Below are 72,089 nucleotides of genomic sequence, written 5' to 3'. Positions count from 1 at the left end.
TAACCAGTTACTTACTCAGTTGGAAAAACAAGTTGCAACATGCAGGATGTGTTACATAATTTATAGAATAGATTAAACATATAAAAAAACAAGTTCTTATTTGCTCGATTATAAAAATTGTCCTCTCTAATATTAGAACTTAGTACTTCGACCTTGATCCTTTTATTCTTTGCATTCGTGGATTAATTAACTGCATTTTATTCAAGTTGAAGGATCTATTTAAACATTTTAGGGAAGTTGAAGAATATCAAAATACTTTAAAAGTTGAAAATGCACCAAAATAAAATAGTTTGTTTTTAATAGTTAATTTTTTTTTGGTAAGTTATTAATAATTAATTGACTATCAATAATCTTCAAAATTCATAGAGTTTGGAAAACATAAAATTATTCTATTAATAATATTAAAAAGTTGATCCTTACAATAAAAACAAAGCCTTTAAATATATAAAATTCAGAATCCTAAATGGAAAAGGACAGTTGAATCCTAAACGAAACGCGCGAAAGACAAAAAAAATAAAGTATTCAAAAGTAACTCCAAAATAGTAAATTTTTTTTTTGATGACCTAAACAATGCAATTTGATCAAAAGGACAGGTAGTTCATAAACAAAGTTGATGAAATTTGATCCTTGGTCCCAATTTCAATTAAAATAGGATCTGAAAACCCCGAAAACCCGAACCCTTAAAATTGATAATATTACTAATTTGCCTTTACATCAAATCTTTTGATAAACTTACTTGTTCTTCCATTGCACTGCTAAAATTCTATGGTCCCGTTTGGTAAGACGTAATGACCTTCGTAATGGAATGACCATCACATTGAAAGTCCATTACCATGTTTGGTTGCATGTTACAATTTTATTGTAATGTAATGAGAAAACATTGAGTTAAATTTTATTGAACAAATCTTGTAATGGCCATTACATTGAAAAATGACTTGAATTCTCATTACATTGTCATCTAACATTTCATTTCTCAAATCTCACATCTCAATTTTACCTCTCATTCTTGTCAAAAAACGAAAAAATGAAAAAAAAGTAGAAAAAAATGAAAATTGAAAACGAGAAAAAGGAAAAAAAAAAGAAAAAACGAAAAAATGAGAAAAAACGAAAAGCCAGAAAAAGGAGAAAATAGAAAAATGGTGAAAAATGTTGAAAATGGAAATTAAAAAATGGTGAAAAATGTTGAAAATGGAAATTAAAAGAAACGAGAAAAGTTAAAAAAAATGAAAAAGCGAACCTAATTTTGTATTTGATTTCGATTCGATTTTTCACATTTTTCGTGTTTTTCACGTTTTCACGTTTTCGTTGATTTTAATTATGTACATAAAATTTTATGATTACATTTAATTAGGAAAATATAAGTATTGTAATGGTAATTACATTCCATCATCTTCTTTTTAATTGTCAACCAAACATGGTAATAGAATCATAATTCCATTCCATTCCATTCCATTACAATTTCGATTGCATTACAACATTGATTACATTACATTGCATTACGGCATACCAAACGGACCCTATGAGTTATGATACATTTAATTTTACCCATTAAAATTTAATTTTTTTTTATGTATTATTGACGGATTTACGGTGGGGAAATGGAAACACTTGTCCCACTGGATTTTAGGAAATATTTTATCCTCAAGTACTATTTCCACCTATTATTTGAGTTTAGAAGGCTTTTTCCGCACATTGTTCCTTGGAACTCAAATAAAACGTTGAAATTTTACGAAAGTTGATGGAACTATCGGGATATCTTAAGTAAGTTTAGCAGATTATCAAAACACTTTAAAAATTTACAAGTCAATCAAATTTTTAATATAGGCTTAATACATCATTTATTCATTGAATTTGTCCAAAATGGTTGATTGGCCCCCTGAACTTTGAGAGTGTCTTGATAGCCTCTTGAAATTGCATAAAATGTTCAATTAGCCCCTTCAACTTGCGTAAAATGTAATCAATTAATCATTTTTGTGTAAAAAAATAAGCCAAATTCGGAAGATATTTACACGTGCCTTAAAATGTTATTACATACTTCACAAAATAGATTAAAACATGTTAAAAAAGAATTTCTTACTTATTCAACTATAGAACATTTTTTTCTCTAATATTATAATCGCATACCCCGATCTTTGTCGTTTTACTTTTTTTAAGATGCGTGCAGCATATATTTCGCATTAACTTACTTTTTTACAACCGAGTGATTAATTGATTACATTTTATGCAAGTTCAGTGGGCTAACTGAATATTTTATACAAGTTCAATGGACTATCGAAAAACTTTGAAAGTTTAGGGGGCCAATCAACCATTTTGGACAAGTTTAGGGGCAACTGATGTATGAAGTCCTTGATATAAGTTTAGAGGTTGAATCAAACTTATAATATTAGAAAATGATTAAATCATAAATTTATTTTTATAATTTTTTTTTATTATTTTATGCATTTAATTTCCCCACGCTAATTTAAAAATTCTGAACCCGTTTAACACATTAGTGGATGACTTTGACTTGAGTGGTTTTTGGCTATTGCAAATTGAAGAAGTGTTTTATAATAGGCATAACATGCATTTGAACTTTTAAACTATGACTTAGGATCCTGAACTATCAAAATCATCGATCATATCTCTGAATTAGCTAAAAATTATCAATTGAGTCCCCATTCTAAACAAAAATCTCCAATTAAGGTCTCATCGAAAATCATTCAGTTGAACAATTTCATACCTTCTTTCTCAAACTCATTTTGAATTAACACAGATATTATTACAGTCTATATCAAATAGTCACAGTTTTCGTTTTTAGGATATGATACAGACTCAATTGATAATCTTTGCTTAGTTCAGGAACCTAATTAATGAGTTTGATAGTTTTAGATCCTAATTGATTTTGAAGCTTCAATTTAAGGATCCAAATGGGTATAATACCTTTATAATATTAATGTGAAGTTTGTTTCGTGGTACAAAGTGGAAAATAATGGATTCTTTGACAATTGAGTGTTTTAAATATATGAAATTAACCATCCCAATTCCATCATCATCTCTCAAAACACTGTTATTAAAGGAAAGTGTTTGACCCTAACAATTTTTTTTTTTTTAGTGAAGTGTAGATTTTGGTCTAACTTACAAAACAGTTAAAATTTAACTGTCACGTAATGTTTTTAAGTAAGATTAATTTTAGCTACATAACTGAAAATTTGAAAAGACTATTTTAAGAATTATTTAACTGTCATATCGGACTATCCAAATATCAATTATGTCTAAAATATTTAACATGCTATTAATACAGTTATAAAAACTAAGGTTGAAGCTGGCTCTTTATTATGGACCACATATGTTACAATCTGTGAGTTGATAATTGTAAATATAGATTTTGATTAATTAATTTATAGGAAAAAGATATTAATGGGAATTTGTGATGATTATTATTATGACTAGCCGAAAACCCGTGCGATGCACGAAATATGAAACATTTATATAATTTAAATAAATAAATAAATTGAGATATTTACTTATAAGTAATTTTATATCATGCTATGAAGTTTTTTTACATTATGTATATTTGAAATTCATATATAATTTTTTTTATTGATAATTCAAATTAAATTAAATTAATTTTAAAAATAATTGATTAATTTTTTTATAGAATTTTAATTAAAGGTGGATGATTTATTTATTTTTACAAAATTCAATGATTTGTACTTTTTAGTAATTTTAATATATTTTTATATTTTGGAATTCTGTGAAACAATAATAATAATAATAATAAAATAGGAGATTAATTAAGAAATATATTAGAATATAATGAAAACCCAAAAATTGAATTAAACTACAATTAAAATTAAATATTATATTTACGATACAAAAAAATTGAATTAAACTATAATTAAAATTAAATATTATATCTACGATACAAAAGAATTACAATCTATGTTAAAATGGAAGCAACATCAATATATTATGCTATAAACTATTACAATCAATACTTTTCTAATGTTGCACATGAAGAAATTTTATCAATTCAATATGTTACATATAAAAAAAATAAAATTCTTAAGAATTAGTCACAAATTCATTTTGATGATAATCATCTTGCTTGATGGAATTTCATGATCACCAAGTATTCGAATTCAATTATTCATTCTGCTACAATAACCCAATATATCCAATTGAATCAGCTTAATGTGATGATTTCTCCTATTTTCATCTCGTAATATCTCATCAAGATATTCGATCAATTTGTTCTTTATTCTTTCACTGTATAGAATATCAGTCATGCTCGCAGATATCACTTATTTGAATTCATTAATATTTTCTAATAATTATATATTCTTGAATTTCGTAAGCAAAAAAAAATAAACAAAAGAAAAGAAAACAAAAATGAAGGGACAAAAAAAGATAATTAGGAGAGAACCATCTTCCTCTCGTTTTTTTTTTCGAAAATAAGAAAGAATGTCAAGATATAAGCATATAAAGAGGAGAGTGGAAATATTTTTTGTCCATTAATTAAGAATTTTATTTTTTCTTAATGAAGTATTAAGTCCACTCACTAAAAAAAACGTTTTATAATTAATATGTGAAATTAATTCTATTAATTAGAATCATTATGCTCAACGTTTGAGAATTTGAAGAAATTCAAGTAATAATATTTTTTTTAATTAATATTTTCCAATAACCTGTCCTATGATCATGTTTCATTTTCATCTGTTAAAAACTCTTGAAATACTAACAATTTTGTACAAACCATAATATAACAGTTAAAAACTATATAAGCCAATGTTGCAAAAACAATTATCTCAATATCTCATAATTAATGTACATTTTTAGGATTTTGAGCATCAAAATTTATTTTTATTTACCTTCATTTTGAATTTGTATCTAGTATAATCCAAATTCTTCAAGAATAAAATCTTATCAAGTGTATTAGACGCTTACAATCTTTTTTTCTAGAGACCTGAGAAAAAATAACTTCTTGATAATAATAATATAACATAATTTATAATTAAAATAAATTTCATTGTAAGTATAATATTTTAATACATCTTTAATATTTTATTCAATATGTCTCCAACTTCAATGAACAACTATTATGTGAAACTTTATATCTATTTATACCAAAACACGTAAAAATAAAAAATACAATTCATATCAGTTAGATAAACTCAAACTAAAAAAAATGATTGGATTTCAACAGGTTCCGAATTAGAAAAATTAATCTAACTTCAATTAAAGCTAAAAATTAAGTTCATATAAAGCCGAAAATCTAAACTTTAGTTAGAGTTAACAATCGAAACAATAACACCTAGCAACATATACTAAAAAAGAATGCAAATATACAAAATCTTTATTTTAGTCATTTTAAAAAAAAAAGACAAATAAAAAAAGAAATATGGATAAGGTCGTGAGAGGTATGGAACCTGGGTAACGACAGAAATAGAATTTCATCTCTGAAAGATGAAACTATAATAATGATAACTTGCTGGATCCGCTTTGATATTCTTTGCCGGAGTTACCTGCAAAACAAAACCGGAGAAATGATCTCCGGGAAAACTCTCCGACGATCAAGTCAGTTTTTGTAAAAATGAGTCTATAATTTAGCAATAGCTTTGTGGGAAAAAATGTGAACGTACCTCCTCTCTTATTCTTAAGGCCTTTTATAGGTATTTTTTGGGTAACCGCCGAGGGCGGTTACTCCTTAGTGGGCCACGTTCTGAGGGCGGTTACCCCTTTTTAGGCCATGTCCCTTTCGTGGCTTTCATAGCAACGAACGTGGTTCTGAGTGGGAGTCTTGACGCTCCGTTTAGGAATTCGGGGCGGTTTACTCGCTGCGCCCGCTTCCTTCATTCGGGTCCCGTCCAATCTTAGCCCATGGGGCTTTAATATGGGCTGGGCTTGCGAAATGAATATAACCCGTTTTGGGCTTCGCGGGTTATCACATGCCTCCCCCTTGGTCTAGCAAGAGCCCTTTTAGGGTCTTTTTATAGGGGACGCTTCGTCTTTGTCCGATTATTTCAAAGTTTTGAATTTGTGCATTTTCCCTCTTTCGTTTTCTCCGGCGTCGACCTTTTAATTCCGTTACTTCTTTTCCGGCGTTGACCTCTTAATCCTGTCACTTCACTGTGTTGTCTTTTTCATGTAAGTTTTTCTTTTCACATTTATTCCTTGTTCGGCTTTTTGCTTCTATTTTCCTTTTATCGATCATGTCAGACCTCGACTTCGCGCCGTTTGACGACGATTATGTCCGCGAGGTCTCTAACGAGGTCGAAGAGATGGTTGAGGAAGCTTCAACCAGCTCTCCTGGGTGTAATTCTCATCCCACCGACTTCCTTCATCTGGCGAATACAACCGACGAGGGTTTAGGTTTTGACCCCAAAAAGTTGATTCCGCCACCTGTCCCAACCCCTCGTTTGTTACCAAAGAAGGACAGGTCGGGAAGTCTGGTTTGTCAAGAGACAATCGATGATTTGCGGGAGCATTATCCCTGGCTCTGAGGTCTCGAGACTATCATTCCTGGGGAGGATAGGGGACCGAGCGATTTCCCAAAGGGGTACTTCACTATTTTCGTGGCCCAGATTATCTGCGGCTTCACTTATCCGCTGGCGGATGAGATTGCTTCCGTCCTAGGCGGTTACGGAATCGCGCCCGGGCAATTGCATCCTAACGGCTGGGCCGATTTGACTCTGGACAAATTCTTGGCGGATTGTTTGGAGGTTCCCTTTTTGCCCAAAATCTTCTCCAAGATCCACCATTTCAAAAGCTCGGCGGGGTATTTCACTTTCATCCGCCAGAGCGGATACTATGGTTTTGACGAGAAGCTGAACAAGATCCGCGAGTGGGATCGATCTTACTTTTTTATCAAGTTTAATGAGGAAAACCTGAACTTCCTTCGTTGCTGGAGCCGACCCAACGTAAAGAGTTTGAACTTCGGGTATCCCAGCAAGGAAGAATCCGCCGTTATCAAGTTCCTGAAGAGCACTCCTCCTTTTGTATGGACATACGATCAGGCCTTTCATATGCTAAGGAGCCGAGTAGCGATTGCGTACCGCGAGGGGGATCGCATTGTCTATATTCTTTATCGCGTTTTTGTGCAAGGTACTTTTTATTTCCAAGTTGATGGTTTCTTTTAACCCTTTGCAGGGGTGATCCTTTATCTCAAATCGCTGCAGATCGGGAGGCTAAAGCCCTGGCGAGAAGAAAGAAGCGGATGACGGAAACCGCTTCCATTGTAGGGGCGGATCCTTCTGGAGGGACGATTCCTTCTATTGGGGCGGCTTCCCCGGTTAGGGCTTCCGCTTCACAAGGTCCCGCTTCTGCCTCCAAGGATCTTCCTTTAACCAGGAAGCGGAAGATAAGTGCGGATACAGAGTCTTCTCGTTCTAAAAAGAAGAACACTTCTGTGTCCCTTACTGTTGGTGGCGCACCTGTATCCGCCTCGTCTAAAGGAAAGAGCAGTACCCCCATTCACGAGGTATCTTGATCTACTCCCTCTCGTATTGCTACTTTTTCCTCATGAGCTATCTGCCGTTCTCTTGATATTTTTCTTTATGCTTTTGCAGCCAATCCCCGATATTAGCGGATGGTGGACTAGGACTTTCGGCCTGGCCGTGAACTTCTCTTGCAAGGATATTGTATCTTCCATATGCAATGTCCTTGGGCGACTTCCCTCTGCCTCCCGTGTGCGCGAGCAAGTACCGCTCCCTACTGCTGTGGAAGGTATCGAGAAGCGTTCTGTAGAGGTATATTATTGCTTTGTCCTTCGCTTTCAAATATCTTGTGTTCATTGTAACCGCATATTTCTATTCGCCCATTTTTATTTATGAGACGTGTTATATGCAGATTATCAATTTCGCTGAGGGCATTCTCCGAAGGGATGCAGAGCGAGCCAAGGAGTTGGAAAGTCTTGGTACGGAATTGGCGACTCAGAAGTCGCTTTATGATGATGTCCAAGGGAAGGTGAAGGTCCTAGAGGGCACCTGTCAGAAGGCCGTGGGCGAGAAGGAGGAGGCCCTTAAATCCCTTCAGGCCAAGTCCGATGAACTGCAAAAAGCCCTCGACGACCTAGCTGCTTTCAAGGAGGCCCAAAAGAAGAGGGTTGAGGAGATTTTGGCTGAAGATGGCGCCCGCATCTACTGGTATGGGGAGCGGATTCATGCCGCTTATGAGCACGGGCATCAGGGTCTAGTACTTAACCGCCCCAAAGTTCCCATCCCTGAAAAGGATTTAACTGGGGAGTGGGATAAGCTGGAAGCCAAGGATGCTGATATGGATGAGGTACTCTTCTTATATTGGAAGAGTCTTCAGGATCCTCCGATTAGTTGCGAGATCCCTATTCAGCCCGCGGAAGGAGAGGCACCCCAAGCCGTTTCTCAACCTGTGCAAGAGGTACCTCTCGCCGAAGAGGTTACTGAAGCGGTTACCGATTCAAGGGTTGAGGATTCGCTTGAAGTAGATCCTCCTACCGAAGGAGATGAGGGAGTCGCCGCAGTCCAGGAGGGCATTAAGGGCGAAGGAGAGGAAGCTGTAGCATAGCTTAACTTATATTTGGACTTTTGTATGTAAAAACCATGTAACAAACCGCTCTGATATATATATTTTCTTTCGGTTGTTGCTTTTCATATGTGTGTGATTGTCACTTTTTTGCCCTTTATATGTGCCCTTTGTCCTTTTTCCGACTCCATATTTGTGTTTCTTCATAGCTAGGGTGGCCAGACCCTTTTTGCAATTTTGAGTACTCGTTTATTCGCTTAATTTTATGCCTTAACTTATAATTCTTCTTTCGAAAATAATCATAAGTTTTGATCATAAGGTTTTGCGAGTGATGCGTAATCATGCATCCGCCTTTCTTTAACAGGCAACACATTTATGTGTTTTTGATTTTAACCCTAAGGTTTTTTGCGAGTGATGCGTAATCAAGCATCCGCCTTTCTTTAACAGGCAACACATTTATGTGTTTTTTATTTTAACCCTAAGGTTTTTTGCGAGTGATGCGTAATCATGCATCCGCCTTTCTTTAAGAGGCAACACATTTATGTGTTTTTGTAAAGAATCCGCATTTTGTTGTAACATACTGAGTGAATGTAATAACTTTTATTGATGATGATAAAAAGTTTATTACATATGTACACCAATTGTGCGGGATCGAAGCCTCACTAAAACCTTTTATCAGAAAACCCAGTGGGAAAAACTCATAAAAGGAAAAAGAGTACTCGTCATTTCCTCGAACTACTCGGCCTTTCTATATAGGCGTAGATTCTCTAGATTCCAGGTGCGCGGGAGCTTCTTTCCACTCATTTCTTCTATTTCGAAAGTGGCCGGTCCCATCTTCTTGGATACTTTGTATGGCCCGATCCAGTTGATGCCTAGCTTGCCTTTGCCATCTCTAGACTGTATTTTATCTGCTTTTTTCAAGACCAAGTCGTTTTCGTTGATCATTACTTTTCGCACTCTTCTGTCATGGTATTTCTTGATTCTATTGCGGTACATTGCCATTCGCATGTAAGCTTTTTCTCTTCGTTCCTCCACAGAATCCAAAGCATCTCTGATGTTGATAGGATTTTGTGTGTCGCAATAATAAATTATCCGATCTGTGGGCGACTTGATTTCAACAGGTAGGACTGCTTCGGCTCCATAAACTAGCGAGAAAGGTGTTTCGCCTGTTGTTGCCTTTACAGATGTTCTGTATGCCCACAACATATGGGGTATCTCATCCGCCCAACCTGTTTTTTTATCACCTAGCCGCTTCTTGATGCCTTAAACCATGGCCCTGTTGGTAACCTCCGTCATACCATTTGATTGGGGATGGTTTACAGAAGAAAAATGATTCTTGATTCCCATGCTTTCGCAGTATGTTTTGAACTTGGCACAGTTGAACTGGGTGCCATTGTCGGTTATAAGCTTCTGCGGGATCCCAAATTGCATGATAATGTTCTCTCGTAAGAACTCGATCATTCGCTCAGGTTTTTGTGCGGTTACTGCCTCCGCTTCTACCCATTTGCTGAAGTGGTCCACTGCGACTATCAAATACTTCCTTTTCTTTGTTGTTTCTGGGAATGGACCCACTATATCAATTCCCCATGTTGCGAATGGCCACGCCGTCATTATAGTGATTTGTTCAGCTCCGGGAACATGCTTTTCATTCGCATGGATTTAACAGTTGTGACATTCCGCAACCATCTTCTGGGAATCTTCCACCACCTTGGGCCAGTAGTATCCCATCAGTTTGACCTTTCTTACCAATGCCGCCGAAGCTTCGTGCGCGCCACAAATTCCTTCGTGTAGTTCTCGCAGCACATAGTCTCCTTCATTGCGACTAACGCATTTCAACCATGGACATGTGTACGATTTCCGATACAAAGTTCCATCCCGCATTGAGTATCGTGCCGACTGCCCAATTATTTTTCTGGCTAAGCTCTTATCAACCGGCAAATCTCCCTGCTCCAGATATTGACGGATTGGCATCCGCCAATCTTCATCGTCTTCCAGTTCCTCGATGATCATAATCTGATCAACCTCGAATGCTGGTGCCGATTTTATTTCCAAGCTGCATGCTTTTTGACTCCATGGTTCTCTACTTGCCGCTGCTTTTGCCAATTCGTCAGCTTTTGCATTTTGGCCTCGTGGAACATGCACCATCTCCCAAACGACTCCCTTGTGCGTTAACTCTTGTGTCAATCGGCTGACCACCTGATGGTATTTTACTAGCTCCTCCTGTTTCACCAGATAATTTTTTGTGATCTGGTTTATCATGAGTTTGGAATCGCTGTAGATTACCACTCTTTCTGGGGTGAGTTCATTGAGCAACCTCAATCCACATATCATAGCCTCGTATTCTGCGGCATTATTGGTAGTTTTGAAAGTTAATTTTGCTGCATAGTACAGGCGGATAACCTCCGGACCTTTGATGACGATTCCTAGCCTAGCTCCGTCTGCAGATAAGGCCCCATCTGTGTACATGCTCCACTCTTCTTTTTGTGCCTTTGGACATTCATCATCATCCCAGGTGAATTCATTCACGAAGTCGGCGAGCACTTGGCTCTTTAGCGCTGGTCTTCCTTCATAGCGGATATCGAATTCGCCCAGGCGAATTGACCATTCCATCAACCGGCCGGATGCGTCAGGTTTCTGCAGTACCTTTCGCATTGGGATGCCAGTTCTCACAATGACAGTATGCGCCTGAAAATATGGTTTCAATCTAGTCGCCGTGGTTATCACCACGAGGGCCATTTTGTCCAACTTCGAATACCGGAGTTCTGCGTCCTTCAAGACTTTGCTCACGTAGTATACTGGATATTGTTTCCCTTCTTCTTCTCGCACCATCACAGTGCATATCGCCATGCTGGTGACGGATACATAAAGAAACAGATCTTCTCCGTCTTCCGGCCTGATCATTAAGGGCGGATAACATAGTAATCGCTTTATCCCCTCAAATGCTTCTTGACAATCCGGCGTCCATTCAAAGGACTTGGATTTTTTGATGGCATTGTAGAAAGGTAGACATCGCCTAGCTGAGCATGATATGAATCGCCCTAATGCCACCAACCGCCCGTTCAGTCTCTGTACTTCCCTTATGTTCCTTGGCGTCTTCATCTCCATTACTGCTTTAACCTTCTCAGGATTCGCCTCAACCCCTTTGCCGCTAACAATGAAACCCAGGAACTTTCCCGCTCTTGCTCCGAATGTGCATTTCTCTGGGTTCAATTTGAGGCCATATTTGATCAACACTTCTAGGATTTCTTTGATATCCCGCGGGTGGTCTTGCATTTTCTTGCTTTTGATGATCATGTCATCAACATAGATCGAGAAGTTCTCGCCGGATTTGTCTGAAAATATCTTGTTCATCATCCTCTGGTATGTTGCTCCCGCGTTTTTCAATCCAAAGGGCATCACCTTGAAGCAATAAGTCGCCTGGTGAGTTATGAATGATGTTTTGATTTCATCCGCCTTCTCCATGGGTATCTGATGGTAACTGGATTTCACGTCGGTGAATGATAAAGCTTCATATCCTGCAGTTCCATCTACCAATATATCAATGTTAGGAAGTGGATACATATCTTTCGGACATGCCTTGTTCAAGTCGTTGAAGTCGACGCACATTCTGTACGTTCCATTCGGCTTTTTGACTAGCACCACATTGGCTAGCCATTCCGGATAGGTGACTTCTCGCATCCGACCTTAGCAAGTCCGCCACTGCTTTTTCAATCGCCTTTTGCCGCTCAGGAGCATGTCCCCTCTTCTTTTGCCGCACTGGGGTTGCCCCTTTGTCTACATTCAACCGATGGGTTGCTACGTCTGGGCTTATTCCTTTTAACACTTCATTTGGGGCGGCAAATGCCGACTCACATTGGATCAATACCTCGGTAATGGCCTTCTTTGTTTCTTCTGAGAGTCCAGCCGCTATTCGCACGTTCTTGTCATTCGAGATGGCGAATAGTTCCGTTTCTCCCAATGCTTCCGCCGGCAGCTTCTCTTCGACTTTATCCTCCTCTTCCAGTTTTGGTTCAAGTGATAATGTATAGGCCTGTTGAGATACAAGTTGATCACCTTCAACTATGACTCGCCCTTGGTGTGTTGGCAAATGTAACGTTAAATGCTTCATTGAGATGAGCGACTCCGTCTCCGACAGGAATGGCCGTCCCAGAATTATGTTGTAGGCCAGTGGGAGATCAACAATTGCGAATTCTAAATCACCTCGCCATTTTAGATTCTTATCGCCCATTTCTGCCTCCAACACCACCTGCCCACTTGTTTGGGAGGATTGACCCCCAAAACCAGTTACATCCATGAAGGTGTGTTCCACCCGCTCGTCGTTGATTCCCAACTTGTTGAATGCTGTCCGGGTAATGACGTTGCAAGAACTGCCTATGTCGATAAGGACTCGCTTGACGTCCCATCCTTCAATGGCCATCGTGATCACCAGGGCATCCGCATGTGGCTCCGTGATTCTCGCAAATGAGTAATTGAGGGCATCCCCCCTATGTGTGTTGCTCTTTTGCCGTTCACGGTGAGTTCTTTTTGTTGGAGGCTCATAGATTCCGCCTGCTATCACGTTTATCACCCCTTTCTTCTGCTTCTTTTCTGGCCGTGTTTCTCCCTCATGCGGGAGCGTTGTTTGCTCATCAGCTGTTTCTTTTCTTACAAATTGACTCAGCTTGCCTCTCTCGATCAGTTTTTCTATTTCCTTCTTCAGTTCGTAGCAATCATCTGTGTCATGGCCATTCAACCTGTGGAACCTGCAATACTTACTGGGATAGCGCCCCAAACTGGTTCGGCCTTTCACCTCGGGGAACCGCACATCCTTCTTCAAGGGGCTCTTTTCGATCCAAAGTAACACCTCTTGGCGAGTCGTGTTTAGTGGTGTGTGATATCCTCCACCTTGAAAGGGATGATCGCCTCTTCGAACAAAATTACTTTTGGACTGGGTCTGACGCCGACTGTCTGAAGTGGTTCTAGCGGCATCTCTTTCTCGCCGAGTTTGGGCCCTATGTTCCCTGTTGACATCATCCACTTCCATGAATTCCTTTGCTATCTTCATGAGCTCGGCTACAGTGTGTGGTTTGTTACGGATGATTTCTTCCCGCATGCTCCAATCTGTGGTTCCATCCGCCATAATGTTGCGAATACTCACGATATCTGGGTTCTGTAATCGCACCAGGATATCGTTAAAGGCGACAACAAATTCCCTTAGGGAATTATAGTTTCTCTGTTTGATCTCCTTCAGCTGCCTATCTGTCACATCTGCCGCTTTACAGCCCACGAACTTCGCACAGAAATCCCGACTATATTGTTGCCAATTGTGAATAGATTCTGCCGGTAAAGATCGAAACCAATCAGATGCCGCACCGCCCAAAGTTGTCGAGAATAACCTGCAAATTATGCTTTCGCTTGCCCCTGCAACATCCATTAACTCTCTGTAGTTCCTGACATGAGCCTCAGGGTCAGAATTTGGATCCCCATAGTATTTTGGTATGGCAGGTGCTTTGATTCTGTGATCTGGAATGATTCCCGCAACGAAGGGGCAAAAGGTGAATCGCTCTGGACCTCTGCTCTCGGCCGAGGTGAGTACCCCATTCGCTCCATCATGCTCCGTAATTGATCTTCTAAGTCAATATCGGGTACTTGCCGGACCTCTTCCATCCGCTGCTGGTGAATTCTGGATGGCATCCACTCGCCCATCGGTGTTGAGATGGGTGCCTGTTGGTGGACCAATCGCCGTCCCGTTATAGGATCAAAGTTCCATGTGTGCTCACGCCCAGACATAGTTGTGTCAGGCGTCATCAATTCCGAACGTCTGTGAGGAAAAGGGTCCAGTTGTTGTAGCGGAAGAGTGCCTTGCATTCCTGGCAACGGTTGGGATGGCTGCCAGGTTGGAGGTGTCGTCGTAATGAGATCTGGGTGCGAGTAGTTGCTCGGGTGACTGTGTGGATTCATGCGACTATTCTGGCCCACTTGATTTGGCACCTGAGATGGCTGCGGAAGGACAGGTATGACAGGAATAGTCGGTGATTGTGTTGAGATAACCACAGGTTCCTGAGGGGCAGGCGCCATGGCGGTATCGCGTTCGGCGAGGGCGGTTAATAAATTAATCATTCGATCACCAGCCGCCTGGCTCATATTCGAAGCCAAGACCTGTCCTGCCATCTGCACGAAATCGCTATTGGACATCTCCATTTCATTTTGCACCTGCACTTCCAATAAGGGACCCAATTGTCCCGAGGGGCCTGACGAGCTAGGCACCACAGGCTGAGTACCTGCAGGCTGCGAATTTGCAATCCGTGAACCTCGTGAGTTCATGCTAGTGGATCTGGTCGTAACACCGGTCGTTCGTGATGGTTCTGACATGTTCTTCGTGTACCTTTAACCAAGTGTTGGTAAAAAAGGTCCACCTTCACCGCACCAATGATAACTTGCTGGATCTGCTTTGATATTCTTTGCCGGAGTTACCTGCAAAACAAAACCGGAGACAGGATCTCTGGAAAAACTCTCCGACGATCAAGTCAGTTTTTGTAAAAATGAGACTATAATTTAGCAATAGCTTTGTGGGAAAAAATGTGAACGTACCTCCCCCCTTATTCTTAAGGCCTTTTATAGGTGTTTTTTAGGTAACCGCCGAGGGCGGTTACTCCTTAGTGGGCCACGTTCTGAGGCGGTTACCCCTTTTTAGGCCATGTCCCTTTCATGGCTTTCATAGCAACGAACGTGGTTCTGAGTGGGAGTCTTGACGCTCCGTTTAGGAATTCGGGGCGGTTTACTCGCTGCGCCCGCTTCCTTCATTCGGGTCCCGTCCAATCTTAGCCCATGGGGCTTTAATATGGGCTGGACTTGCGAAATGAATATAACCCGTTTTGGGCTTCGCGGGTTATCAAATAACTATTGTTTAATAAAAATAAAACAACACAATTGAGAACAAAAATAACTACAACATATGAAAAAAAAAATCGAATAATCACATTGAGAAACGTAAGAATTTCTTGTAATTTTTGACGATTTTATATTTTCCGATTTTAGTTGTCCATGCATCTTCTATTTTTATCGGATTTCTTCAATTGGAGATATCAGGTAGAAAAAAAAGACAAATAAAAAAAACATGGATAAGGTACCGATAGGTATAGAACCTGGGCAGAAATGGATCTGAACAATCAAACTATAACAACTATTGTTTAATAAAAATAAAACAACAACACAATTGAGAACAAAAATAACTACAACATATGAAAAAACATCGAATAATTACCTTGAGAAACGTAAGAATTTCTTATAACTTTTGTCACTTTTGTGTTTTCCGATTTTAGTTGTCTGTGCATCTTCTACTTCTATCGGATTTCTTCAATTGGAAATATCAGTTTGAAAAAAAACAAATAAAAAAACATGGATAAGGTAGCGAGAGGTATAGAACATGAGTAACAAAGGAAATAGATCTGAAAGATGAAATTATAACAATTATTGTTTAGTAAAAATAAAATAACAACACAATTGAGAACAAAATAATTACAACATATGAAAAAAAATCGAATAATTACCTTCAGAAATATAATACTATCTATCATGACCAATGAATATAATGGTGGAATACTATCTATCATGTTTTATATAGAAAGTTATTTGTAACTTTTGGATTTCCTTTCCTTTGTGTTTTTTTATCTTCCCGTAACTGTTACTTTCTTTTATTATTTTAATTAGCGGGCTAGTAATTGTTTAACATATTATAAATGTAAATGTGTTATTTTTAATTAATTAAATCTTTTTAATCTTGATTATTTTACTACGTTGACAACTCATCAAAAATGCCTCTAAATAGCTTTTCCTCATTTCTCTTTGCTTCCGCTATTATATATAGTATAGATTATAAGTTTGAAATCATTGTTCTCTTACAACTCAAATTTTACACAAATCTGAATCACTCAATATGAGTTTAAAATCATAAAAATAATTAATAAAATGTATTAATATAGTTGATATCACAATAAATTGAGTATATTCGATTTTTTTTTTATGTATTTACAATTTTTTTTGTTATTAAATTCATAATTTTTTTTATAATTTTGCTTTATGAAACACGTGATCTTTATCCTTTATATTATTGAATCATTAGTAAATGGTTTAACCGAAACGCAACCTTTAATGGGAGGTTGAATGTGAGTGAAAATTAAAATTTAGATTTGATCTAAAAATAGGAGTTAAATTCTTAAAATCCATAAACATAATATTAGCCAGTGGTGGAGCCAGCATCGAATGTTCGGAGGCTCTACTGTGTGCAGAAAAAAAAATTGGATGACGACTCAAGGTTTTGATTGTCGTTATAGTCTCACAAAACACTTTTCTCACTGTTTTTTTATTATAATTCGAATTATTAGATAATGTTCAAAGATTTAATTTTTCGAATTTTACATGAAAATCATAATTAATTATAAAATCAAAATTAAAGCATCCTATCAAAATTAATTTTTAATATATCACTATTGTTTGTATATCATAAATAAATTATGCTTTTATACCCTCGTTAAAAAAATTATATACCTCACTTCATAAATTCTAAACCTTAAAAAATATATATTCTAGACTCTTAATTTATAAACTATAATCTTTAAACTACATTAAAAAATAATAATGTATTTAATTTGATATAATTTAAATTATAATTACGTCGATAAGTTTTTAAATCTCAATTTCTATATAAATTTTTTGGTTAAAGTGCAAAAATACCCCTAATATTTTGGGTCAAGATCAATTTTACCCTTAATATTTAAAATAGTACCATTTTACTTCTAATCTTAAGATTCAAAAGTAATTTTATTCATAATTAGTCAATTCAAAGTTTACAGCAGTTTCTCTTCTGGAAAAGAAAAAAACTTTCATTCATTCTTCATCTTCTCCTCTCAAATCGAAGTGGATATACTTTGAGGAAGAAGGAAGTTTATCTTCATTCTTCCTCTTCCCATCGGGTTAGGTTTTTTGTTTTTTTTTTGTTGTTTTTTTCTCTTTTTAATCAGTGTCCATATACTTTTTCAGATCTCTTTATCTGTCTGTATTGTATTTGCTCCCAATTATTCCTTTATTTATACCTTCTTCGGATTCAGTAAGAGCGGAAACGATTTATTTTATACGTGCATCAATAGATCTATGTGGTTGCAACAAAAAAAGGACTTTGATCCGAATGTTCGAAAGGGTCTGAGTGATGAAGACCGGATTGCAGTTACTCTTCTGTGGATTTTGATTTCAATGAAGTATATGTTTCATTGTTTTTGTGTGCTTTTTATACCTTTTATGGTTTTTTATGCTCTTTGTAGTTATTTTCATCCTTTGTGGATTTTGTAAGGTTTCATTCCTTCTGGTTTTCTTAATGTATTGGTATGTTTTTCATCTAATGAAAATATAAGCATTTACCAAAAAAAAAAAAAAAAGTAATTTTATTCTTAAAATGATAAATTCATCAATTTCAGAAATAATTTATGTCTAACTATTATTATTAGCAGACTTTGAATAGTAGTAATGGTTAACACTACAAAATGAAAAAAATATTTAGAAATATGACCATATATACATTTTCCATGGTCACCGTCAACAATAAATGATTAAAAGCACCATAGATGTGCTTATATTCTTCTATTAAATTAAAGTACATAAATAGTGGTTCATCCACTACAGTCTACATGGTTTGAAGAAATTAATACATCCATTCTGTTCCATAATTATATGTACGATAAACTCAAATTTAACTCAAACATTTTTAAGTGAGGTATAGATTTATTTCTAATATATAAAATAGTTCAAAATTAACTTTAATTTTTTTCAGTAAAATCAATTTTAACCTTACGTTGTAATTTTTTTGAAAATATTAATTTGATACTGAACTGTCACATCAGACCTTCCAAATATCAATTATGTTTAAGATATTTAATTTGACATTAAGATAGTTACAAAAACCTTGTTAAAATGATAACAATTAATCACTTGTTTTTTGCCCGTGTCTCTAAAATATTTACTGTGTTACTAATATAGTTATAAATAACCAACAAAAATATGTAGGGAACTGCTTCATTTTATCGATAAACTTGTTTGGAATCTCTGGTGTCATAGTTAAATAATAGCCAAAACCGGTTTTATCAAATTTTCAGTAACATATAACTAAAATTGATTTTACTTGAAAACGTTATGATTAAATTTGTATCATTTCATACGTTATAATTCACTGCTCTAAAATCTAATTAGGGATTAATTAATTACTACTCAATTGTTAGAATTTAAGATAGGCTGTCTTTACTAAAAGAAATTGTTACAATTTAAGGATTGAAAATAAGATTATAGAAATTTTGGTTTGATTGACATATGTTGGATAGATTATAAGTTTTAGAGTTTTATAGAATTATTTAATGGTGGTTTATTTTTAATTCATCAAATTGCGTTTTCGGTCATAAAATTTATCATCTAAATTTTATATGTGCATCATTTTATCACTCATTAGTATCATATCAGAAACATATGATTGAACGTGAAAAATATTAAAAAAATCTATTGTATTTTATACGAGTTGGACAAAAAAAATCAAATATTTCATCGAATTTAAAAATATTAACCTTCAACTCTATCACTACAACAAATATGAAATGTTTTTTTTTAGAATCAACACACGTGCAATGCAATGGGACAGAATAAGGAACAAAATATCTGAATATTATAATAACGTCTGAAATTGATTCAATTTGTCAAACTTAAGAGTAAAATTGCTCTTAGCTACCAACGTTTAGAGAAAGGAAGAGAATCAACAATTCTGAGAATTAATCACCACATATATCAGTAAATCACAGAAAGGAAGAGATCAAAAGAAATTATAGAGAATGAAAAAGGGGTGTGCATAAAGAACTCATTTAAGAGAAAGAACATGGCTTACCAGAATGAAAACCCACAACCGCGGCGTTTTGAGAGGAGAACAGAGAAAATGAGGAAGAAAAAGAAACATAGAGGGAAAGAGGTATACCGTAACATCCATCTCCTTCCTCTAAACGACTTTGTTTCATTGATGGGCTGGGAAGAGTGAAATGACAGTCTACCCTTACTTTGTAAATTAGATTGGAATAATTTGGGGATAAATCGGTAAAAGCTTTAATTAATTTTTATTTTATAATATAATTAGCTTGGATGAGGGCGAGCCTTGGCGCAGCGGTAAACGTTGTTGTCGTGTGACCAAAAGGTCACGGGATCGAGTCCTAGAAGCGGCCTCTTGCCAAAATAAATTGGCAGGGGAAAGCTTGCCCCCAGTACACCCTTGTGGTGGGACCCCTCCCCAGACCCTCGCTCAGCGGGGACGCGTAGTGCGACCGGGCCGCCCTTTAATATATATATATATATGGTTTTATTTAATATTTTAGATAAAGTAAAACTACTTTTTCATTGTGACGGAATAAATAAAAACGTCTCTAAAAACGTCAATGCACTAAGACGGAATAACTTCCGTCACACATTCCGTTATGCATAACTGTGGGAATTCTCTCGCTACTTCATAGAGCAACCTTCAACCTTTCATCTCAAGCTTTTGACGGAAAATTTAGGGACGGAATACCGTCTAAATTGTATGATGGAAATAATTCCATCACACCATTCCGTCACAGTTGAACAATTTTCTAGTAGTGAATTACACTAGTTTAGACGTTAATTGTGTCACACCCGACCCTAGACAACCTCAATCGGCATCGGGCGTGAAATAGAAAGATCATAATCAACACTTAGGAGTCTCCAATTTATCTTAATATCTTAATATCATATTATATTATAATTGAAATACCAAAGTTCTAACCATAATTCTAACAATATGCAGCCAACTTCCAAACCTCGCCTAAACGGTCGATAACCTTCTCTACATATATACATTTATAAAGGAATTTAATCAAAATCCTATAAAATATACTCAAAACTTAAGTTCATATAACTTTATATATATAATGTATCTTCTCAAAACGAATCAAAACAAACAAATGTTGTTAAAATATATAATCTTGTCTCCATTCTTGAGTTCAAAATCTTATATCAAAATCAATCATAACCAAAAATATAATCCAACTGAACTTAAAACATTGTATCCATCCTCGAGTTTCTCCCATTAAGTATCAATCTGTAACCACATATATAGCCGAAACATCTCTTAACATTGCCTATCTCATATGTGTTAGAGATAATATTCTAATTATCTCTGTAAATAGATTCCTATCTAGTTAGAGTTTTACTCTGTCTATATTCCTAGCTAGGTAGAGTTTTAATACGACTATACTTATGTATTGTATTCCTATACAAACTATTATTGGCTCACTATAAATACAAGGCCTCTGAGCCAGAATCATTAAGCTGATTCAATTCATTATTGTGCATATTACTTATCTGTCTATCTCCATAATTCTCTCATCTATCTAACCCTAGATTCAACATGGTATCAGTAGTATCAACTTCCGCATCCTCCGAATCCTCTGATCATCCTCAATCCCCGACCTATTCACAATATAAAGCCGCCATTGCCGCAGCCGCCGCCGCCAAAGCCGCTGCCGCCGCCCCGTCTGCCGCCGCAGATCCAATCGTGTCCGGCGATTCCATTGCACCGAGCTCAGGCTGGCGATTCACCTCTCCATTTGTAACCGGTGAATCGTCATTCCTCGCGGCAAACAATCCTCCGCCACAAACGTCGCAGCTACCTCCGACAACCGCGACAGATTTGCTGCCGCAGGCGGTTCTTGACGCCATAGCCGCGCAACAGGCGCAACAGCACCAACGACAACGTGAATCGCAGGCGGCTCTCACAGCGGCTGCCGTTCACCGTGAGCCGCAACCAGCGCAATCGCAACAGACCGTCGGCGACCTCCTACCGCAGGCGGTCCGCGATGCGCTAGCCGCGTTTCAGGCGGCAAACCTTGGTGGCACGCAACAGCAAAAATCGCAAGCCGCGATCCCCGCAACCGATGTCAAAGCGCAAGCCGCGATTCCTGCTACTGCCGCTGTCAACGCGATCCCCGCTACCGCTGCTGTCAACATGCAAGTCACGCCTCTCGTGACTCCGACGAACTCTACAGCCGATGCAGCGGTGCTAGCCGCGCTTGCGGCATACCAGGCAGCAGTTTCGCTACCGCAAAATCAACAAACCCGGGTTCAGCAACCATCTACTCAATTACAACAATCGGCGACACCTCCAACTCTATTTTCTCCATCAGTTCTTGCTGCCCTAGCAGCATATCAGGTAGCCGAAACCAGTAACAGAAATCAGGTTATTTCTGAATCTTATACTTCACCGTTTTGTTACAATACTCAAGTATCCCATGATCCCTCACCTTCTTTCTTCTCAAATTCGTTTCATAACACTGTTGATGCACCGTCAAACAATGTTAGACACAATTTTATTTCCTCATCCGTTCCTCATACCAGAAACAATCCTGTCCCTCCAGAACCTATCCCCACTCATGTTGAACAACCAAGACAACCACCCGCAAATATCAACATTAACATCAAATTAACACCAAACAACTACAAAGCATGGAGAATGTCCATGGAATCCACCCTTCAAACCTATCATCTTCTTCCTCATATTCTTAGTTCAACACCACCACCACCCAAATTTATTCCTAGAACAGGTTTTGTGACATCAGCTACGGATTTAATCATAAATCCATCTTTTATTCAATGGGATGATATAGAAAATGTGGCTAGGACTTTGCTCCTAAATTCAATCACCGAAGAGGTGTTTTCTGAGATTTCATATCTCAAATATTCACATGACATTTGGCTAGCCTTAGAGGATGCCTACGGGCTAATTACAGGCAGCAAGCAGTTTCAGATGGGAGTCGAACTGCATGAACTTGAGCAAGGAGGAATGTCTGTTACGGCATATATGCAAAAAGTGAAATCCATCCTTGATGATCTGGCTGCCTCAGGGAATCCTTATCCTCGGCATCTACTATCGTCAGTCCTTTACAAAGGTTTAGCAGAAGAGTATCGCTCCACGGTTCAGAATCTGGTAACTCAGCGCGGTACAAACATCAACTATCCAGAGATTTTGCATAGCCTGAAGATAGTTGAGGGCATGATTCAATGAACCAGAAAGACAACTCTGCTTCAGCCTGAGGCCAATGTATCCACCATGGAAACAAATCAAGCAAAGAAGCAGAATCCAAAGAAAAGAAGGAGTGGCAAGTGCTACAATTGTGGTGATCCAAGCCACTGGGCTGACAAGTGCAAAAGGCCAAAGAACAACTCAAGAGCACAATACAATCCTGGACCACAAGCGCATATGGCATGGCAACAACCACCGAATCCATTCATGGGTCCTAATCAACCTTGGTACCCAGACACAGGGGCAACTAATCACATGACGGCAAATCCGGCTCAACTTCAACAAATGCAGCCATATCCAGGATATGATACAGTTCAGTTTGGCAATGGTCAAGGTTTGCAAATTTCTCACTTTGGAAATTCAAATATCAATAATCTGAAAATTAATGATGCCCTACTTGTTCCCAAACTTACCAAATCTTTATTATCTGTTCAAAAATTTACCCGTGACAACTCATGTTTCTTTGAATTTTGGCCTAACCATTTTCTTGTGAAGGACCAAACAACTGGGGAAATCCTGTTACGGGGCCCGAGTAAAGATGGACTCTATGTGCTTACACCCACCCTGAAGGAGGCGCTAGTTGGAGAGAAGGTGTCTTTTGAAAGGTGGCATGCACGGCTTGGACATTGTCAGAATCAGACAGTCAGCTCAGTTCTCAAAGGAAACAATCTATCCTCTTCAAAACCAGTTAGCAAATGTTCTTTCTGTCCATTAGGCAAGCTTGGTAGGAGCTCTTTACCATCTATTAGTCGCTCTAGCACATTTACTTTTGAAAACTTACATCTGGATGTTTGGGGGCCAGCTCCAGTTGCTTCTTGTCTTGGCCACCGTTATTTTTTAATAATCATTGATGAATTCACCAGATTTGGATGGGTTTTTTGTTTAAAGAATAAGAGTGATGTCTTTTCCACCTTCTGTGATTTTTATGCCATGATCTCTAATCAGTATAGTGCAAGGGTTAATAATATTTACTCTGATATTGGGGGGGGGGGGGGAGTTTCAAAAACTACAACCTTTTTTCAAACGTCACGGCATTATACACAAGATTGCATGCCCTCACACTCATGCACAAAACGGTATAGCTGAGAGGAAAATTAGACATGTCGTTGACACTTGCCTTACTTTACTAGCCAATGCATCTTTACCTCCAAAATTTTGGAACTATGCCATGATACACAGCATTAGGCTAATTAACTACTTACCCACCAAAATCCTCAACAATAAGTCACCCTATTTCTTGTTCTACAAGAAACAACCTGCCTACAAGGCCTTACGCATTTTTGGCAGTGGTATTTATCCCCTTCTTCGTCCATACAACCAGCACAAATTTGATTTTCGCTCCAAGCTATGTGTCTACCTTGGTCCCTCAGAAAATCATTCTGGGGATATATGTCTTGAATATGCCACCGGACGCATATACATCTGCAAATTTGTGCAGCACAATGAAGAAGTCTTTCCTGCATCAACAATCACTGCATCATCACCTTCATCTAGCAACTCATGGGTAAGCACATCGTGTCAACTACCATCTCTACTCGGCCCGTATCCAGGTAATTTCTCTAATCCCAATCCTATAGTATCTTCTTCTAACCTGGTTCCATACTCTGCACCCGTCACACCTGGACCTCATCCTGAAACCCCAACCACTCCTCCTGACTCTGAAGCCACAAACAGTGCTCCTTTAGCTCCACCTCAATATCTGTCACCGGCAGTCACTGCTGCATCAACACATGTTCCTCAGAATGATCCTAATGTTGAAGATAACACTCCAGTTGATGCTGCGGACATCATCACACCGGAAATACAGAATGCAATTCCTCATGAGGAGAACATCATGCCACAAACAGATTCTCCTCCTCCTGAAAGTGCACCACATGCTCCTATTCCACCTGAAAGGCCCAGGCCTCGCAATGCACCGCTAATTGGTCCACGACAACATTATATGCAACTTCGACAGTCATCTCTTCAGTCAAGAGGAAGGTTTGAGGGACTATTAGCTACACATCCAAATGGCACAGTGGATCCCACATGCTTCAGTAAAGCCAACAAACAATCAGAATGGCGTACTGCAATGTCTGAAGAGATCCAAGCTCTCCTGGACAATGGAACATGGCAACTAGTACCAAGACCACATGATCAGCATGTCATCACCTCCAGGTGGCTCTTTCGTACAAAGAAGAAGTCTGATGGAACCATTGAGCGTCACAAAGCTCGCTTAGTAGCACGAGGATTCACTCAAAAAGCTGGGATTGACTACAAAGAAACATTCAGTCCAGTAATCAAAGCCACAACCATCAGGTTTGTATTTGCCATCGCAGCAGCAAACAACTGGTTCGTCAATCAGCTAGATGTATCCAATGCTTTTCTCCATGGAAACTTATCAGAAACCATATATATGGAACAACCGCAGGGGTTTCGGGACAGTGACCGACCAGATCATATCTGCCTTCTCAAAAAGAGTCTCTATGGATTGAAGCAAGCACCGCGAGAATGGTTCACTCGTCTCCGAACATTCCTCCTCTCCCTAGGGTACAAAATGTCACAGGCTGACAACTCTTTGTTCATCAGACGCACCGATACTGAAAAGACTTACATTCTGTGCTATGTTGATGATATACTCATAACAGGGAACCACCCTGCACACATCACCAACACTATTGCAGCCATCGAACGTGAGTTTCCCATTCGCAATTTTGGGAAAGCAGAATACTTTCTTGGAATAGAGATCCGATATGAGAAGGATGGCATTCACATGTGTCAAGCCAAGTATGTGGCTGACATCCTCGACAGAGTGAAGATGATTGACTCCAAGCCCACACTAACGCCCATGGCCACCACACCAACACTTTCAAAGGAGCTAGGCACCAGCTTAACCTCTGGAGATGAATATAGAAGCATTGTGGGGGCACTTCAATACTTAACATTCACTCGTCCTGACATTGCATTTGCAGTTAACAAATTATGTCAGTTTCTACATTGTCCAACTGATGAACACTGGAAAGGAGTCAAGAGGGTTTTACGCTATGTTCAGGGTACATCAGATTTTGGCATAGTCATGTCTGTCAAACCAATACAGCACATCCACTGCTACTCAGATAGTGATTGGGGAGGGTGTCCAGATGATCGACGATCCACGGGTGCCTTCTGTGTCTATCTTGGATCCAGCATTGTATCATGGCAGACCCGCAAGCAACCCACAATAGCCAGATCCTCAACGGAGAGCGAATACAAAGCAGTAGCAAATGCCACTGCCGAACTACTATGGCTCAAATCTCTTCTCTCGGATCTCGGATTTCCATTACCCACCCCGGTTCAGTTATGGTGTGACAATGTTGGAGCAATCTATCTCACCTCAAATCCAGTGTTTCATGCTCGCACGAAACACATTGAGCTAGACTATCACTTTGTTCGTGAACAAGTTCACAGAGGATTTCTCAGTGTCAGATTTATTCCAACCGATGATCAGGTTGCAGACATACTCACCAAGCCGCTAGCTCCGGCTCGTTTCACGATGCTACGCTCCCGCCTCTTCGTTCGTGCCCGCCATCGGCTTGAGGGGGGGTGTTAGAGATAATATTCTAATTATCTCTGTAAATAGATTCCTATCTAGTTAGAGTTTTACTCTGTCTATATTCCTAGCTAGGTAGAGTTTTAATACGACTATACTTATGTATTGTATTCCTATACAAACTATTATTGGCTCACTATAAATACAAGGCCTCTGAGCCAGAATCATTAAGCTGATTCAATTCATTATTGTGCCTATTACTTATCTGTCTATCTCCATAATTCTCTCATCTATCTAACCCTAGATTCAACAATATGGTCTTACCCAACACTTCGCTGCCATATCCAATAGGTCTTCAGACAGTGTATACATGTCATATCCCTCAATGAATATGGTCTTCAAATATAAAACCACCAATCCGGATAACTCTCGATGTATATCAAATCATAACGTGCTCAAATTTCCTTTCACAATCCAATTCCAAACTATTTCATAACCATAAATCATTTGGCTTCAATTAGCCCTTTTCTATCATAAAAATCCTATTTGAACTTCAACCCAAAATAATAATAACAATAACCGCAACAAATTTCTCAATCCAAAAACAATTCGTAAAAAATCATTAAATTCATTTTGTTCAATATAGATATATATTGAAACCAAAAACATATATGTATATATGTAAATCAACCAAATGAAGCCTTAAACCAACATAATCAAGTAAAATCTGAAATTCACATAGAAGCATAATTAATAGCTTCATTTGAACCGTAATTTCACAATAAAAAGCAAAATCATGAAAAACCATAATTTTACAAAATTCGTGCATAACCTTAAAATATCAATTTCTGAATTTTTTTTATTATATGTATATCTATGTACATAAAACTCAAAATATAGTTGATAGTTACTTACCTTGGCTACTAATTGAAGAAAATACACCAGTTCAATTCTCGTCTAAATTCTGTCTAAGACGTTTCCTTCCAAACACTTTTGAAACTCAAAAACTCTTCGATTAGGACTTAGATCTATACATAAGGATGTTATGGTTCTAATTTCGAGTGATTCGGACGGTCGAATCTCCGTAAATCAAAGAAACGGTGAAGAAACGGTCGAAGAACGATGAAGAAAAGAAAGAGGAAAGAAAAGAAAAACAGAGAAAGAAAAGGAGATAATATCGCACCACTTCGTGAAAGATTTGGAAGATATATATTCAAATCTGATAAATATCAATTTTAGTCCTTCATCTTCATATAATCTTTTAAAAATTATCCTAAATTTTTAATTTACACATAAAACCATCGAATTAACCCTAAACTTTTCCTATAGCACCAAATCAAAATCACATACCCAATAATTCTAATATATATTAATATCAATGTATAAATTCTAGAAACGGTCGTGAGAAATAGTAAAATTGTTCATGACTTTTAACATTAGGGGTATCTTTACACCTTATATGATCTAGTTATCTAAACTTCACATGTGTGTTATTTTATCACTCATTAGTATCATATCATAAACATATTATTAAACGTGAAAAAAAATTAAAAAAAATATATACTGTATTTTATACAAGTTGGACAAAAAAATTCAAATATTCCGGCGAATTTAAAATATTAACCTTCAACTATATCATTAAATCACAAAAAATATGAAATATTTTTTTTTAGAATCAAGATACGTGCAATTGGTGCAGAATAATAAACAAAATATCTGAATTTTATAATAACGTCTGAATATGGTTCAATTTGCCAACGTTAAGGGTAAAATTGTTTTTAATTACTGGCGTATCTATGCTTCCGCAGTCATCTCAAGAGACGAATCGGGTGGGTCCGAGTAGTCGCATGACACCACGTAGCCATCCAGGCAACTACTCGCACCAAGATCCTAATATGACGGTCCATCCGACCTGGCAAACATCCCAACCGATGTCAGGAATGCAAGGAATTTTTCCGCTACAACAAACGGAGCCTTTTGTCCACAGACATTCAGAGTTGATGACATCTGGAGCGAATGTGTCTGGGCGGGAGCACACTTGGAATTTTGATCCTATGACTGGACAGCGGTTAGACCCACAGCGAGAACAAGTGTCGGCATAATATGGCAGGTGGATATCACCCAGAATTCACCAGTAGCGGATGGAAGAAGTTCGGCGAGAACCCAATACTGAATTGGAAGATCAACTGCGAAGCATGATGGAGCGAATGGGGTACACCCCTAGGGCGAGAGCAGTGGTGCAGAGTGATTCGCCTTTTGCCCCATCGTTGCGGGAATTTATTCCAGATCACAGAATAAAAGCGCCGGCGATACCTAAATACTATGGGGATCCAAATTCTGACCCTGAGGCGCATGTCAGGAACTATAGAGAGTTAATGGATGTTGCAGGAGCAAGTGAAAGCATAATTTGTCGATTGTTCTCGACCACTTTGGGCGGAGCAGCATCCGATTGGTTTCGGTCTCTACCTACTGAATCTATTCACAACTGGACTCAGTACAGTCGTGATTTCTGTGCAAAGTTTGTGGGCTGTAAAGCGGCAGATGTGACAGATAGGCAGCTGAAAGAGATCAAACAGAGAAATTATAATTCCCTAAGGGAATTTGTTGTAGCATTCAATGATATTCTGGTGCGGTTGCAGAACCCAGATATCGTGAGCATTCGCAACATAATGGCGGATGGAACCACGGATTGGAGCATGCGAGAGGAAATCATCCGCAACAAGCCACGCACGGTGGCCGAACTCATGAAGATAGCAAAGGAATTCATGGAAGTGGATGATGTTAACAGGGAACATAAAGCTCAGACCCGGCGAGAAAGAGATGCGGCTAGATCCACTTCGGACAATCGGCGCCATCAAAATCAAACCCAATCTAGGGGTAATTTTGTTCGGAAAGGTGATCGCTCCTCTCAAGGGGGGGGATATCAAACACCATTGAACACGACTCGCCATGAGGTGTTACTTTGGATTGAAAAAAAACCCCTGAAGAAGGATGTGCAGTTTCCTGAGGCGAAAGGTCGAACCAGTTTGGGACGATATCCTAACAAATACTGCAGGTTCCACAGATTGAACGGCCATGACACGAATGATTGCTACGAATTGAAGAGGGAGATTGAAAAGCTGATTGGGAGAGGAAAACTGAGTCAATTCGTTAGAAAAGGAACAATTGATGAAAAAGCAACACTCCCGCGTGAGATAGAGGCAAGGCCAGAAAAGAAGCAGAAAAAAGGAGTGATTAACGTAATAGCAGGCGGGATCTATGAGCCTCCAACAAAAAGGGCTCGCCGTGAACAGCGAAAAAGCAACACGAGTAGGGGGGGTGCCCTCAATTATTCATTTGCGCGAATCACGGAGCCGCATACGGATGCGTTGGTGATTACGGTGGCCATTGAAGGATGGGACGTCAAGCGGGTCCTTATTGATACAGGCAGTTCTTGCAATGTTATTACTCGAACTGCATTCAACAAGTTGGGAATTAACGATGAGCGAGTAGAACATACGTTCATGGATGTAACTGGTTTTGGAGGTCAATCATCTCAAACAAGTGGACAGGTGGTGTTGGAGACAGAAATGGGCGATAAGAATCTAAAATGGAGAGGTGATCTAGAATTCGCAATTGTTGATCTCCCATTGGCCTATAATATAATTCTGGGGCGTCCGTTCCTGTCGAAAATGGAGTCGCTCATTTCAATGAAGCATTTGACATTGCATTTGCCAACACACCAAGGGCGAGTCATTGTTGAGGGTGATCAACTTATATCTCAACAAGCTTATACATTGTCACTTGAAACAAAGCCAGAGGAAGAAGATAAAGTTGATGAGAAGTTGCCGGCTGAAGCGTTAGGAGAAACAGAACTATTCGCCATTTCAAATGACAAGAAAGTAAGGATAGCGGCAGGACTTCCAGAGGAAACGAAGAAAGCCATTACCGAGGTGTTGATCCAATGCGAGTCGGCATTCGCCGCCCCAGATGAAGTGCTGAAAGGGATAAGTCCAGAAATAGCAACACATCGTTTGAATGTGGACAAAAGTGCAACCCCAGTGCGACAGAAAAAGAGAGGACATGCCCCAGAGCGGCAGAAGGCGATTAAAAAAGCAGTGGCGGATTTGCTAAAATCAGATGCAATTCGATAGGTCACTTATCCGGAATGGCTAGCCAATGTGGTGCTAGTCAAAAAGCCGAATGGAACATACAGAATGTGCGTAGACTTCAAGGATCTGAATAAAGCTTGTCCGAAGGATATGTATCCGCTACCTAACATTGACATATTGGTAGATGGGACTGCGTGATTTGAAGCTTTATCATTCACCGATGTGAAATCCAGTTACCACCAGATACCAATGGAGAAGGCGGACGAGATCAAGACGTCATTCATAACTCATCAGGCAACTTATTGCTTCAAGGTGATGCCCTTTGGACTGAAAAATGCGGGAGCAACATATCAACGGATGATGAACAAGATATTTTCAGACAAATCAGGCGAGAACTTCTCGATCTATGTAGACGACATGATCATTAAAAGCAAGAAGATGCAAGACCATCCGCAGGATATTAAAGAAATCCTGGAAGTGCTGATCAAATATGGCCTCAAATTGAACCCGAAGAAATGCACGTTTGGAGCGAGAGCAGGGAAGTTCTTGGGTTTCATTGTTAGTGGCAAAGGAGTTGAGGCGAATCCTGAGAAGGTTAAAGCAGTGATGGAGATGAAGACGCCAAGGAGCATAAGAGAAGTACAGAGACTCAATGGGCGGTTGGTGGCATTAGGGCGATTCATATCATGCTCAGCTAGGAGATGTCTACCTTTCTACAATGCCATCAAAAAATCTAAGTCCTTTGAATGGACATCAGATTGTCAAGAAGCATTCGAGGGGATAAAGCGATTACTATGTTATCCGCCCTTAATGAGCAGGCCAGAGGATGGAGAAGATTTATTTCTTTATGTATCCGTCACCAGCACGGCGATATGGACTGTAATGGTGCGGGAAGAAGAAGGGCAACAATATCCAGTGTACTACGTGAGTAAAGTCTTAAAGGATGCAGAGCTTCGATATTCGAGGTTAGATAAAATGGCCCTCGCGGTGATAACCACGGCGGCTAGGTTGAAGCCATACTTCCAGGCGCATACTATCATTGTGAGAACTGGAATTCCAATGCGAAAGGTACTGCAGAAACCTGATGCATCCGGGCGATTGATGGAATGGTCAATTCGCTTGGGAGAGTTCGATATTCGTTACGAAGGAAGACCAGCTCTAAAAAGTCAAGTACTTGCCGATTTCGTGAATGAGTTCACGTGGGATGAAGACGAATGTCCAAAAGCACAAAAAGAAGAATGGAGTATGTTCACAGATGGGGCATTATCCACAGATGGAGCTGGACTGGGAATCGTCATCAAAGGTCCGGATGTTATTCGCCTGTACTATGCGGTAAAGTTAACATTCAAAACGACCAACAATGCCGCGGAATATGAAGCAATGATATGTGGATTGAAGTTGCTTAATGAACTTATGCCAGAAAGAGTGGTAATCTACAGCGACTCTAAACTCATGATAAATCAGATCACAAAAAATTATCTGGTGAAACAGGAAGATCTGGTCAAATACCATCAGGTTGTCGGTAGATTGACGCAGGAGTTAACACATAAAGGAATCGTCTGGGAGATGGTGCATGTTCCAAGAGGCCAGAACACAAAGGCTGATGAGTTGGCAAAAGCAGCGGCGAGTAGAGACCCATGGAGTCAAAAAGCATGTAATTTGGAAATAAGGTCGTCGCCAGCATTCGAAGCCGATCAGATTATGGTCATCGAAGAGCTAGAAGATGATGACGATTGGCGGATGCCCATCCTCCAATATCTGGAACATGGAGATTTGCCGGTTGATAAAAGTTTAGCCAGAAAGCTAATCGGGCAGTCAGCGAGATACTCAATTCGGGATGGGACTTTATACAGGAAGTCATATACATGTCCATGGTTAAAATGTATTAGCCGCAATGAAGGAGATTACGTGCTGAGAGAACTCCATGAAGGAATTTGTGGTGCGCATGAAGCATCCGTGGCGTTGGCAAGAAAAGTCAAGTTGATGGGATATTATTGGCCGAAGGTGGTGGAAGATTCCCAGCAAATGGTAGCGGAATGTCACAGCTGTCAAATCCATGCTAATGAAAAGCATGTCCCAGGAGCCGAACAAATAACTATAATGACAGCGTGGCCATTCGCAACATGGGGGATTGATATAGTGGGGCCATTCCCAGAAACAACAAGGAAGAGGAAGTACTTGGTAGTCGCAGTTGACCACTTCAGCAAATGGGTAGAAGCAGAGGCAGTAACCGCTCAAACACCTGAGCGAATGATCGAGTTCTTACGAGAGAATATTACCATGCGGTTTGGAATCCCACAAACGCTTATAACCGACAACAGTACCCAGTTCAACTGTGTCAAATTCAAAGCATATTGCGAAAGCATGGGGATCAAGAATCATTTTTCCTCCGTAAATCATCCCCAATCGAATGGTATGACAGAGGTTACTAACAGGGCCATGCTTCAGGGAATCAAGAAGCGACTAGGTGATAAGAAAACAGGTTGGGCGGATGAGATACCTCATATGTTATGGGCATACAGAACTTCTGTAAAGGCAGCAACAGGCGAAACACCTTTCTCGTTGGTTTATGGAGCCGAAGCAGTCCTACCTGTTGAAATCCATTCGCCTACAGATCGGGTAATTTATTACTGCGACACCCAAAATCCTATCAACATTAGAGATGCATTAGATTCTGTTGAAGAACGAAGAGAAAAAGCTTACATTCGAATGGCAGTATATCGCAATAGAATCAAGAAGTATCATGACAGAAGGGTGCGAAAGGTGATAATCAATGAGAGCGACTTGGTCTTGAAAAAAGCAGATAAAATACAGTCCAGAGAAGGCAAAGGCAAATTAGGCGTCAACTGGATCGGACCTTACAGGGTATCCAAGAAGTTGGGACCATCAACTTTTGAAATAGAAGAAATGAGCGGCAAAAAGCTCCCGCGCACCTGGAATCTAGAGAATCTACGCCTATATAAACAGGCCAAGTAGTTCAGGGAAATGACGAGTACTCTTTTTCCTTTTATGAGTTTTTTCCCACTGGGTTTTCTGATAAAAGGTTTTAATGAGGCTTGGATCCCACACAGTTTATGTATCCATGTAATGAAAAGTCTTTTTTCTTCAATAGCAAAATAAAGACATTACAACGGTTACAATTATTCAATATGTTACAATTGAATGCGGGTCCTTTTGAAACTGATAAGCTTAAACACATAAATGTGTTGTCTACAACAGAAAGGCGGATGCATGATTACGCATCATTCGTAAAACCTTATGGTTAACCTTAAACACATAAATGTGTTGCCTACAAAAGAAAGGCGGATGCATGATTACGCATCATTCGCAAAACCTTATGGTTAACCTTATGATTATTTGAAAGAAAAATTATAAGGCATAAAATTAAGCGAATAAACGAGTACTCAAAAATTGCAAAAAGGGTCTGGCCACCCTAATAAAAACAAAACTAACTACGAAAAATTACAAGTATGAAGTCGGCAAAAGGCAAGGGTCGTATACGAAAATAACCGGCATTAAGGCAACGAAGAATAAAACAGCGATTGCACATATATGAAAAGCGGCAGGTGAAGAAAGCAAAGTCGCTCGATTGATATATATACTGGCAGTTTGTTACATACAACAGTTCAGATATAAATAAAATTATACTACAGTTCCTTCTCCTTCGCCTCTATTGCCCCCTTCGCCTTCAGCGGCTCCTTCATCTTCTCCAGTAGGGTGATCTGCTTCAAGCGAATCCCCAACAATCAGATCAGTAACCGCATCAGAGCGAGGTACCACTTGTTCAACGTGAGAAACATCTTGTGGTGCCCCTCCTTCTACGTTCTGATTTGGGATCTCACAGCTAATTGGAGAGTCATGAAAACTTTGCCAATCTAGGAGAAGTACCTCATCCATATCGGCATCCTCGGCCTCCAACTTGTCCCATTTTTCAGCTAAATCCTTTTCAGGAATGGGAACCTTGGGGCGATTAAGTACATGATCTGGATGTCCATGCTCATAAGCCGCATGAATCCGCTCTCCATACCAATAGATGCGAGCACCATCTTCAGCTGTGATCTCCTCGGCCCTCCTCTTTTGCATCTCCAAAGCTTCCTTGGACGAATTCAGATCATCAATGGCCTTCTGAAGCTCATCGGACTTAGCCTGGAGGGATTTAAGAGCTTCCTCATTCTCGCTGATGGCCTTCTGACAAGCACCTTCAAGGACTTTTACTTTGCCTTGGACATCATCAAAAAGCGACTTCTGAGTCGCCAATTCAGTGCCAAGGCTTTCCAGCTCTCTAGCTCGTTCAGCATCCCTGCAGAGGGCACCCTCCGCAAAATTGATAATCTGCATATAGGACAATACGTGAATAAAAAGAGCGAATGGAGACATGCATTTGAGGGATGGAACATGAGTAGAAAGCAATATACCTCTATAGCACGCTTCTCAATGCCCTCCATGGCAGTTGGAAGCGGCACCTGTTCGCGCACGCGAGAAGCAGAGGGGAGTCGCCTAAGGACATTGCATATGGAAGAAACAATGTCCTTACAGGAAAAGCTCACGGCTTTACCAAAGGTCCTAGTCCACCACCCGCTAATGTCAGGAATTGGCTGCGAATACATAAAGAAAGGGGTCAGGAGAACAACAAATAACTGATGAAGGAAAATAAACAACACAAAAAGAGTGAGTAAATCATGATACCTCGTGAAATGGAGTACTGCCCTTTTCTTTGGATGGGGTGGATATGGGTGTACCACCAACGGTTAAGGATACGGAGGTATTTTTCTTCCTGGGGCGAGAAGACTCCGTATCCGCATTACTCTTCCGCTTCCTATTTAAGAGAAGGTCCTCAGAAGCAGAAGCAGGGCCTTGTGAAACGGAAGCAATTGTGGGGGAAGCCGCCTCAACAGAAGGAGTCGCCCCTACAGGAGAATTCGCCCCTGCAACAGAGGTTGTTCCCGCCAATCGCCTCTTCCTCCTCGCCAAGGCTTTCGCTTCCCGATCTGCAGCGAGTTGGGATAAAGGGTCACCCCTGCAAAGGGTTAAGAAAAATCATCAACTAGGAAATAAGCTAATAGTACCTTGTACGAAAACGCGATAAGGGATATAAACGATGCGATCTTCCTCGCGGTAGGCAATCGCTACTCGGCTCCTTAGCATATGGAATGCCTGATCATATGTCCATACAAAAGGAGGAGTACTCTTCAAGAATTTTACAATAGCGGATTCTTCCTTGCTTGGATAACCAAAGTTCAAACTCTTTACATTAGGTCGGCCCCAGCAACGAAGAAAGTTCGGATTCCCTTCGTGGAACTTGATGAAGAAATAAGACCTGTCCCACTCGCGGATTTTGTTCGACTTCTCATCAAAGCCGTAGTAACCGCTCTGTCGGATGAAAGTAAAATACTCCCCCGAACTTTTGAAATGATGAAGCTTGGAGAAAATCTTGAGCGAGAAGGGAACCTCCAGACAATCCGCCAAAAACTTGTCCAGAGTCAAGTCGGCCCATCCATTGGGATGCAGTTGTCCGGGTGCGATTCCATAACCTCCAAGGATGGAAGCAATCTCATCTGCCAGCGGATACGTGAAACCGCAGATAATTTGAGCGACAAAAATGGTAAAATACCCCTTCGGGAAGTCGCCGGGTCCTCTATTTTCCCCGGGAATGCTTGTTTCCAGGCCTTGAAGCCAAGGATACTGCTCCCGCAAGTCGTCAATCGTCTCGCGGCAAACTAGGCTTCCCGACCTATCCTTCTTCGGTAATAAACGGGGAGTGGGGACAGGTGGTGGAATCAACTTCTTGGGGTCGAAACCTAGGCCCTCATCAGTCGTATTCGCCAGATGGAGAAAATCGGCAGGATGAGAATCGGACCTAGGAGAGCTAGTTGAAGCTTCATCAACCATCTCATCAACCTCGTGAGACACCTCGCGATCGTAATTTTCGTCGAAGGGTGCGAAATCAAGTTCAGGGTTCGACATATCGGTGAAGGAAACGAACAGAAATAAAAGAAAAAATGGTTGAACGAGTTACGAGTTACAAAAAGGGAAACTTACATGTGAGAAAGAATGCAGAGAAGAACAAACGCAAAAGGGTTGATGCCGGAGAGGAAATGACAGAAAACGAACGAACTACTTTCGAATTTTGAATACCCAGATGAAGATGGAGAGTTGTCTAAGACATATGAAAAGACCCTAAAGGGCTCTTGCTAAACTAGAGGGGAGGCATGTGATGATTCGTGAAACCAACTGAGCTGAATCATAAGCACGGGCCCATCCCAAACTTGAGCCCATGGTTCAAGATTAAATGGGCTCCTAATAAGGGAAAGGGCTAACCGCCCCGAAATCCCAACAAGGTACTAAACCACCCACTCAGAGAAACGGGACCACGTTTGTGACTACGTGGAGGACGTGGCACAGAAAGAGTAACCGCCCTCGGCAGTTACCTAGAAAGACTTATAAAAGAAATAAGAAAGCCAAGGGAGAAAGGTTCACATTTTTTTCCTCAATACTATTATCGATCTACTAAATTCCACACAAAACTGATTTGATCGTCGGAGAGTTTTCCCGAAGATCCTGTCTCCGGTTTTGTTTTGCAGGTAACTACGACGAGGATCATCCAATCAAATCCGGCAAGTTATCAGAACCCTTTTAGTTTTTTTAGAAGAGAATACTGCCATTGAAAGTGGAGGACTTTGACTTGAGCGTGTTTTGCACGCAAGTAATTGAAAAATGTTTTCCAAAAGATAATATTGTTTATCTTATATTATATTGTTTGTATGTTCAATTGTGCGAAAAAAAAGTGGGATAATGGTTGAATTGATTCACTATATATTAAATTAGCAGCAAGGCTAATTCGATCTATCATCCCTCAAAACACTTTCATTTCTGATGGAGAGAATACACTCTTTCTTCCTAATATTGTATGTCTTCTGTTTGTTAAAATGCCTAGATGGGAGGAGAATAAGAAATATCAACACCAATAAAGATGCGTTGCTTGCTTTGAAAGCTCATATCATAAATGATCCTCAAAACATGATAGCATCCAACTGGTCTACGATCGCTTCAATCTGCAATTGGGTTGGAATTACTTGTGGAACTCGACATCGTAGAGTTAGAGGCATCATACTCAGGAATATGTCTTTAACAGGGACCGTTCCTCCACAAATTGGAAACCTTTCATTCTTAGTCAATTTCTCTTTATCACATAACTCATTCCATGGCTCTTTGCCCATTGAACTTTCCAATTTACGCCGATTGAAATGGTTTGGCTCGACAAACAATCTTTTCAGTGGGATTATTCCCTCATGGATTGGATCTTTCTCTCAACTTCGATATCTTGGTCTCGACTCCAATAACTTTGGAGGTTAATTTCTTCTTTCCCTTATTTGTACCTTTTTTTCATGTTGTAAAAACATTTCAACCTTAAACCTAACTTTAGAGATTTGGTCTCCACGTATAAAACTGTGCAATTTTAAACCGTGCATTTACTAGATGGTTCAATTTCAAGATTCGTTAATGTAAGATGAGTTTGTTTAATACTTAATATCATGTTGTGACCAACATCTAACGACTTATTCGAGGGTTCGGTAACTTGAAGCAAAATGTCCCTCTTTATGCTATATAAATCCACCTTATAAGGTTTAAAATTGCATATTTGCTATTAATGGAAAAAAAAAAAACATTTTCAATTAATGAAGTTTGAAATTACAAAATGAAAATTAAATTTGTTGCGATTAATTATAGAGCTATTTTTTTTTCTAAACAAAAAAAAAAATACTAAAAGGATGCAATGGTTAATGATATATCATAAATTATATATTCTTCTAGAAGGTGGATGTTTAATTATGACAACTGTTTTTTTCTTAATTTCCATGTATAAATAAATGTTTTAACTATGAGAATCATTTCATATATTAAATTATTTGTTACAGGTGGCTTTCAAATATCATTATGCAACTTATCAAAGCTTCCTTTTCTTTACTTAGAAAATAATAACCTTGAAGGTCAGTATGTCTAATACAAAGAATTATTTATAATACTTATAATTATTATCTTCACTTCCATGTAATCTTTCATCAAGTATATTTACTCATATTTGTAGTTTAGAATTTTTGTTTTTGAGTGTCAACTCATTCACAGTTTCATGCTTACCACACCAGTAATAAAAAGTTGAAATCTGAACAATCATTTGCTCTTATATGTTGTACCTATACCGGAAGTGGTTCTTAGAATACACTCTAATAGTCTAGTTAGTAATCAAGTGGTATAAAAAAAATAGTAGTGAAGTAAAAGGAGAGAAACTTGGATCCCTTATTGCGGAGTAAGATCCCCTTATTTATATGCCGCCTACGAGAAAAGTCCTTATTATCTCTAGTCTTTCTCAGACCGCGGTAACATTAGAAATTCTTATGTTAATGAAACCGTGATGGTCACAGAACTTACATGGTTGTCTCAAAATGGTCACTCAACTTCAATTTGTCTCAATAAAATCACTCAACTTTGAGTTTTGTCTCAATTAGGCCACTCCATCGATTTTAGTGGTTAAAACGCATCGAAATAATAACATGGATGATACGTCAACATGAGTTAACTCAAATCTCTGGCTGGAACGAAATGTGACAGTCACATGTCGGGTATTTTTATGAAAAAAGCTAAATTTTAGTTTTTTTCCATAAAAATAATCGACACGTGATAGCTATGTGGTACATTTGTGGATGTCATGTGTCATTTCAGTTAGAAGTATGAGTTGTCTCATATTGACGTATCACTTATTTCATCGTTCCGATGATTTTTAAAGATTAAAATCGTTATAGTGACTTACTTGAGACAAAACTCAAAGTTGAGTGACCATTTTGAGATAACCATTTAAGTTGATTGATGCATTTAACCCCTATAAAATGTTTTTTTTTTTTTTTTTTTTTGTAGAAATCAATAAAATTAAATTTATGTAGACTTAAGATGTAAGAATGGGTAATTTTAAATTTAATGTAATTGCATAAATTATGAGAGGAATCAGGTTCTCAAATTCAAATAGGGGATTTTCTATACAAAAAGTGACAACATATTAACAAGTTAAAAAAATTATTTTATTTATTTATATATTAATTTTTGTGCGATTGTCCTTCATTTATGTTAGAAGATCCAATTTCTTTAATAATTTACCCTAGATCAGAGCTAACTTTATCGTATCAATTCTTTTATTTCTTTAAAAATGGTATACACCCTCTATTCTGGATGCAATAGGCTCATCTAAATGTGTTGTGGCATACATCATTTTTATTACAAAATTTGATTGAACAATCAATTCTGAAGATTTGATTGACATGTTGCAGATAGCATAGTTTCTATGACTATGAAAATAAAAATGGAATAAATATTTTAAATCCACATATAAACTATAACTCCATATATATAGCACCTATTTACAGTTACATATTCTACTTATAATCTCATATATATTTTAAACAATACATATTTATCCTTTGTTTGATTATTATAGGAGAAATTCCAAACTCCATTGGTAATCTTATAAATTTGGAGACATTGTTCATTGGGGAAAATTCCATTAGTGGTAAAATTCCTTCATCTATTGGAAATTTTACCAGACTAAGGATTCTTGACTTACCGAAAAACAAGTTGACAGGTATATATTCATGCTAGTAGATGTCAAGTTAGGATTAATCTAAATTCAATTTTTAATATTTTGTGAATGCAACAAATTTCTTTTAGTAATACTTGGTTATATGTTACTATTTTATATGAAAGTATTAAATCTAGATACCTACTTGCACTTGTCAAAAAAAAAAGTAAAATGTCTACTTGTACTCTGAAAAAATTCTGTTTACCTTTTAAACTTGCTTAAAATGACATATTAACTCTCTGAAATGTACCTATTATCTCCTGAACTTTCTTAAAGTGATTAGAGATGAGCATGATCTAGGTCGGTTGAAAAACCGAACCGAAATGAAAAGAATCGAACCGAATAACATGAATTTTTATAAATCGAAATGTAATTATTTTATATCAAAGTATTAAATCTTGATACCTAGTTTCATTTACATACTTAAAAGGGTTAATACATCGTACTTATCGAAAAAAGTTAATTATCGTTTGTACCTCAAAAAAGTTCTATTTAACATGCACATTGACTCCGTAAAAAATACTTATGAGCCGGCTAAACTTTTTTAAAGTAATTAGAGGTGAACATGGTCTTATTCAATTCAAAAACTAAATCAAAATGAAAAGAATTGAACCAAATAACGTGGATTTTTTTTGAATCAAAGTGTAATTCGGTTTAGTTCATATGTTTGAACCGAACACTCACTTTTTCTTTAGTAATTTGTTCGAATTGTTTTTTTTTAATTTCTCGTTCTAATTCTATCAGGTTTATATATATATATATATATATATATATATATATATATATAACAACTAATATTTCAATCCATATGAACTAATAAATATTCATATGTAATTTATCCAATGAACACACTAAGAGTTATATATAGGTAATTAAATATTCGTATGTTTCAATTGGTATTTTAAGAGCATGGAAGGAAAAGATGAAAACCTATACAATAATTATAAAGTAAATAATTTATTAGTCTACTTTTTTTTATTCAAAAGCATTGTTTGGTCTCCTTATTTTGAAAATTACATTATAAGGTATCTATCTTTTGTTAATATTAATCATTTGGTCCTTCTATCTATTTTTTTAAACCGTTATATTTGGCATAAACAGACATATAGAAAATAATTGAGTAACATGTTTATATCCTACTATGGTTGTCCTTAAAGCTAAGATATGTTCGATTAAAAAGCTAAAAAAAAAATAGGCAAAAGGATCAAATGGTTAATATTGACAAAAGATATGGACCTTATCATATATTTTTCAAAATAGATGGACTAAACACTATGTCATGTAAAAAGATGGGGATTAATAAATTATTTATCAATAATTATATATACGTGTCATAAATATGCTTCCCTGACTTATTTGAATATTTATCTGTTTCAATTGATACTAAAAGCATGATGGATAAAAGTTGAAAACCTAAAAATAAAAAAATTGGTTCGGTTTTAAACTAAATTGAACTTACTGAGAAACAAGAACTGATCCAAATTATAGTTTAGTTCGGTTTGGTCAGTTTAATGTTTTTCTTGTTTTCAATTTTTTGTTCAGTTTTACTCACCGCTAAAAGTGATCTATTTGCCTCGTGAACTTGCTTAAAGTGTACATATTTTAACTTTTTCGAAAGCTTTACTTAATTCGTCACATGGATTTTAGAAGGTTAGTAAGTCGCTTTAAACAAGTTAGAGAGTAAATAGGATTTTTAAAAGGATAGAGAGGGAATCAACTATTTTAAATAGGCTTAATAAGCATCCAACCCCCTAAACTTGTAACTTTTTTTCACCTGACCCCCTCAACTTAGGGGACAACCTCTCAACCCACTCAACTCTCCAAAAACATCACATACAGCCCCTTACACCCCTATGTTCAGTCAAAATATTGACCCGTGTAGAAAACGCGCTTGAATATATTGACCCGTGTAGAAAACCCGTGTAGAAAACATCCCTATGTTCGGTCAAAATATTGACCCGTGTAGAAAACATCACAAATGGGCTTGCTCGCCGAGCAGGGGTCTCAAGGAAGAATTTAATAAAAAAATGACACGTGGCATTGGTGGGGTCAACAGTCAAGCACGTTTTCTACACGGGTCAATATTTTGATCGAATATAGAGATATAAGGGGTTGTATGTGATGTTTTTAGAAGTTGAGGGGGTTGAGAGGTTGTCCCTTAAGTTGAGGGGGTAAGGTGAAAAAAAGTTACAAGTTTAAGGGGTTGGATGCCTATTAAGCCTTTTAAATAAGTACAAAGGTTTAGGAATGTATTAATCGTGTTTAAAATCATTGGAAATATATCCTAATTCAACCAATCAAATTCTCAATCATATATTAGGCTTATCTTGAGAATCATGTACTAAATATTGTCCGCACGATTTAAAATGGTGAAATGAAAGCTTCCAATTTTAGTCATGTAAACTAAGATATTTCAATTCATTTGTGTTTGAATTTCCATTTATATGTGTAATATGGTGATAAAGAATATTGAGTAAAAAATATAATTTCAGACACAAATAAAATGAGAAATCATCTAATGAATCTGGTTAACTTTTGTCATTTTATAGTTTTTTATTTGAAATTCATGTGAACATACTGAGTCTCATTAAACCTCCAAAGTAAATTAAAACTCAATAAAACTAACCTAAAAAATTAACATAGGTATGAAACTGAAGCTTTTTAATTATTTAAAGGTGGGTTGAACCACTTGTTTTTGGTATATATTATAGAAATAAAAGTTCAGCGTTTGACAACATATGAATAAAATCCTATTTTATTAGGTTTTAGATGAAATTTCCATTATATAAATATATGATTAATTATGTCTAAAATAAAAATTTCATGTTAATTCGATTTTCAACTTGATATTTATATTAAATTAGTTCAAATTATACGTATATGTTAACATACAAAATTTGACATGTGTAAAAGAAATAATAATTATATGGTAACAAAATGTATTTTTTTGAACTAATTCTACTTAAAATATTGTGGAGTAATTTACACCTAAAATTTACCTAAAATTTATCAGGCATATATATTTCTTTAAACTAATTCTACTCAAGGACTAAATCGTTTATTTGATTAAATCTTGTGCTTTCTGCATAAAAAATCATTTTTTTTCATAAATCTTATTAAACACAAATAAAATTTTCAAGGTATTTATAACATTCATTTGATCTTAAATTTCAATGGAGATAACTACTATACAAAAAAAACATCCTGAGATCTTTAATCATTCTGATTTTTTGATAAATTAAGTTACTGTTTTTTTATAAAAGTCATGTGAAGTCCCTGACAACTAAAAACGTGATCTTTTACATAAAACTTGGTTAACAAAGTGTTGTTAAATTCGTATGTGTGTGAATTTTCATTTATAATAGTTTAAAAATAAGTTGTTTTTATATGTGTGATGTGGTTATAGGATAAATGTACAACTCTTATTCAATTTTTTTAAATATAATTATAGAGACATGTTTATCGTTAACTAATTTCACAAGCAATGGGCTTAATGTGAAATGTTTTAAAAAAAATCAAGCGGTTCATGTGAAATGTGTTTAAATGAAACATCGTGGATTTAATTTAGCAAAACATTAACGATCATAGGGCTAACAATGCTTTTTCCCAATTACTTTTAACTATATAATACTTTCCTTTTTTCTTTTCTTTTACATAAAACTCGTTTTTTTTATAAATTAGTATATTATAAATAGACTAATTGGCCTAAAAAAATTTTGAATTTTTATCGACATCTAGAAAAGAAAATATATCACATTAAAGGAAAATAGAAGCTAATCAAAGAAGCATGAACACATCTATATATTTGTTGAATTTGATCTCTATAATTAATTTTCTTACTTCTTGCTGACGAAAAATTTCAATAGGCAATGCACGCGGATAAGGATTTATCTCCCACAAAAAGTTTATATAGCAATAAAATGTTTTTGTAGAAATCAATAAAATTAAATTACTATGGTTTTAAGAATTAAGAATGAGTAATTTTTAATTTAATGAAATTACATAAATTATTAGAGCAATCGGGTTCTCCAAGTCAAATGGAGAATTTTCTATACAAAAATTGACATGTGTTCTATAGCTCACATTAACAAGTTAAAAAATCATTTCATTTATTCATCTATCAATTTTTGTGTGGACGGTTATGATAGAAGACTTGATTCCTTCAATGATTTTATTTCTTTAAAAACTCTATTTTAGGTTACGCTCAGCTAAATGTGCTGTAATACAAAATTTGATCCAACAATCAATTCACATGTGAAAGATTTGATTAACATGTTGCAGATAACATAGTTTTTATGAACAAAAATAGATAAATTGAATGATTGTTTTAAACCCATACCTAAAATGTAATTCTGTATATATAACATGTGCTTGTAGTTGCATATTCTACTTAGAATCTCATATATATTTAAAAAAAATGAGTTAAACTAATCAGTTACAAATTTATCATTTCTTTGATTATTACAGGAGAAATTCCAAAGTCCACTGGCAATCTTATAAATTTGGAGATATTAACAATGGGAAGAAATTTCATTGATGGTAAAATTCCTTTAACTATTGGAAATCTTACTAGGCTAAGGTCTCTTGACTTCGAAGAAAACAAGTTGACAGGTATATATTCGTACTCATAGATGTTAAATTAGATTTAATCTAAATCTAATCATTACTATTTTGTGAAGGAAAGAAATTTTTGTTACTAATATTTGGTTATTAGGTTACTATTTTATATACTAAGAGCATCTCCAACAGACTCTTAGTTCACTCTCTAAAAATAATATAAAAAATTGACTCTTAGTGATTTAAGAGTTACTAATACATATCATCTCCAACAATACTCCTTATATTCACTTTCTATTTATTATTTTATTATTAAAGTTATTAACTTTTGTTATATTAACCAATAGTGAAAGGAGAGACAAATCAATAATTAATTATTGTTCTATCTACCAATAGTGAAAGGAGCGAGAATCCTCAATAATAAATTATTAATAAAAAATGAGTTAAGAGTCATTAAGAGGTGGAGAGATGCTCTCTATTAATAGAGATGATGATGAGGCTCTTAGTTATTTGAAGAGCCACTAAGAGGCTGTTGGAGTTGATTTTTAACCCTCCCTCCTCAAATTTTAACTTAAGAGCCAATTTAAGAGGTTGTTGGAGATGCTCTAAACTATTAAATCTTTTTACCTACTTGCATTTGCATACATAGAAGGCTAGTTACATATTTAGTCTCCATGTACTTGTCTAAAAAAGTTAATTATCGACCTATATTTTGAAAAAGTTCTATTTACCTCCTAAACTTGCTTAAAATGACATATTGACTCTTTGAAAAGTATCTATTAGTCCTCTAAACTTTGTTGAAGAGATTAAAGGTGAGAATGATCCAGAAAGCATCGTCTCCAAAAACTAAACTGAAATGAAAAGAATCGAACCAAATAACATGGATTTTTATAAACTAAACTGAACTGAAATGTAAATCAGTTTGGTTCATTTTGAACCGAACACTCACATTTTCTTCTAAAAGAAGTAACTATTTTATATCAAAGTATTAAATATTAATACCTATTTTATATCTTTAACCCTTGTACTTGTCCAAAAAAGTTAATTGTCCCTTGTACTTTGAAAAGGTTTTATTTAACATTTGAACTTACTTAAAGTGACGCAATGACTCTCTAAAAAAATACCTATTAACCCCATAATCTTTCTTAAAGTAATTAAAGGTAAACATGACACGGTTCAATTTAAAAATCAAACCGAATTAAAAAGAACTAAACTGAATAACATGGAATTTTTTAAACTAAACTAAACTGAAATGTAATTCGGTTGGGTTCATGTTTGAAACGAAGACTCACCTTTCCTTTAGTAATTTGTTTCAAATTTGTTTAACGTTTATGCGACTTCTAATTCTATCAAGTATATCTTGATGTTATACATATATATCAATTAATATTTCAATCATAGGAACTAATAAATATTTATATATAATTTATCCAATGAAAGTGCTAAAAGTTGTATATATGTAATTAAATATTTATATCTTTGAATTGATATTTTATAAGTAGGGAAGAAAAAGTTAAAAAGCTATACAATATGCTCCCATGACTTTCTTGAATATTCATCTGTTTCAATTGATACGGAAAGCCTGATGGATAAAATTTGAAAACCTAAAAATAAAAAAAATTGGTTCCGTTTTAAACCGAACCGAACTGAATGAGATACAAGAATTGAACCGAATTATATAATTTGATTCAGTTTGATTGGTTTTTTTTTTTTTTTTTTTTGCCTTTTAGTTGTTTTGGATTTTAGTTTTTTGTTCGGTTTTTGCTCAACCTAAAAGTCATTTATTGGCTCCCACAAACTTTCTTAAAGTGTACATATTTTAACTTTTCCAAAATATCTACTTAATTCATCACGTGGATTTAAGGAGTCTAATAAGATACTTTAAACAAGTTCAAAGGGTAAATAAGACATTTTAAAAGTATAGGGTGTTAGCATATAATACATTGGTTTACATTGGATTATTTCTCTATAAGTCAACGTTGGTGTGCTAGATTAGTGGGTAATTAGTTTTGAGTAATTAGGATAATTAGCTTAAATAATACCCTTTCCTTTTGTTCAATACCGGCTATATATACAGCAGTTGTATTTTGTCCTTCACTTTTTCCATAATAAGATCTGTACCTTTTATAAATTCTATATGGTATCAGAGACATGGTTGGGAGAAGAAGAAGGCGAAGAGGAGCTAGGGAAATAGATCCAGATGAGCTTTTCACAGATGAAGCATCTGATGATCTAGAGGAGATGACAAACAATTCACAGAAAACGTATACTTCAAACGGATCGGCTAATCCTGGTTTAATCCTCACTACGATTCAATTGGATGGAGGAAATTTTTTGTCATGGAAGAACGCAATAACGAGAGTCTTAACTGTCAAAGATAAATTGCAGTACATTGATGACTCTGAAGAAGTGCCAGATGAAGGAACAACGGAATTCAGGAAATGGAAGAAGAATGACTGCCTTGTAACATCATGGATTCTAAATACGATCTCTAGAGAAGTTGCAGAAGGATTTCAATATGTAGATTCTTCGAGAGATTTATGGAAAGAATTGGAGCATCGGTTTGGCGATAACAACGGTCCGTTATTGTACAAAATCAAACGTGAGATCAGCCTATTCACACAAGGTACTCTCTCATTAATGAAATATTTTAACCGATTAAAGAAATTCTGGGATGAATTGGCACTTCTGAGGCCATTGCCAAGTTGCAAATGTGGAGTTGCTCGTAATTGTGCCTGTAATGCATTTCAACGATTTGTTGATTTTAATGAAGAGGATAAACTTATCCAGTTTCTGGTAGGTTTAAATCCACATTATGATCATGTGAAAAACCTGATTCTATTGCTAGATCCTCTACCAGATGTAAACAAAGGTTATTCTATGGTGCTAAGGATTGAAAAGCAAGATGAAATATCTGTTGAACAATCAATTGAAATTGCCAATTTCACCAGTTCTCGTAGCACACCATATAATGCCGATCCAAATTCAAGATTCAAGAAGAAAGAAAATGATGACAGATTCTGCGATCACTGTAGAAAACCAGGTCATACTCGGTCTGGTTGCTTCAAGCTTATCGGATATCCTTTGTGGTGGAAGGATCCTTCTAAACGCAAAGGAGAAAATTCAAAGACATATCGCAGCAATAATGCAAATATTGTTAATACTAACAATAACAATTCAACTTCTTCTGTGAATTCTGAAAATATGCAGGCATATACTACTATTAATGAACCAAAACATGATGGAGATGAAGACATGACACACATGATTAAAGAGGTCTATCGAATGATGAAGGGAAAGAATGTATCAACACAGAATCTGAGTCCATTACATCAAGCTTCTACATCTGATTTTACTGCTTTTGCAGGATACTCAGGTATTCAACCTTGGCCTTCACATTCTAGTTCTCAAACAGAAAATACATATTGGATCATCGATAGTGGGGCTACCTCACATATGTGCTTTCAATCTAATTTGCTGACAAAATGCAAAAATATGGTGTGCAAACAATATATAAAACTTCCAGATGGTTCTAGTCAGACAGTAAACTCTAGTGGCACTGTGGAATTATCGTCTGGTTTATCTTTGAGTGATGTCTTATTCGTGCCACATTTTCAGTACAATCTTTTATCTGTGGGACAGCTTCTCAAGCAGTCAAGCATTGTGATTATTTTTCACAACACTCATTGTTATTTACAGGATTCGAAGACACAGGAAATCTTAGCCGTGGCTTGGTTGGTTGAAGGACTATACTTACTTGATTCACAATCGTTTGATAGCAAACAATTACAGAAATTGCAGAAATTTCATGAACAGAGAAATTTAGCTTGTCATGTTAATAGTAAGTGCATTCCATGGCACAGTAGACTGGGACATGTATCTTCTGATGCTTTACATCACATTTCTGATATTGTTGTAACTCCTGATGATCATATCTGTGTAGTTTGTTCTTATGCAAAGCAACATCGTTTTTCTTTCAATAAAAGTCATACTATTACAACATCCAAATTTGAGTTATTACATATAGATGTTTGGGGGCCTTATTCTGAAGAATCTCTTACTGGTGCAAACTTTTTCCTGACTCTTGTTGACGATTGTAGTCGATATAATTGGGTGATTATGTTGAAATACAAATCACAGGTCTATGAAGCTTTGGTCGTTTTTCTAAAAATGATACAAACACAATTTGAAGCAAAGGTGAAAGTTATATGAAGTGATAATGGGGGGGAGTTTGTCAATCACAAATGTGCACATCTATTTCAGGAATATGGAATTATTCATCACAGGACATACCCTTACACACCACAGCAGAACGGTGTGGTTGAACGAAAGCATAGGCATTTGCTTGAGATAGCTCGTGCCTTGATGTTTCAGTCACAATTGCTTGTTCAGTTTTGGAGTGAAGCTATTCTTCATACTGTTACAATTATTAACAGATTGCCGACTCGAGTTCTGCAATGGAAGACACCATTTACATGTATGTTCAAGCGGAACCCAGCCTATAATGATCTATTTGTCTTTGGATGTCAATGTTTATACAAAATATTGCCTACACCTGCAAAGTTTTCTCCAAGATCACAATTGGGAGTTCATTTGGGACATTCACCTGGTAGGAAGGGATATAGAGTCTATGATTTACACTCAAAACAGATCATTGTATCTCGAGAGATACAATTTCAAGAGGACATTTTTCCTTTTGCTCCAAATACTTCAATTATATCTTCTCCTCATCCTGGACCTTTGTTATTATCTGAACAGCTACCTCCAAAATCTGTCCCTATTGAAAATACTCCATCTGATACACTTCGAAGATCATCTCGCATATCAAAACCCCCTTCTTGGCATTCAGATTTCATTTCCGTTGTTCATAATTCTTCACATTCTTTACCTTATGTACCTACATTCAGTCAATCACATTCAGCTTTTTTGTCTCAACTGCAAACTTACAAGGAACCAAAGAATTATCTTGAAGCTTCTCATGATCCAAATTGGGTAAAAGCTATGGAAGCTGAATATCAGCATTAGAGGCAAATAATACCTGGGAATTAGTCCCCACACCGGTACATAAGAAACCTATTTCTTCTCGTTGGATATTCAAGATCAAATTTAAGCCTTCTGGTGAAGTGGACAGGTTTAAAGCTTGCCTTATCGCCAAGGGATATAATCAGCAGGCAGGAATTGATTACCATGAATCCTTTAGTCCAGTGGCTAAAACTGGCACAGTGAGAATGTTTCTTGCTATTTGTGCATCCCTGGGTTGGGAAATTCACCAAGTGGATATTAATAATGCCTATCTTCATGGAAGTATAGATGAAGATATTTACTTACTACCTCCACAAAGGTATACAAAAGCACAGCCTGGTCAAGTTTGTCGACTTGTTAAGTCCCTTTACGGGCTTAAACAAGCCGGGAGACAATGGCATCATGAAATATCGAGCAAATTACTTGAGTATGGGTTCACGAGATCCAAAAGTGACTATTGTTTATTTCTTAAACATACAGATACATCAACTTTACAGTTGATTATATATGTTGATGATATTCTCATTTCAGGCAATGATACTAAAGCTATACAGGATGTCAAGGATTTTTTACATCATTTGTTTACTATCAAAGATCTCGGGCAAGCGAAATACTTCCTCGGCATCAAGATTGCCAGGTCTTCAACAGGATTGTTATTATCTCAATCAAAGTATATTGCAGACTTAATTTCTGATGCAGGTTTGCAGCAAGTAGCGATTTGTACTAGTCCTTTGGCATATGGGATTGATCTTACAATTCCTGGCGAACCGTTAAGTCAACCAGATGTTTATAGACGGTTGGTGGGTAGATTACTTTACCTTAATTTCACTAGGCCTGACATAACGTATTCTACCCAACAGCTCAGCGAACATATGCAGAATCCTTGCAAGCATCATCTTCTTGCAGCATTACATGTACTTCGTTATCTAAAAGGAACTGCTCAATATGGCCTTTTTATCCATCAAACACAAATTTTCAGTTACAAGCTTACTGTGATTCTGATTGGGGTGGATGTAAGACAAGTAGACGGTCTCTTTCGGGTTATTGCGTCTTTTTGGGAACATCATTAATCTCTTGGAAGAGCAAGAAGCAGGGTACTGTCAGTAAATCTTCTGCTGAGGCGGAATACCGTAGCATGGCTTCAACGTGCTGTGAATTAAAATGGCTTACGTATCTTTTGAAGGATTTCAGACTTCCAGTACAATTGCCAATTTCAATGTACTGTGATAGTCAGGCAGCAATTGCCATAGCCAGAAATCCAGTCTTTCATGAACGAATGAAGCATGTGGAAATCGATTGTCATATCGTTCGTGATTGTGTCGATAATGGTTTTATCCAGACGCCTTATGTACAATCAAAGCTACAACTTGCAGATGCTTTTACTAAAACACTAAGCACTACTCATATGTTACCTTCTTTGTCCAAGATGGGATTTGTGCAAACTGCACCAATTCCATCTTGAGGGGGACTGTTAGCATATAATACATTGGTTTACATTGGATTATTTCTCTATAAGTCAACATTGGTGTGCTAGATTAGTGGGTAATTAGTTTTGAGTAATTAGGGTAATTAGCTTAAATAATACCCTTTCCTTTTGTTCAATACCTGCTATATATACAACAGAGTTGTATTTTGTCCTTCACTTTTTCCATAATAAGATCTGTACCTTTTATAAATTCTACATAGGGAGGCAGTTAACTATTTTAAATAAGTACAAGGAGCTAGGAATATATTAGGACTATTTAAAATTATTGGAAAATATAAAATGAGGATTGGACCAATCAAATTTCCAATCATGTATTGAATGTTGTGCATACGATTTAAAAAGGTGAAATGAAAGCTTCCAATTTTCCTTAAAACATTCATCAAATCTGGATTCTAGTCATGTAAACTAAGCTATTTCAATTCATCCGCGTTCGAATTTTTATTTATATGTGTAATGTGATGATAAAGAAAATTTAGTTAAAAATTATAATTTCAGACACAAATAAAATATGTAATCCTACAATGAATCTCTTTAACTTTTATCATCTTACATTTTTTTTTCTTGAAGTTCATGTGAACATACTAAATTTCATGTGGAACTTATATGAAATTTAATTAAACCTCCAAAGTAAATTAAAAATCATAAAAAAAAACTCAATAAAACTAAACTAAAACATTAACATAGGTATCAAACTGAAGCTTTTTTAATTATTTAAAGATGGGTTGCATCCCTTGTTTTTTCGTATACATTATAGAAATAAAAATTCACTGTTTGACAAAATATGAATAAAAGCGTATTTGACTGAGATTTAGGTAGGGTATTTTATATAAAACATATGAATAGGAATTATATTTATACTTTAATCAATATGGACAATTTAATTAATAATATATCAAAATATTAAATATATTTAAAAAATGTCACAGTTTTGTAGTTATGAATTTCCTACTTTTTGGGATTGATAACGTGGTTTGTTTTTAAAAAAATAACAGTTTTTTAATTTGATAAAATTCAAATTATTTTCTGACAAAGTTATAGATATTTTTTAAAAATTGAATGTGGATGTAAATTTTCCATTTACGTATATGATTAATTTGGTCTAAAATAAAATTTTCGTATTAATTTAATTTTCAACTTGATATTTTTATTAAATTAGTTGAAATGACTTGTGTTAATAACATACAAAGTTGACACGTGTTAAAAAGTAATAATTAATATGGTAAGAAATGTATTTTTGCTATGCTATACATGAATTTTCACATGCACCTTAATGAACAAGTGAATTTGCTCATTCACCGTTAGATATAAGCTTATTAAATAACGGTGAATGAGCAAATTCTACATGCTCATTAAGATGCATGTGATCAAGACTGTTCTACTACATTGTGGAGTAATTGACACATAAAATTTATTCTCGACCAAATTGATTTTCAAACCATTCTTAGAGACTAAACCTTTGTTTGATAAAATATTGTGCTTTCTACGTAAAAATCATTTTTTTGTATAATTTTTATTAGACACAAATAAAATTTCAAAGGTATCTATAATATTCATTTGATTTTGAAATTTCATTACATATAATTACTATAGAAAAAAGTATCATGAGGTCTTTGATCATTCTAATTTTGATGTATTACGTTTCTCATTTTTTATTTTTGTCATATTAAGTTCCTGATAAGCAAAAAAAAAAGTCATCTTTCACATAAAACTCAGGTAACAGAGTGTTATTCAATTCGTATGCGATCGAATTTTCATTTATAATAGTTCAAAGTTAAGTTTTTTTGTGTGATGTGGTTGTACATGAATGGTAAAAATCTTATTTCAATTTAAAAAAATAATAATTTTAGATACAAATAAAATGTGTGACGCTCTATTAACTCATGTTCATTAACAACTAATTTGGCAAGCAGTGACTTAATATAAAAAAATCAGGGGCTCTATAGGCCCCATTTTTTGTGATAAATGTTGTGCACAAAAACATTTTCCTAATTTTATGGTGTTTTCTTGCTTAGGAATATAAGTCAACGAAGAATTTTAGGTTCGTCAACATAAAAATTATATGAAGAAAGCGAGGAAAATGTTTTAACATTTTCAAACAGAGTAAAACATTTTCCTAAACTTTTGGAACCTTAGTTGGTTCCTTCTTGACCTTTTGAAAATAATAGTCAGTCATTTCTTCCCATTCTCTGGCGTTGTAGCAAAAAACCGGACAATATTTTATTTTCAACATAAATCTTTCTCTTGTCCAATATTTTCCGACAAACAAATGATGTCTTAATGTGTTCAAATGAAATATTAGGGATTCAATGCACCAAAATCTGAACGATCATAGGGCTCATTTTGCTTTTTTTTCTCGTGTTTTACATAGACGTGAAGAACTTAGGCAAGTTGACTTACAACATGAATCTCCTTCAACATTTTATTCTAAGTCACTATATTATATATAGACTAATTGGACTAAGTGTGTACAACAAAGAACCATCTTACTATGTTTTGAAATTTTATTGTAGTCCAATATTAGGATACCTATGACTAGGCCACCTACAGATGTTCACTCGTGCAAACTTCACGCTCTTAATGTTCCGCCTTGGATACCCGTGTTAAATGTGTCATATTGGCTATCTATAAATGTATTTAGTCAACTATAAGTGTTAGGAAATCCTCCCCTTTCAATTGCCTTTTGGGAGTCAGTTAGGCCCAAATTTAATATTGTGCTAGAGTCTCTTTAACCAAATCGTTAAAATTCAAATCCTAGCAACTACTATTAAAATTAAATTTGAATATATAACAAGATGGATTTGTGTTTTATACACTTTAAATTCAACAGATATTCTCATACGAAGTGTATCAATGATAAAATAAAATCTATTATTAAATCTTTATTGACCAATCAATATTATAGCTCCTTAATTTATATTTCTATCTTTATTTTTATTTGATCATTAAATTGAGAAAATAAATAGAATTTAAATATATACTATTGAGTTTAATTGATGATTTTTCTATCAACTTGTTTAAGTATAATAAATAAATAATATTATAATCATTAAGTATATATATATACATATATATAACAAATGAATTAAATTAATCAGTCATAAAACTATATTATACTGTAGGAGAAATTTCAAAGTCCATCGCTAGTCTCATAAATTTGGAGATATTAACCATGTAGAAAAATTCCATTGATGGTAAAATTCCATCATCTAATTGAAATCTTATCGGGCTAGGATCGCTTGACTTCGGAAAAACAAATTGACAAGTATACATTCGTACTCGTAGATGTTAATTAGAATTAATCTAAATCCAATCTTTATTGCATTATGAATGCAAAAAAAAAAAAAAAAAAATCTATTAGTAATACTTAATTATGAGGTTACTATTTAATATAAAAGTATTAAATCTTGACATTTATTTGCATTTACATATTTTTAAATCATTGGAACTTAACTAACCAATTTGTTGATTACTGTAATTTTTTTATTCTTTAATTTATTCATGAGCTCGGGTCCTGGGTCATCGGAAGGTGTCAACTTAGTTGGGATGCTCCGATTACTCGCTGCCCTCCTCCGCTAAAAACTAACTAATTTGTTAATATGAACTCTAAGTACATGACTCGAAATTTTGATGACGAAATTTTACAAACATGGAGTAAGGATCAAATTTAACAAATTCGGCATCAAGTTGTCTTGAAGACAAGAGTTGGTGGTTATAAATATGTTTTTTATTTAAGCATTTGGACATATAATTTTCAGAAAATTATTGGTTTAACTTGATTTTTATAATTCTCTTGTAAATTGTTGGTTACACTTGAAGGTCTCTATTCTGGATGTAGACACAAATTAACCATAACATTTAAGCAATTTTTGAAGGACACAAATTACTTTTTAACTGTTTTAAATATTTAAGTTGGTCAAATTGAATAGAACGAGAACTGTATGGATCGGGTGCAACGGATCCAACCAATGAAAAAAGAGAATCATGTTTCTAATTGTAAACCATAGTAGAATTTCTCCTGACCTTCAAAAATTATAATTCTAGTTAATGAAAAAGCCAATTTGCAGCCATTTTCTCATCATATTCACACTTCTTTTCTCTATTTTCTATAAAATAATTTTTCTTTAATTCTATGACAGGTCGGGTTTATCATCTTTTTTTTTCATTTAAATTATATACTTCATTTTCTCATCATATTCACACTTCTTTTCTCTATTTTTTTATAAACACAATTTTAATTTAGAATTTCTCAAATGAATTGTGACTGCAGATAGCATTCCCTTTGAAGTGGGTTACCATGCTTACCTTGAGGAACTATATCTCGGAATTAACAACCTTGATGGAATGCTTCTTTCCAATGTTTTTAATATTTCAACATTAAAGAAGTTAGAGTTAGATTCTAATAATCTCTCACGCAGTTTTCCTCCAAGTTTTGGTCTCCATCTTCCCAATCTTGAAGAAATTTCTATTAGGGTAAATAATTTCCACGGTCCTATTCCCATATCTTTTTCTAATGCCTCTAAACTCATGATTATTGACTTGGGTTCAAACATGTTGTCTGGCTTTATTCCCTTTGCTATTGGAAATTTAAGAAAGCTTCAATTTCTCAATTTAGAGAACAACCAACTCACTAGTCAATCTTTATTCACTTTATTTTCCTCATTTGCAAATTGCAAAAGTTTGACATATTTGATCTTGAGTGAAAATCCATTCAACGGTACTCTACCAATTTCCATAGGAAATCTATCTTCTTCCCTTTCATTTTTCGACATGTATGATTGTGGGCTAATGGGAACAATTTCCAAGGAAATTGGAAACTTAACTAGCTTGATTTCATTGAACCTAGCAGCTAACAACTTAAAAGATTTCATTCCTAAGACAATTAGAAAAATGAGGAAGCTTCAAGTATTACATCTTGAGTCAAATAGAATCCAAGGATCCATACCTTCTGAAATATGTGGTTTACAGAGATTGGTTGAGATATATTTTAAGCAAAATGAGCTCTATGGAAATATTCCTGTTTGCTTGGATAATCTCAGTTTTCTTGGAAAGCTCTATTTGGATTCCAACCAACTTAATTCTACTATTCCGTCAAATTTTTCGAGGCTTAAAGATGTTCTTAAGCTCAACCTATCATCAAATTCCTTAAGTGGTGATATTCCAATAGATATTGGCAGCTTGAGAGCTATTATATTACTTGATTTTTCTAGAAATAAATTATCAGGTAGAATTCTACCCACCATTGGAGGCCTTCAAACTTTAAAACATCTCTCTTTATCTAATAATAGATTGAAAGGTTCCATTCCTGAATCATTTGGTGATGCAATAAGCTTGGATTTCATGGATTTATCAATCAATAATCTATCGGGAGAATTGCCAAAGTCTCTAGAGAAATTAAAATATCTCAAGGTTTTTAATGTGTCCTTCAATGAATTACAAGGAGAAATTCCTAATGGAGGGCCATTTATGAACTTATCGGTCGAATCATTTCTAGGAAATAAAGAACTTTGTGGGGAACCTAAATTCCAAGTTAATCGGTGCAGAACTAGCAATCAGAACCATTCAAAGAAAACCAAGATAACACTAGTTGCAATTGTATTAACAGGTTTGACACTTGGAATTGTTATTGTAATCCTAATTTGGTATTGGAAAAGAAAAACAAGATTGTTGACTCACCAAGTGAATTTTCCACCTCTACGAATATGGCAAAGAATTTCTATTCATGAGCTTCAACGGGCAACAAATAAATTTGATGAGGTGAACTTGCTTGGCAGGGGGAGTTTTGGAACGGTATATAAAGGGAATCTTTCAAATGGCTTGTCTGTTGCAATTAAGGTTTTCAATTTGGAGTCAGAAGGAGCATTCCGAAGTTTTGATGTGGAGTGTGAAGTACTGTGTAGGATTCGACATAGAAACCTTATGAAAATAATCACGAGTTGTTGTACTGCTGAATTTAAGGCTTTAGTCATGGAGTTCATGCCTAATTGGAGCCTGGAAAAGTGGTTGTATTCTCACAATTACTTTTTGGACATTTTCCAGAGATTGAACATAATGATTGATGTTGCATCAGCTCTTGAATATATTCATCATGGTTCTATGACTCCTATTGTTCATTGTGATTTGAAACCCAGTAATATCCTTCTAGATGACGATATGGTTGCTCATGTAACTGATTTTGGCATAGCAAAGCTCGTTGGAGAAGATCAATCCTCCATACAAACTATAACTCTTGCAACTGTTGGATACATGGCACCAGGTGATGTTTGATTTCTGCATATATATTATACTTGAAATAGTTATTTATTTTGCGACGCTAATTAAAACAAATTTTGATGCAGAGTATGGATCAGAAGGACTTGTTTCTATAAGGGGCGATATATATAGTTTTGGTATTCTGTTGATCGAAACTTTCACAAGAAAAAGGCCTACAGATGAGATGTTTAGCGAATATATGAGTATGAAGCAATGGGTTAAAGAGTCACAGCCTTCTGGAGTCGCTCAACTTGTTGATCCAAATTTGGTTAGGGTTAATGAACGAAGCTATTTGGCTAAGATAGATTGCATATCTTCGATTATGAACATAGCCTTGAATTGTTGTGCGGATGTACCAGATGAAAGGATTAGCAGCAAAGATGTTCTAAGTGCTCTCAACAAGATCAAAGTTAAGCTTGTCAATGATGTTCAAGGGGCTTAATAAGTATGTAATCATCCATTTATCAATCATGGCGTTAATGTTTGAGTTAATTTTGCTTTATTCTAGCAATTTGTCATTAGTTAAAAGTTAATTTTATATTATCAAACTCTGTCCATAAATTGGTTCATTATTTAAGTTATTAGTCTTTACAAAAGGTTTTTATCTTAATAATGTTAAAAAAAATTAAGCAAAACACAAAAAAATTACAATTCGTATAAGCAGCTTCAAATATAATATTTTAAGCCTACTCCAAAACATAACTGGTACAAGATGAATTTTTTTGGAATGATCTTACTGTTAATTGTTTTAGTTTTAATACAATTTTAGCCCTCTGTATTTATCTAAAAAAAAATCAATTCCCCATGTAATTCTAAAAAGTTATATTTATCCATCTGACACGTACCTATTAGCCATCTGAACTTTCTTAAAGTGATTTCAACTTTTGCAAAACCTCTTCTTATTCTGCCACGCGGATTTTAGGAGATTAATAGGCGACTTTAAACAAGTTTAGGAGTTAAATTAAACATTTTAAAAATATATGGGGGCAATTAAATTTTTTTGGACAAATACATCGGACTGAGAATGTATTGACCCTTAATTTTACATTATTACTTGTTTTGGAGTAGGTTGTTCATGGGAATTGCGTGTGATTTTAACATGTAATTTATAATCTTCTCCATTATGGGATAATCATTCTTTTAATACATGCAATATTATGCGTTGTTTACAATTCATGAAATTTTCGATGAAATTAACTTATTGCTGATGTAGTTTTATATGTTGTGAACTAATGTTTTCTTTTGATCGGGAGCTGAAGCTGGAGCTAGTGGATCTTCCTCAATGGTATTTGCAAGCTTGATTACAATATCAGACATGGTTAGAATTTTTCTTGCAAGATAGAAAGGAAAAATATAAATGGAAAAGCAGAGCTAAAAATACCTTCATAATGTTTAAAGCGATCAAGATAAATAATCACATGCTTCTTGCTGTAGAAGCCTGTGTATTTTTCCCTTCGAATAATATTCAGCATTGAAAGGTATTTCCACTGAAGCTGGTATTGGCAGAGGCGTTCGACATAAAGCACTTCTTTGGGGCAAGGACTTGTTTGTTTTTCCATGTTCGTTCTTCAGTAGGATTTTCCTTCCATACGTTAACAAAGGGAAAACCTCTAGCATATGGATTCTTGGGGTCGGTGCCATTAGGCTCGATCCAAAACCATTTTGGTTTGAAGTCTTTAACACGCCGAACCTTCTTCTTCAGAAAAGGTCATGTTTTCTTCCGCATGGACCAATAAACCATATATTTTTCACGTTTTTTGATAGGATGCTAGAAATATCAAAATAGGGCTCCGAATGTTATGGGTCCCGCCCATATTTAAAGTCCATTTATTATTAATTTTGGCTTTTTTGAGAAGTTATATTAATGTGTATTTATTGGAATGAGTTGTCATATTATTGATACAAGTAAAGGAAGAAGAAAAGACACACCAAAAAGAGATTTTCGGATTTGGCATTTCTCTCATTAGGTCAGTTCACGTTTATGTCGATTCCAGGAGATTGAACCGTTGAATCGTCACGATTTTTGGACAGGAGCTTCTAGACATATTGTTCTGTGTTCTCACCGTTGGGATTGTCGTTCGGAGGTCGGGAAGGTCTGTTCGGAGTTGGGGCAGATTGTATATTGATTTCTTCTCTTTCTTGGTATTTGTCTACTTCTTGAAATCCCTTATTGTTTCATGATTATTGGTGGGTTATAAACATTTTGTAAGACATTGTTGGGTTTGTTTTGCCCTCAATTTTATCATAATAAGAGAAGTAGGGTGGACTCCTCAAACGTCCCGTGGTTTTTACTCTTCACACCGAAGAGGTTTTCCACGTATAAATCTTGTGTTGTTGATTGTGGTTTTGGATTTCCATTCTTGTGGTTATAGTTGCTATTTTGATTTGGACTTGGGTTGTGCTTTGGTTGATTGTTTGTTAGATTGATCCTTGTGGTGTTGTTATTGGTATTTCGCGTATTTGATTGTTGTTATTGGTAACCCGTCTTTTGGGTCCTTCAATTGGTATCAGAGCAAGGTTAATTTTTTGAAGTTAGCTATGGAATCTAATAGCAGTAATAGTTCCATGGTTAAATTGACATCAACCAATTATTCTATATGGAGACCTATGATGGAAGATTTGCTTTATTGCAAAGACTTGTATGACCCAATTGATACAGAAATTAAAGATGATGGTAGTGTGTCTAAACCGGTTAAACCTGAAAAGATGGAAGATAGAGAATGGGAAAAGTTGAAAAGAAAAACTTTAGGGACTATTAGACAATGGGTTGATATTAGCATTTTCAACCATGTTTCTCAAGAGTCCGACCCATATGATTTGTGGAAGAAATTAGAAGGTCTTTATGAAAGAAAGACTGCTCATAACAAGGCTTCTTTGATTAAGAGGCTTGTTAATTTGAAGTTGAAAAGTGGGAAGTCAGTTTCTGAGCATCTTAGTGATTTTCAAGATATAATCAACAAACTTACCACTATGAAGATTATTCTTGATGATGAGTTGCAGGCTTTATTTCTGTTGAGTTCATTGCCAGATAGTTGGGAAACTCTTGTTGTGACTATTAGTAACTCTGCTCCAGATGGTGTACTTTCTTTGGATGTGATCAAAGAGAGTATGTTTAATGAAGAGATAAGAAGAAAGGAGATGGGAGTTGATAATTCATAAGCTCTTGTTGTTGAGAACAGAGGTAGAGGCAAGAGTAGAGGTCCAAAGAGGCGTGGTAACTCGAGAGGTAGGTCTAAGTCCAGAGATGGGAAAGAGCCTATGGTATGTCATCACTGCAACAAACCGGGTCACATAAAGAAATATTGTTATCATTGGAAAAGAGAACAAGGCAAGAAGCAAGATTCTCAGAAGGAGGGAGATGACAAAAATACTGCAGCTGTCACTGCTAAAAGTGATGATGGCGTTTCTTTGATTTGTGCAACTAGTGAGTGTCATCATGTTGATGGTTCAGGCACAGAGTGGCTTGTTGATACATGAGCTTCCTATCATTGTGTTCCTAGAAGGGAATACTTCTTGAACTACAAAGCAGGAGATTTTGGTAGTGTCAAGATGGGAAATTAGAGTTCGGCAAGCATTGTTGGCATGGGTGATATTCGAGTGAAGACAAGTGTTGGGTGCATGCTTATATTGAAGAATGTGCGCCATATTCCCGATATACGCTTTAACTTGTTGTCTGCAAATGTTCTTGATCTAGAAGGATTCAGACATACCTTTGGAGATGGCAAATGGAGATTGTCCAAGGGTTCATTGACAGTTGCTCGAGGTGATTTATGTTGTTCTTTGTATAAAACATACTTGAATGTATGTTCTGGTGAGCTAAATGCAGTTGAAGAAAAGAACTCTCCTAATTTGTGGCATAGAAGATTGGGACACATGATAGATAAACGGTTAAAACTTTTGGCAGGTAAATCTCTTATTCCTGTTGATAAATCTGTTTCTTTTGACCCTTGTGATTATTGCTTAGCAGGAAAGCAACATAGAGCTTCCTTTTCTAAGAAGTCTACAAAGAAGGAAGGAAAGTTGGAGTTGATACACTCCGATGTCTGTGGTCCTTTAGAGGTGGAGTCTCTTGGTGGCAGTAAATATTTTCTCACTTTTATTGATGATGCTACTCGGAGAACTTGGGTTTACATGTTGAAGACAAAGAGTGAAGTGTTTGAAACTTTCAAGAAGTTTCATGTCATGGTAGAAAGGGAGACGGAAAGAAAATTGAAGTGTCTTCGATCTGACAATGGTGGTGAGTACACTTCTAAAGAATTTCAAAATTATTGCTCACACCATGGCATTAGACATGTAAAAACTGTGCCCGGCACCCCTCAACACAATGGTGTAGTAGAGAGGATGAACAGAACAATTGTGGAGAAAGTGAGATGTATGCTTAGAATGTCTAATCTTCCAAAGACATTTTGGGCTGAAGCTGTTAATACTTCAGTGTACTTGATCAATCGTTCACCATCAATTCCTCTTGGCCTTGAGATACCCGAGAAAGCATAGAAGGGTAGAGATCCTACTTATTCACATTTGAGAGTTTTTGGATGCAAGGCATACATGCATGTGCCAAAAGAACAGAGATCAAAGCTTGATTCCAAGACTAATCCTTGTGTATTTATTGGCTATGGTGATGAGGAATATGGTTTTAGACTCTATGATCCAGAGAAGAAGAAGGTAGTTAGAAGCAGAGATGTAGTATTCTTTGAGCACGAGATGGGATCAGAACTTCTAAGTACAAGGTACACTTCTACTCCAGATTTATCTTTTGATACTACTGATGTTTCTTCTACTTCTATTCCTATTCCTATTAAGCAGCCAACAAATGAGAATGTTGAAGCAACATTTGATGGTGTTGAGGAGGTACAACCAAATGAAGATGGTGATGCACCAGAATTTGATAATGATGGTGATGGTGTACCAGAATTTGAAAGGTTAATTTTTTACTTTTTGACCGGTCAAAGCTGAGGTGGCGCGTTGACCGAGCGTTGACCGGTCATTTTTACCTGCTGTACACCACAGTGGGAGGTCACCCCTAAGTACATATATATTAGTGTGACAAATTGAAGTTTGTACACCAAAGTGTGATTTAGGGTAAAGGTTGTACACCATAGATGAAATTTACCCATCTGTTATGTTTTGAGGAGGATTCAAGTCAAGGTGGAGATTTGTCGTAATGCCTTGAATCAGTATATCTTGTTTCCTATTCGGAGTAGTATTGGGTTTCGGATTCCTAGTTGGATTAGGATCATGAGTTCCTAGTTGGATTGGGATCATGGGTTCCTAGTTGGATTCAGATCATGGGTTCCTAGTGGGATTGGGATCATGGGTTCCTAGTGGGATTATGATCATGGGTTCCTAGTAGGATTAGGATCATGGGTTCCTAGCGGATTAGGTTAGATTGGATATTATAAATACCCCATTATGTAACCTAATCATTGTAATCTGATTTTTCGCCTCCTAATAATACTATTCTCCTTCTACCCGTGGACTAGCCAACACAACGTTGGTGAACCACGTAAATCTGTGTTTTTCGATTGCTTGTTTATTTATCTTTCATTAATTTCGCACAACAGAATCTTTTTGGTTCCAAGTCTGGAAGAAGAAGAGGCCATATCTACACTAAAACAAGGAGTAAAGTAAATCAAAAAGAAAAACTGAGAAAGTTACAATTAGAAGCAAAGATCGCAGAGGTTGAAGAAGAAGATCCTCATTGTTGGTATGGGGTATTTAAAGGAAACAAGAGACACGACAAGCCAAAAGTTAAAGTAAAACTTTGGGATGATCAAGGCGTTCTCAAATGTCTCTTAAAGCCTTAAATGGGCCGGCGGTGTAATTATGACTTGTGACGTCATGGGTGTCAGAGCAGAGCAGAGCCGATCCTTTATGCCTCAATTGGTGAAAACCAAAAAGAATTTCATCATTAAACTAGGGGACACATCTGATACGGGTGAAAATATACTTGGATTTTTGGAAAGATTGGCCCCATAGGTCAGCCCATCAGTCTTGTCTTTGGCCAAACCCTTGGTCATGATTGACCAATAGCCGAAGGCGTTCCCTTTGGTCATAGGCTGAAGGAACATATGGTCCAATGGGAGTGTTGTCTACATAATTGAATACACTTTGGTGCGGAAAGATAGGGTCTGAAGACCTATCATGTTCTGCCACGTGTCAAGATAGTTGCAAATTCTATCTATAAATAGAGAAGGTATTTTGAGCCCCAGATAACTTTAATCTCTAATTCACATACTATGTTTTGCAAGTTATTTTTTTAGATATTTCCCTTAATATCTACTGACTTAAGCATCAGAGAGGGTTTGCCGGTACCCCGGCTCCCTTTTCTGACATTATTCTATCATCTCAGGTGACTGGACGGATCATGGAAACAATGAAGTTCTACATCACCTTCGATTTGCACAAGAAAGAAAGAAGAAAGAGGAAGATGAAATAATGATGAAAAAATGCTTCGATTCGCACAATAAAAAGAAAGGAAGAGAGGAAGAAGAAAGAGTAAGATGAAATAATGTAACCCATTGACTAGGATCACATGATATCTCACACAATATCAGTTATAGACATGCTTTCAAGTCTCAATCATATTCATTTTAAAAAACTATATCCTTTAGTTTCCATTTTACTCTGAAATTAATCTCATATATGTCAATTTCAATCTCATATAAACTTTACATATTATACATAGGAGAAAGCGTTAACAATTTACAATACATGTTCAAGTCATTATCTTACATAGAGGGTTTACAAAACAAAAATACTCCAAAATGCCTAGGTGAGGATGGGCTGACACTGCCAGTGCGACCTTAAATAAGAAGAACTCCACCTAACCTGTATAAATCTGTTGGCAAGGGATGAGTTGCCTACTCAATAAACATATTACGCATATATGTATACAAAAGTAATGTAAAGAACACAGAACAAAATATATCATCATTACCAAGTTAGAATTTTCAATGGAAAGATATTCACTTGTTTCACTTATTATAGTAATACTTATTTTAGTAAGGAAGGACCTTGCTATACTTAGATAATATATATAAAGTGGTCATTGGGCCCAACCTATATCCCGACTCACTAAATTCGGAATACAATCACATATACTACGGAGGAGTTGAACTCAACTCACGTACTCATATATCTCAACACATGTGCTTCCAGCTCACAATGTTCATATAACACTCTCAACTAGGACCATTCAGATATCCATCTAAGCAAGCTCATGTTCATTTTTTATCCAACCATTATTCAGTTCAAGTACGTGCACAAGGCTCAACATGCTACATTTGTACTCATAACACTGCAACATACTCAATCATATCTCTTTCTTGTCTATCACAACGTATCACAAACACTCAAACATTATTCACATTATTCACATCAAATTCAACCACATCTCACACTCAATAAGTCACAAGCCACAATACATTCATACACATATATAAGAAATATGCTTACCGACGCACTCGGTCTGATCTATTCTACACGATCGGGTGTGCGTTCAATTGCACTTTGTCCTCCTAATGTCACATAACATTTATACAACTAGTCTTAATATAAACTTAATGCATGTATAGACACCTAGGCGGAGGACCTATGAAGAAAACCTACTTTGAGCAATTGAAACGGTTGATTCCGCTAAAATAAAATTCGGAAAAATCAATAAACGTTGAAAGTCAAAATAAGTAAACGATCGCAGAAAACCGACGCTTGCGAGTCACATGAGCAAACTCTGTTTCTCTCGATAATAAGAAAGAAGAAAGAGAAAATTTTTTAATTATGAGATTCGTCGGGCATCCTCCCCATTTTTATAACAGGAGGACCCAAGGTCCGGACGTCACACCCGGAGGTTGAGCGTACGCCCGCCCGACATTGGGCATGACACCCGATAGGGCTAGGCATGGGCGTACGCCCAACAGATCGCTGGTCGTAGACCCAAGGAACGGATGTAGCCCAAGCCTTGGGTGTGCACCAATGGGAATCCGTGCCGAATTCAATTGTAATTACTGATTAAAAGGTATTAATCTGAGGACTAGACTCGTTTAATTTATTTACATTCCCGTCTTTACATTTTATTATTCGCATTTATTTATTTAAAAAATAAAAATAATAAATAAAAATCAATATATTTTATTATTAAATTTACCTCAACAATAAAAAAATTTGAAATACTTTTAAAATATATTCATATTATCTTATTATCTCTATAATATTAAACTTGTAAATTCAAATATATGTATGTATATATATAAAATAATATAGAAAACGTGTAATTCGATGTAGTTCGGTATTAAAAAAGTTGAGGTGGCAGTCAAAGTCAAAGGATTAGATGGATATTTTTTTATCATTTCATTTATTTTATATTTTATGATTTTTTTTAAGTAAAAGTTGGGTTACAGGCTAAGATCGGAATGCAAAGATCTCAACTAGGTTGGCAACTTCACAAAACCAAACGAAAACCCAGACCCGAATTTTATTAAAATGAGGAAAAAATACAAGAGAAAAATTAAGAGAAACGAAATTGTTCTAAACAATACATATCATCACAAATAAATCTATTGCAAAAAACCGGTACAGAATTCCACCAAACAATATGATCTGTTGTGAGGCCAAATTTAGCCAATGCATCAGTCGTTCTATTTCCTTCGCGAAAAAATATGAGTAACATTTAGATCCATAGAAGAACAATGCCGAAGACAAGCAATCCAATCCTGTCACAACGCCCATGAAACATGCGGAGAAGGGGTATCCACTCGAAGCGCAAAACAACCCTGAGCAAATCCTCGAGTATTGCGAAACACACCCCTGCGCCCCCATTCATGTTTTAATGTTTGCAGAACCATCTGTGTTAACTTTGAGCCATCCCGGTGGAGGACGAACCCAAGTAACACTAACTATATTAGGAGCTCGGGGGCCCTAGGGGATCGAAGGGGAATGTGTAACTGCCTAAGAACACGAAGCTCATCAACATTGCTTTTTATGATTTATTATATTTTTTAAAATCCTACACCTTACCCAATCCCTAACTCATACTCTCACTCACCTCTCCTCCTTCTCTCTCCCAAGCCTTAAGTCTTCTCTGTCCCTGTTTGGTAAAGAGCTTTTTTGGAGAAAAATTAGAGGTTTGAGTCATTTGAGAGGTTTTGATTAATCAAACATCTAATAGTGGTGTTCGATGAAGACATGTTTGAAAGAGTTTATTGGATCCTAAAAACTAATTTTGAAAAAGCTAATTTTAGAAGTTTTTTCAATTAGCTTATTGATTCATCTCTTTGTATGGACATTTCTACCCTTAATTAATATTTTTTAATCCCAAATAAATGCTTTACTATTTTCTTATTTCTCATTTTACACAAACAGCTATTAGATTTTATAAACAAGTTCACGTAATATAGTCAAATCCACTAACCAAAAAAGTAATCGACTAACAACTAATGTAATGAGCGTTAATTGGTAAACAGGGCCTACATCTTACTCCTACAATGGATATGGCAGAAGCAGAATTTGAGAAATACACCGATAAGTTCTCTGCTGTATCTCTGCTGTAATATACGGGAATTAAAGCTATCTCTTTTCATCTAACTCCAATGATAGAAGTCTAAAACTAGACTAATGTCTTAAATCAGCAAAACAGAAGCATCAGCACTAATAACAATTGACAAACAAATTCAACAATTAAAATCACAGAAATAATCAAGATTAAGTTTAAATATACTTACAGATTCTAGTACAGAGTGATATGCAATTATTCCAATCACAGCAAAAATTAGACTTGTAACCAAAAAACCCATGTTATTGATTTCTGGAATTGATATGAGATCTCTATAATCAATAAAACAAAAAGGCTCAGTACATCATTTTACAAAAAGTTTGATTCGCCTCCTGAATTTTCAAAGGGTCACAAAATGTAATGTATTGATCATTGGGTTGTAAAAAATTAAGTTAAATATGGAGAATGTATTGCATATCACTCTCTGTAAACAGTAAACGTTATTGTCGTGTGACCAAGAGGTCACGGGTTCGAGTCTTAGGAGCGGCCTCTTGCCAAATAAATTGGTAAGGGAAGGCTTGCCCCCAATACACCCTTGTGGTGGGACCCCTCCCCGGACCCTCGCTCAGCGGGGACGCGTAGTGCGACCGGGCCGCCCTTTATGGAGAATGTATTGCGCAAGTCTTAAAAAAAAGTAAAACGACCAAAATCGGAGTATGCGGTTCTAATATTATAGAAGACAAATTTTATAATTGAGCAAGTAATAACTTCATTTTTAATTTATTTTTGAATTATGTAATAAGATTCTAAAATGCGTGAAATATATATTCTGCATTTAACTTACTTTTTTGCTACCGAGTCATCAATTGATTACATTTTAAGCAAGTATAGGGGGTAACTGAATATTTTATATAAATTCAGGAGAGGATACTTTGAAAATTCAGGGGGCAATCGATTTATTTTTTATTTTTATTTTTTTTTTTTTTGAGAAATTGAGAGAGAAATGATGTATTAAGCCAAACAAAAACCAGGTGTTAGACATGGGTATGGCAACATGTATCCCACCCAAACAAAAAAACCCTACGCGTTCTCGAATCTGTGTATTAATCGAAGTATCTAAAACTATTCCGAACCCCTTAATCCAATTAACGTTACCGAAATACTCTCAGAACTGCATCTAAAATTAGTTGTCCAGAACATGATAAATGCTTATTACAAGAAGCTCTCCCGCACAGGGTCCCAAATTTAAAAGGGCTCAATTTTTATTATTATACAAATTTAAATAAATTATTGTTATTAATTATTATATGAAAAATTAAATGAATTTTAACTTATCTAGAAAATTAACGCTCTAAGAGTGTTAAGAGGCCCGATTTTTTTTATTATTATATAATATCTAATTTATTTTTATTATATTTATTATGTTAAAAATCAATTTAAAAGCATTTTGGTGTTTCGTTTTGTAGAAACATTATTATTATATGAAATTATTAATTTTTTTAATAAATAGGGCCCAATTTTTTAGAGCTGTGTATTGTAAGTGATCCGAACCTGCCCGGAGCGAGCCTCCCATAGAGGCAAGTGAAGTTGGTTTTCATTTAGCACAGAGCCCCTAAAATGTTTAAGACGGCCCTGGGAGTAAGATGTAGAAGACGGGGGGCTTGGGAGAGAGTAGGGCTGTAATCGAGCCGAGCCGAGGCGAGCTTTGGTCTACCCAAGCTCTGCTCGCTATAAAATTAACGAGCTCGAACCCGAGCTGAGCTTTGGCTTGCTCAAGCTCGGCTCAGCTCATTAGAAAATAAATGAGCTCGAACCGAGCTTCGAGCTTGTTTCGAACCCAAAATCTTATTTGAATTTGGTTCATTAAGGAAATTATCTAACCATGGATTGTTTGTGAGTAAATCGCTAATTATTTATGAAGTTTGCTCGTAAATAGCTCTTTAATTGTGTACATAAACAAAATAACAAGCAAATTTCGTGAATAAATAAACAAGATGGTTACAAATAGTTCGTCTATTACTCATTTATTATATTTGTGAATGAACTCATCTAATAGCAAATTTAATAATATTAAGTTTAAATATTTGTGAACTAACACAAAACTATATAGTTTTCTACAAAACTAAAATTTGTTCATAAATGTTCAAATCGAGCTGCTCGCGAGTTTTCGAACTGAGCTTTGGCTCGCTCAAGCCCTGCTTGTTTACGAACCGAGCCAGTAAATCATGTTAACGAGCGGTTTGTTTACAAATTAAGTAGGGTCGAGCCGAGATTTTATCAAGCCAACCACCGAGCCGCTCATGAGCAGTTCGGCTCATTTACAGTCCTAGGAGAGAGATGTAGGAGAAAGAGGAAAGGTGTGGTGTAAATTGGGGATTGGATATAGTTTAGGATTTTTAAAATATAATAAATTATAAAATATAAAATAAATAAAAGGATAAAAATACCATTTTAATTATTTGACTTTGACTCTCATCTCAGCTTTTTTTTTAACACCGTTAGTCTTTTTGGACCATGTTTACTAACAGAATCACCTCAACGTACCTATTTGTGAACTTTTAAATAACATAGTTTATGTTTGAAAATGATCCAAACCACAAGATTTATTTTTATACTTTTTTCAAAAATAAATATAAAAACTAGCAGCCCAAGGCTTGTAAAATGCTAGAGCCTTTCCTGATGACATGTATATATTTTAGTGTTTACAATTTATAAATTGGAGTTTAGAGTTTGTTTTTTTTAGGATCGATGGTTTATAAATTAAGGTGTAAGATTTATTTTTAGAGTTTATGGTTTATTTTTCGAGTCCAGAGTTTATATATATTAAGGTGTGTGAGATTTATATTTTAAAGTAAAAGGTTTATAAATTAGGATTTGTGGTTTTTTTTCCCTCATATTTAGTACCACGGTGTCTACGCAAGAAATCGAAGACCACGGTGTCTACGTATTGGCAAGTTAGAGATAATATTCTAATTATCTCTGTAAATAGATTCCTATCTAGTTAGAGTTTCAATCTGTCTATATTCCTAGCTAGGTAGAGTTTCAATACGACTATACTTATGTATTGTATTCCTATACAAACTATTATTGGCTCACTATAAATACAAGGCCTCTGAGCCAGAATCATTAACGTGATTCTAACCATTAATTGTGTCATTACTTATCTCTCTCTATCTCCATAATTCTCCTATATCAAATCATTCATTCAACATGGTATCAGTAGTATCCACTTCCGCATCCTCCGAATCCTCTGATCATCCTCAATCACCCACCTATTCTCAGTTCAAAGCCGCTGCCGCTGCACCCGCCGCCGCCGCCGGTGTCGCCGCCGTCCAACTCGAATCCGTCGGCGCCTCTCACTCCGCCGCTGCCGGAAACACAAACGACGCCTACGGTGGGTCGTTCGCGACGGAGGGATGCAGATTCACCTCGCCTTTTGTCACCGGCGATTCTGTGTTCCTAGCCGCGACAACACCCGCATCCGCCGCACCTCACTTGCAGACCGTCGGCGACACCTTCCCACCGGAGGTTCGCGCGGCCCTTGAAGCATATCAGGCCGCCAGCGCAAGGGCGATCGAAGCCCAGGCACATCCTCCACCGACCGCCGCAGTAACCACATCGGCGCAACCTCCGAACCCTAACGCACAGCCGCCGCCCGCAACGCTAGCTGCACCATCAATCGCGGCTGCCGCTGCCCAGACGCGTCCTCCACCGGCGTTCTTTGCGCAACCCGCGCCTCCTCCAACCGCGACAGCAGTGTTTGAAAAACAGTTAGGGCAAACCGCGGCACCAACGACTTCTGTTAACGACACAGCAATCCTAGCCGCACTTGCGGCATATCAGGCGGCTATTCCACAGACACGGAATCAACAAGTTTCGGTTCAGCAACCATCTATTCAAGTGCAACAATCTGCGACACCTCCGACTCTTTTTTCTCCATCAGTTCTGTTAGGGATTATTGCCAGTTAATCAACTGTGGCGCAGCGGAATTGCGGTTCAAAATTTATTTCTAATCCCTTTAGTTTGATCTTTGTCCGTTAACCATTAATTGAATAAAAACCTTTTGGATCCGCTTAGGGATAAAAACTTACCCGGATTGTCTCTTCTAGAGACGGCTGAAGAATCCACAAGGTAGTAAGATCTCCGTAGTCAGGTGCACGAACAGCTATTGAGCTAGAACCGGTGCTAGCCGAAGAACGAAGAAGAACGGGAGAGATAATGTAATTAGCCAAGAAAAAAACCACTTTTCCCACTTGAATTAGTGGCTGGCGAATTCACTTTCTCTGTGAATGTATGGTGGCCGAATGATGTGTAGTTAGATTAGGTTTAGAGTGTTTTAATTTATATATATAGTGTATTCCTAAACCTAATTGGTTTAGGGTTAATTGGTTAATTACAAAACTAATCCAATCCTAATCTAATTACATAAATAAATACCAATAATATTTATTCTATGCAATTAGTTGTGATTAGATTAAATTTAATTACCCCAATTAAATGAATAACACTAATTAATAAATTGACGTATTAATCTAATTAATAATTCACTGAATGCAATTTCATTAATTTACAAATTAATTAATTACATCCCGCAAACTAATTAATCAATTAAATACCCAACACTTAAGACCATTAATCAATTACCTTGATACAAAGTATCAATTAATCAATTAATTAACCACCAGTTAATTACCTTGACATTTTACTGTCAATCAATTAATTAATTTCATCTCTCCAATGTACCGTTCTATAAGTTCTAACTCAGATGTTCGATGTGCACGATCCTATGGGACTGTCCTTAGCTAGCAGTGGGCTTATGGCTCACAGACAGTAAGTGGGTTCTAGCAAACCATTACTGCCCCTAACTAAGACAGAGTTTCAGCAGTCTAAAGATGCAGAGACCCTGTAGTTATCTCTTAACGTCTTTTACCATTTGATATCGATATTATAAACTAGAGGCATGGCGGCTGTCATCCTTTCTGATGTTTATGATATTTCTTGATCTAAAGTAGATTGATGAAACAAATAAGTAAACTACTTATCAGAGTGTGGCCACACACTTATCAATCTCACTTATCAAGTGGCCTGTAATATCATCTCACTATTACATGAGTGGTAATTCCATCACTTCAATATCAATACCAACGTGTTCACCTGTTCACCCAATCATACCCGTATTTAGCATCCTGTTACAGACCTGTTAGGCGTATGTCAAAGTGAACCGGATCCCATATTGATATTATAATGAAATCTGGTCTGAAGATAGTTAGAGACCTACTTAAGAAAACTAATGACACAACCACCATGTAGTTTTCTCGGGCGGATCGATCCAGTCACATGTATGCAACATGTACCCATATTCACAACTGACTTAACAAGTGCTATGGCTAGTATTATTTACTACCATACAGTCATCGAATATACAAGTCTGTGGTCCTAATCATTCCCATGATAGAATAGACTTGGGATATGGTTTTACGATTGTCAA

General features: G+C 36.3%; 1 protein-coding gene across 1 annotated transcript; it reads left to right on the top strand.

The window, feature by feature from the left end:
• The first annotated feature begins 36,998 nt into the window (after positions 1-36,998).
• On the top strand, positions 36,999-57,592 carry LOC136203047 (probable LRR receptor-like serine/threonine-protein kinase At3g47570). The gene is made up of 6 exons (XM_065994085.1): positions 36,999-37,520; positions 38,089-38,160; positions 39,657-39,800; positions 44,265-44,408; positions 55,130-57,115; positions 57,198-57,592. The coding sequence occupies exons 1-6, from the start codon at positions 37,046-37,048 to the stop codon at positions 57,551-57,553; spliced, it is 3,177 nt and encodes a 1,058-aa protein (XP_065850157.1). The 5' UTR covers positions 36,999-37,045; the 3' UTR covers positions 57,554-57,592.
• Positions 57,593-72,089: the final 14,497 nt, after the last annotated feature.

The sequence above is a fragment of the Euphorbia lathyris genome, chromosome 8, assembly GCF_963576675.1.
Source record: "Euphorbia lathyris chromosome 8, ddEupLath1.1, whole genome shotgun sequence".
Classification (NCBI taxonomy): Eukaryota; Viridiplantae; Streptophyta; class Magnoliopsida; order Malpighiales; family Euphorbiaceae; genus Euphorbia; species Euphorbia lathyris.
Note: the sequence above shows the minus strand (reverse complement) of the source record. Positions and strands in the feature narration are given on the sequence as shown.

Excerpts from the sequence above, each read along its gene's own strand:
- LOC136203047 (XM_065994085.1), top strand. The coding sequence starts at position 37,046 with ATGGAGAGAATACACTCTTTCTTCCTAATATTGTATGTCTTCTGTTTG. Across the intron at positions 39,801-44,264 it reads ACCGAAAAACAAGTTGACAG|GAGAAATTCCAAAGTCCACT; the intron begins GTATATATTCAT and ends TGATTATTACAG. Across the intron at positions 44,409-55,129 it reads CGAAGAAAACAAGTTGACAG|ATAGCATTCCCTTTGAAGTG; the intron begins GTATATATTCGT and ends TTGTGACTGCAG.